At 48.2% G+C, this 60,948-nt stretch overlaps 3 protein-coding genes across 7 annotated transcripts in view; all 3 read left to right on the top strand.

Annotated features, from left to right (window-relative positions):
• The first annotated feature begins 327 nt into the window (after positions 1–327).
• On the top strand, positions 328–12,177 carry DUSP11 (dual specificity phosphatase 11). Its single transcript, XM_084615235.1, has 10 exons — positions 328–605; positions 1,850–1,925; positions 3,919–4,050; positions 5,066–5,189; positions 5,627–5,687; positions 6,117–6,163; positions 8,364–8,439; positions 8,820–8,945; positions 9,370–9,405; positions 10,179–12,177. The coding sequence occupies exons 1-10, from the start codon at positions 331–333 to the stop codon at positions 10,447–10,449; spliced, it is 1,224 nt and encodes a 407-aa protein (XP_084471361.1). The 5' UTR covers positions 328–330; the 3' UTR covers positions 10,450–12,177.
• A 607-nt stretch (positions 12,178–12,784) lies between these two features.
• Positions 12,785–36,867, top strand: STAMBP (STAM binding protein). Of its 5 annotated transcripts, none has more exons than XM_084615199.1 (11): positions 12,785–12,932; positions 14,351–14,418; positions 15,227–15,442; positions 24,493–24,568; positions 25,899–25,994; positions 26,800–27,157; positions 28,587–28,711; positions 30,269–30,406; positions 32,121–32,233; positions 33,562–33,661; positions 34,574–36,867. In XM_084615199.1, exons 3-11 carry the CDS (start codon positions 15,240–15,242, stop codon positions 34,628–34,630), a joined length of 1,266 nt encoding a protein of 421 aa, XP_084471325.1. In that variant the 5' UTR covers positions 12,785–12,932; positions 14,351–14,418; positions 15,227–15,239; the 3' UTR covers positions 34,631–36,867. The 5 variants fall into 5 exon arrangements, with proteins under 5 accessions (XP_084471325.1, XP_084471323.1, XP_084471326.1 ...); XM_084615197.1 differs by lacking the exon at positions 12,785–12,932 and adding an exon at positions 13,003–13,162; XM_084615200.1 differs by lacking the exon at positions 12,785–12,932 and adding an exon at positions 13,286–13,502.
• Positions 36,868–57,138: 20,271 nt separating this feature from the next.
• Positions 57,139–60,948, top strand: part of ACTG2 (actin gamma 2, smooth muscle) — an 18,209-nt gene continuing 14,399 nt past the window's right edge. The window contains exon 1 of the mRNA XM_084615132.1: positions 57,139–57,262. The gene's annotated coding sequence lies outside the window, so the exon portion shown is untranslated. The remainder of the gene's footprint in view (positions 57,263–60,948) is intronic.

Below are 60,948 nucleotides of genomic sequence, written 5' to 3'. Positions count from 1 at the left end.
GGGCTGGGCCCCGGGGGATTGGGGGTAACAGAGAAGGGGACACTGGGGCTGGGCCCCAGGGCATTGTGGGTAACACAGAACAGGACATTGGGGTGTGGCCTGGAGGATTCTGGGTAACAGACAAGAAGGCGCTTGGGCTGGGCCCCGGGGGATTGTGGGTAATTGCGAAATGGGGGTGGGGGCTGGAGCTGGGCCGGCCCCTGCTGGGCGGGGTCGAGGCTCCGCGTGCCGCAATCCCGCGGCTTTCCGAAGGGGCGGGGCTAGCCGAAGGGGCGGGGCAAAGGGCCCAAAAGGCGGGTGGGGAGCGGCGGCGCTGGCCGTGAGGTCAGAATGGGCGGGGCGCGCTGCGCTGCCGGGGGGCGGCCGTGCGCGTGGCGGGGCCACGTCCCCTGCGCGAGGCCGTGGGAACCGGAACCGGAAGCGCCGAGCACCGGCTGGTTTCCGCGGGGCCGCGAGCTGGGAGCGTCTCTGGCGGGGCGCCCCGGCCTGGGTATCGGGCGGGCGGTGCTGGGCGGCGGCGCGGGCTCGGGGCCGCGCTGGGGGAGCCGGGCCGGGGCCGGGGCCGGGGCCATGTCGGGGAACGGCAAGACCCGCCTGCCGGACAGGTGAGACCCGCTCCCCCGGCCTGGGCCCGCTCGGTTGGGCCTCCGCCTCCGGCCTGGGACTCCTGCGGGTGTGGGGGGGGGTGTTACCTGGAGCCCCTCCCCCCCCTTCTTTCGAAATGGTGCCGCGTTGACAGCAGCCTTCTCCCTCCAGCCACCCCCTCCCCCCACCCCGGCTAGGGAGCTCTTGGTGCCCCCGCCCCCTCTCAGCTCCTGGCCCCTTGGCGCCTCGCTTTCCGGGGGAGATCAGGGACTTGAAATCCCCCTTTCCCCTGTTCCCCGAATCCACTGAGCCGAAGCCTTCTGAGATCTTGCCCTATCTGCGTGGGGGCGGGGGGGACCCTTCCCTGCTCTTCAGGTGCATCCCCCATGTCAGCCACAGCGTGAGGGCTGGACACCATCGTAAGGGAGCCTTTGTCCGTATGTTTCCTTCGGGAGGCTGCCTGTGAATTGTATGAAATCACTGGCGAGACTGTGCCATGAAATCAAAACGCCAATAAGGTTTACCCTCGCGTTTATCACGTGTAACCCTGCGCTGAGTGCAAAACGCTGTCTGAGCTGTGGCTAGCGTCTCCCCGGTGATTTGCATTTCTGATGACTATTTCACTACTTGTACATGTGCCCAATAGAATGTGGGGAGGAGCAGGGGGTTGAAATAAGTGTGACTTGGCCTGTTCCGGTTTTTTCCCTTGGCAATAAACTGATTTTGCAATTTACAGCAAGGGGGTTGCAGCACTAATATCAATAGCTGGGCCTAAATTACCTTGAGAAGGGCTCCATCAGTGACACTAACTGATCTGGGTTAGTTGACCCAAAGAAATTGGGATTTGGTAATAAATCTGTATTCTTTTGGAAGAAGCCTTTCCAGCAGGAAGGAAATAGAGCTCAGTAAAAGGGAGGCATGGGATGAAGACCGAATGTAAAAGGCAAGGGCTTGTCTACACCATGCAGCTTTTAGAAAAGTCAGCGTGCGTAATCGCTCTTTGTGAGTACTTTGTTGGCACTTTTGCCGACCAAATACTTTCAGCCCTGCGAGTGGCATTAGCTTTGTCGGCAGGAGAGTGCGCCTGCCGATAAAACCAGGTTCACACTGCTACTTGCGTCAGCAAAACCTTTGTCTTTCGCCGGGGTGGGGCTTTAAGTACCTATGGAAGACAAAAGTATTGTCGACAACTTCGCAATGTAGACATTCCCCAAGATTCCACCTATGGGAAGTTGTGGCATTAATCATAACATTTCTCTTCTAGATGGACCGACTATCTCCCACTTGGACAAAGAATGCCGGGTACTAGGTTCATCGCTTTCAAAGTTCCTTTAAAAAAGGTAAGTGAGAGATGATTGAGTTTGGCCTCTTTTTGGGTCATTTCGGGTCTGCAGTTTTTAACTGTAACAGAAAACATGGACTTAGTGATCTCAGAGTAGGGATTTTTCAAAGATGTTAGGGTTGGATGTGTTGAGGGGAGAACTTTATTCCAATGTGTGCACTCTTTGAGAGGAACTTATCTGAACATGCTGGCAATTCAGACCAGGTCTACACCACAGAATTCTGTCAGGGAATCACACCTCTTCACACTCCATCACCAACAGCTGGCCAGCAGAAGCCTCTAGTGTAGATGCAATTATACCAACTACACTTCTGTGGGTATACTTTCACTTGTGTGGGACAGTTTTATGATATCATAATGCACAGCTTTGTCAGTATAACTGAATCCACACAAGGAGTGCTTTGCCCATATGGTGTACTGTTATTCCCATACTGGTAAAGTAGTCCTGGTGTAAACACAGCCTAAATTTGATTTATGCTAAAGGAAAACTTGGAGATTACAACTTTTTGGGATAGAAAATAGAAGCCTGATGGGACCGTTACCCTTTAAAACTTCAGGAGAAGTAAGCTCAGAGTTAAAGCTACTGTAGTGTTTATATTGCTTTATATTGCTACCATTGTGCTTTAAGTAACAGCTCATGGAGGTTTCTCACCAAGCTTGTTGAGCATGAGTGTCCAGATGTTTAGAGATGGTATTCATCCATGGCTCTGAAAACTTGCGCCATAGGTGATTTTATGTGGCATGTCTAGGCACAGTGGGGCTGGTTTTTTGGTATCCTTCTGCTATAAAGTATTGTGGGATAGTGAGTTCCACATATGGAGCATTTTAACCTGGTAACTCCCATTCATATGAATTCCATGTATCATTTGGATGGACATCAGAGAGCTTCTTATAAAAAAAAAAAACAAAACTGACATAAATGTGGCAATCTGCATCAAAGAAAATTGTGCCTTCATCACTTCAGATGGAATCTGGAAATTAAAAATAGATCATGACGTATTTGCTGTGTGCTAAATTTAGCTGTTTCTGACAGTAATGTTGAAAGATCTTTCTCCACTATAAAGATACATGTGACTAATCACTCCTTTAAATATGCAGAACTGTCTTGGACTGTAATCTAGTACATTTGATTCAGCAATCTGTCTCCCTTGATCTTTCTACTAGTCCCAATGCTTTCAAATTAATAGCAGTGAATTACATGAAGGATATTCCTGCTGGCTCACCTCATTCACCTGGAGTACCCAGCTACTAAGGTGTTTGTCCTCTTTATCAGTATAAGTAGTAGCTGTTATTCCTTTATCAGAAATCTCTAGATGACTGTGCTTTATAGTTCCTTGTTGCCTCCTTTTGATAGTGTCTCAATTGCTATGCTGAGATTTTCATCGATTTATTTCTTTACCATGCTTGTGTATTTAAAAAGGCTTAGGATGTTAAGCTTGTGAATACTGACCGTTGGCCATACGATTGGCACCAGCAGCAACATTCAGAGATGAACCTCCTCCTCTTTAGATGCATTTCTCTGCCATTTGTGTATCGTCTTAGGATTACTGTTAGCTGTGTCTAGATGTAGAGAGCTCCAATCACTGTAGTGTGTGGTTTCAGAGTAACAGCCGTGTTAGTCTATATTCACAAAAAGAAAAGGAGTACTTGTGGCACCTTAGAGACTAACCAATTTATTTGAGCATTGGGATTCTTGGAACACAGCTGAGTAGTCTAATGCACTAATGTCAGGGAGAAGATGCTTTCAATAGATCAATATCAAGGTGCTTCAGTATTTAATGTATCTGCATATACCTGAGGCCTCTTTCTGTTTGGTACCTGGATTCTGACACCATCTACCTTTTTAGGGAGTACACCATTATGCTGTGGGTTGGTGGGGTGCATGGGAACTCCCCTCCCAAAGCTGTTGTGGGGTGTTTAAGTGCCTTGAGATTCTTGGATAGGGTGCCATAGTTGTGCACAATATACTATTAAATATTATTTCTCGCCAGAGTTTTGAATGGAGACTTGCCCCAAAAGACAGATTTTCTCCTTTTGACCTCCTTAAGAAAATTAGAGAACAGAAAGAAGAACTTGGCATGATCATTGATCTAACATACACAACACGCTATTATGGACCAGAGGTAAGTTAGGATGCAACAACTATCCTAGGCCCAAGTACTTCTGCTCCCTCACGGATTATTCTATGGCACATTGAGCATGTCGGTTAGCCTCTCTGTGCCTCAGTTTCCCATCTCACAGTGTCATTGGGAGGATTAATCCATTGAAAATTGAGACTCGGATACTGTAGTAATGGGGGTGGGGGGAAGATTGTGCCTGTGTGGATCTGAAAGCAGGATCAGGGCCTAAAAATCCTCACTATGCCCAAGTGAATGAAGTGGGCTTCAAATTTCTCTGAATATGGTGGACTCTGTAAGTGACTATGTGTTACCATGGTCTGTCATTTCACTCTCAGCACCGCTAAACAAAGGCTTCCGAATTCCAGTTCAAACTATTATTTATTGGTGACATTAATTACCTGGAAACAGTTGTTTCAGATACTCCCCTTGCCCTTCTGCTACATGCACTTTGTTTTGTAAAAGACAGATGAGAAGGAAACCTGGGACAAACAAGAAACAATAGCAAAGGAACGTGTGGGTCAAAAGTGTTTTTGATGGTACCTCACAGTTGTCACTAGGAGGACTAAGTGGGCTATCAGAACTTGCATCTTGGTAGTCACTTGTGAATCACTGTTACTAAATATGGGCTGTGTAAAGTCTCCATAATAGTCTAGTGTAAAACTACTCTAGTTCAGAACTCTTTATGGTGTGTGTTTTATTTGAGCCCTTACATCAGTTTTGGTTTGCTGGAAGAATAGTTTCAGGCAAATTTTACTCCATGTACTTACACATAATTGTATTTAAGCACTTCTGAGAGATGCATGGTAAAACTGACAATATGGTGCTGTTGTAACTTACCTGAGTTATTGCGGAGGATTTCACTTACCAGACTAAAATCTCACAGGCACCCTTTCAGGTTTAGTTTTTAAACTATAGAAGCATTTCCTTTCTATAAAGCACGTGGACCCCTTTCAGTGATGGGAATGTTTGGTTTTATGCTTCATACAAAAAATGTATTGGATTCCCCTGGTTTTTTTAGGAGCTACCAAAGACACTGTGCTACTCCAAGATCTTGACGGTTGGACACGAAGTACCAGATAACGAAACAATTTTTAAATTTAAATGTGCCGTGAAAGAGTTTTTACGGGAGAACAGAGATAACGGTGAGCATAGGTTGCCTCTAATTTAATTTCTAATGCGTGTCAATGTCACTTCCTTACAGATACTGTGTATGTGCCTTATGTTAAGCATTAACCCAGGTTTACACTCCTCAGAACTCTGCCATAAGGCTGCTCTCATATGGTCTTTATGTTCCTTGTGCGATGTGCCCATGTTTTCTCCTAAACAAGATTTGTGTTGAAATTGTGTGACCTGACTGCTTTTTTTATAAGCAAGAGTTGAATAATTAGTGATAATTAGCCATAAATGCGAGCTTGTCTTTAAGCAGTGTTGTAGAGATGTTAATTTGTTTACGTTGGCGTAATCTGTGAATGACTAACAAATGTAATCAGGTTTGCTTCCTTCTCCTTTCTGATGCACACTGCCTGCCTGAAAATGAACACTATCTTAAAAAACATAACTTGAATTTCCTGTCTCATAGATAAACTCATTGGAGTTCACTGCACGCATGGCTTAAACAGAACTGGTTACCTCGTTTGTAGGTGAGTCACCTTAAACTCTTGTAGCTGAGCTGCGCTAGATGGGTATTTCTCTAGTAGCACAAGGGATGGGAAAATTACTTATCCAATGTCTGCCTCACTATACCTAATCCTGGACTCTAATGTAAAGTGCACTAGTCAAGGGCTTAGTGACCATATAAAATCTTGGATTTCATGAACAGAGCAGGATTAGAAGTTCTCTGAGCAGATATGTATGGATGCTCTCAGGGCATATACGTTTTTTGTGCATGAGCCTTGGTATAGCAATCAGAAATTTACCTCTGCCATAAAAGCTGTGAGTATTTCTGTAGCCCATCATGGCCTGTAAATACATAATCTTAAAAAAAGCATCCAGAGAGATAAAAGTTTGTCTTTTCATTCTTAAGCGTTATTCCCATAATTAGAGCTCATGTATTATGTTGCTCTATTCAGGTACCTAATTGATGTTGAAGGCATGGAACCAAATGTCGCTATAGAGTGTAAGTAATAAGGAGATCACTGTTTTTCCTGTTTCTTTTATGGGGCGAAACACTGGCTAGTAGCTTACATTCAAAAGGTTCTAGGCTCTTGGAGAAGAGCGCAGAGGGAGAACTTGTAAGAAGTTTTGCACTATAGGAAAATGTAAGATTGGGAGAGTGGATGGATAATAGGAAATGGGAGGGCAAAGAGGAAGAGATTTATTGTGATGATGGATTGATTTTGCTACAGTGCCCTTGGAATCCATCTTAAGCCAGACTGATGTCAGTGGATCACTGGATTTGAAACCCAGGTGACTTATGGGTAGGCGTGCAAAGGAAATTGAGCAACATTCTGCTCCATTGCCAATCCATCTCATTGCGTCTCTTACTGTAGAACAGGGCTAGGCAAACTTTTTGGCCCGAGGGCCACATCTGGGTATGGAAATTGTGTGGTGGGCCATAGGCAGCGACTCCATGGGTGCTCTGGGGCTGGAGCACCCATGGGAAAAAATTAGTGGGTGCTCTGCACCCACCGGCAGCCAAGCTCCCCGCCCCGCCGCCGCCTCCTCTCCTGAGCACACCATGTCCCCACTCTTCCGCCTACCTCCCAGCACTTGCTGCCGCCAAACAGCCGTTTGGTGGCGTAGCAAGCTCCAGGAGGGATGGGGGAGGAGCAGGAACTTGGTGCACTCAGGGGAAGAGGTGGGGCCAGGGTGGGGATAAGGGGAAGGGGTTGGAGTAGGGGCAGGGAGGGGAAGGGGTTGGGGTGGGGACTTTGGGGAAGGGTTTGGGGTGGGGGTGGGGCAGGGCAGGGGGCAGAAGGGGGTCGAGCACCCACTGCCACGAGTAGAAGTCGGCGCCTATGTGGTGGGTCATGAATGCTCGTGACATTGGGGGTTGGGGTGCGGGTGCTGGGGGTGAGGTTTCTGGCTGGGGGTGCAGGCTCTGGGGTGAAGGAGGGTGGGATCGAGGGGTTCGGAGGACAGGACAGGGCTCAGGACTGGGGTAAGGGGTTGGGGCGTGGGAGGGGGTGAGGGGTGGAGGCTCTAAGTGGTGCTTACCTCAAGCAGCTCCCGGAAGCAGCGGTATGTCCCCCCTCTGGCTGCTACGTGGAGGTGTGGCCAGGCAGCTCTATGCACTGCCCCATCCACAGGTGCTGCCCCTGCAGCTCCCATTGGCCCCATTTGCTGGCCAATGAGAGCTGCAGGGGTGGCGCTTGGGGCGGAGGCAGTGTGCGGAGCCCCCTGGCTGCCCCTACGTGTAGGAGCCAGAGTGGGGACATGGTGCTGCTGCTTCCGGGAGCCGCACGGAGCAGGGCAAGCTCCCGACCCCAGTCTCTGGCAGGAACTCAAGGGCTGGATTAAAACGTCTGAAGGGCCAGATGCGGACCCCAGGCTGTAGTTTGCCCACCCCTGCAGTAGAACCTCAGTTACAAACACCTTGGGAATGGAGGTTGTTCGTAACTCTGAACAAAACATTATGGTGGTTCTTTCTTTCAAAAGTTTACAGCTGAACATTGACTTAATACAGCTTTGAAACTTTACTATGCAGAAGAAAAATGCTGCTTTTAACCATGTTAATTCAAATGAAACAAGCAGAGTTTCTTTACCTTGTCAAATCTTTTTTTATACCTTCCCTTTATTTTAGTAGTTTACGTTTAACCCAGTACTGTACTGTACTTGCTTTTTTGGGGGGTGGGTGGGTCTCTGTTGTTCCCTGATTGCGTACTTCTGGTTCCAAATGAGGTGTGGGGCTGACTGATCAGTTCATAACTCTGGTGTTCATAGCTCTGTGTCTCTTCTTTATAAACAAGAGAAGACCTGCTCTGCCCAATGGGTCATTCATGCAACCATGAGCTGTCATCAAAGGGACATTATGTAGAAATGGAGTTGCACCTTGATGTTATAAATGGCATCTGTTCGTTCCAGTCTGCATCTCTCTTCTGTACCTTAAAGGACATCTTCCTGATATCCAACCTTCTGATACCGAAATGCTTAACCTGTGCTCATGTGACCTTAACTGAATTACTGTAAATGAGTTGGGGTGTGCTCAGTGTCAAAACCAAGGGGTTAAAATCATTCTCAGAGTTCTTTATTACTGCTAATACGGTGTGCGTCTTCAGTGCTTTGCCAACACGTGATCTGCCCCCTGTCCTGAGTAGCCTAGTGTAAAATATTTATGTATAATGGTGTTTTGTAACTTAACTCTTCCCTCCTCATAGTGTTCAACAGGTCGCGAGGGCATTCTATAGAGAGGAAGAACTATATTGAGGACCTTCAGAAGGGCCCCATCAGAATGTAAGTCACTGTTTCTACATATGTTTGTGTCTGGGTGCTAGAATGAAGACTAGTTAGCTCATGTCCGCTATTTAATGGACCTGAGTTTAGCTTTTTCACTCCTGTTTGCTGATGAAGAAGCACGGATTAGTGGATAGGGAAAAGGACTGGAAGCCAGGAGATCTGGGCTCTGTTCCACATTCTGCTGGTGACCTTGGGCAAGTCACTCTGCCTCCCAATACCTCAGTTTCCCCATCTCTAAAATGGGGATCATGCCCACTTCTTGAAGTGGTTTGAGGTGCAATTATAACTGAGACCATAAAGAGTATAAAAACTTCCCTGCAACTGCATTGAGCGATTCTGTAAATTTGGGCTGTGCTAATGGAACGTTTTTGTTTAAGGAACCATGCTGCAGATGGACAAGGATTTGATTTGATCAAAGGACAAAGCAGCATGGCACCAAATTTGGATTTCCAAGTAGCTGGACATCATCTGTATTCAGAACAGCTCCCCCTGGCAGACAGCAGGTTGGTATTTAGTTTGGGTCTGGTAGAGTGGATTGGATCAAGGGAAAAGGTATATTTGTGAAAGTGACAAAGGTAAATAGGCACACAAGATTGCAAGCCAGGCACTCAAGTTCGAATCTTGGTCCCAAAACTCACTTTGTTTAGGAACTGAGTTTAAACTCAGTTGCTAAGACTGTTTCAACCATAGTACGGACAAGACCTATTGATCTGGCTGCTACTGTGGCAATTAGTTAAATTTTGCACTGTGCCTACATACATTGTGGGAGGTGCATAATAAATGAATGTAGGGGTAATGAAATAGTTTTACTACTCTAAGATACCTTAGCACAAAGAAGGGCCCTACCCTATGATTTGGACTTCAGTGACTCTTGTGCAGAATTGCTTTTCACTCATAATAAGACTGTAACTCTTCTCCTGCTCTTAGGCTCTTCCCTTCTTGGCAAGGAAAAAGAGAACAAAGGTAAATGGCTTCCTCTTTACTCCTGGGATGTAGGCATTTGCACTTCCTCCTGTCAAGTGTCATGTCACGACATGATACCACATCTGCACCTCCCACTTCTTAAGTAACCCCCTCTAATCCTTGCTTCATGGATCTGTGGGTGAACTTCCTTTTCCTAAATCGTAATAGATTATTGGGCTGAATTTAATTCTTCCATAGTTCATGATTTGGGGGTTACAAACGTGTCTGGTTGGCTTTTGTAAGTTGAAGGAGATACCCGTACAAGAATGCTCTTTAAGAGCTCAATCTGTTACACTGGAAGGTTCAGTTCTGTATTATGTATGGTTGACAATCAAACGAAAGTGGCCAGGGGAATGTTTCATACCCTTTAATTACTCCTTCTGGGCCAAAATATGGGGGGCAGGAGGGGTATTCCTCCTGTTAGGACAAACTAGAGGGGGTGGGAGGCAGGGGAAATACCTTCTGTGAAGACTTCTTGTGCTACAGTTGACTTGCATAAAAGAGGTAGGCAGTAGTAATACTTGACTCCCACTTTAGGGTACTGTAAAGCTTCATGTTTGTAAAAGATCTTAGCGTTTTTCCTCTGTGGAGCTATGTAAATGCAAAGTATTAAGAGACTGAGAGTCTTAGCATGATTTATAGGACCTGACAAAGTACAATTGGTGCCTCGCTAGTGCAGTTTATCTCTGGTGTGGCTTAGGAGCTTCAAGAGCTGAGATATCAGGAACAGGGCTCAGCCATCCAGGTAAATGATCTTGATCTTTCTTTTTCAGAGCCCTGTACCCTGTCAGGAATTTCCACGGAGTTTACAACCATGGGAGATCTGCTTATTACAAGGAATATGTCCCTACAGCCAACCTGGCCCAGCAAACACCCCCTTACAACTTGGGACCTGTCAACTACCCCATTCCCCTACCTTATAACAAACAGTATAATGGTTACAACGGACCATACTTTCCAGTGCAAAATCCTTACCATATACACCAGGAAATGTATAAAATGAAAACCTCCAGAAGACCCAATAGGAATCACTATACAAATTGATGTGAGGGACTCATCTGGTGGAAGAACTTGGAAGTCCGCTATATGGAGTACACTCTGTGGGTTTTTAATCTAGAAGCTTTATTCAAGAATGAGTCTTTTATTCCTTCTAATCCCTTTGCTGTGGTGCCCATTGCTGGCCAAGTGCCAGTCAGGAAACACAAAGGAAGGAATCATTAATTTTAATATTGAGACTGTTTCTAAAAGTTTTATTTTTCCTAACCACCTTCATAACAAACCCTCACCTTTTTACTGTATTAAAATATTGTGACATCCATGTTACAATGACTTATAGAGTTCTAAATGGACACCCAGGATAAACATGGACCCAAACTGAATAGGTGGTTCCCATGAGAAATGTTGTGCATTGTTTAAACTCTAAGGGAATTGTGTTTTAAACAAATGCCTTCCCCTGCAGTTGTTTATAACCAAAGCATAGCATGGCAATACCTGGAAAGGTAACCACAGTGAAACTGAGTAGTAGAGCTGGCCAGAGATCAGCCTTTCCGTTCATGAAGAAAACTCAAATTTTTGAGAACTTTCATCCCAAAGGTCAAATTAAAAAAAACTTCATGGGAAGGAAAGACTGAAAAAAATCCCACTTTGATTTCCCACAGAATTCTATGGCTTGCTGCCCAGCTCCCTATGAAGTCTGATTTCTGGTTGCCTGTTTTCCATCACAAGATCTGTCTAAATTTGTGGGTTTCTACACAATGTTTCAATTTTGATGAATTGGCATTTTGCCAAAGGAAAACCCCCCTGGAAAACTTAGGACCAGATCTACTTAATAGCCTAATTTTTCCATTGTCCAAGAGGAGTAAAATCTAGCGTAATCACTTTCATTTTACATTGTTTTAAATGTGTTTTTAACCTTCGTATTCTCCTAAATGTAACAGGGGAGGGACTGGGTGGCTCTAGGAAGCCTGAAGGTTGGTTGGTCAGATCCAGTCCAGATTGAAATTGAATGTCAGCAAGGTCATTGCTCCTTATACTACCCATGAAACAGGTTTCTGCTGCAGACCACCATGGATATCACTCTGTGGCAGTCTCGCAGAGGCCAAGGATGGAAGTAGAGACTCCCTCCTTACTGCAGAGCTGATCAGTGTGGAGACACATGGTCATTTATGTCCATGAGACTTGCATTCCTGCTCTGTGGAGAAACAGAGGAGCCTGATCTCCAGGGCTTTCAGCCTGGCACCTCTTTTTACCAGCACTACATTCAAGGATGTTCAAAGCAAGTTGCTCATGCCCTTTAAGGGAGGCTAACATAATGGTCCTAGTTCTGTGAGAACATGGGAAAGATAGTGTCACTTAAGCTTTGTCTTCACTGCTTAAAAAGGGAATTTCTTTGCACCAAGATAAATGCAGGGCTGTTCTTAATGTAACATCCTAAGTGGAGACAAGGCACTTGTGTTTTCTTTGAGGTGGTTGGGTTTAGCAGGCCAGTACCTTTCCTAGCTGCTGTGGTTTCTATTCCTGGCTCTTTCTGATGTGCTGTTTGACTTTGTACTTAACTTGCCTGTACTTCATTTTCCTCATCTGTAAAATTGGGTTATTTCCCCACACCCATCTTTGTAAAATTATTTTAAGATCATTGGATAGAAGGAGTTAAAAGGCTAGCTCAGGCCTCATGATTTTTGTGCAGGATGTTGGCATTTGGAGTTTACTGTGCAGGAGAAATGGGACTGTTATGAGAGTGTGGTACATTAAAAATTTTTTTTGCAAGGAAAACACTTGGCTCATGAGCTTTAAGCCATTGTGACATAAAGTGCCCACCTTTTCAAGGAAAGAATGCGGGGGAGGGAGAGGGTAAGAATACAGCTTACTTAGCCCTTCATCCAGCGGTATTTATGGTACAACTTAGGCATGTATTTACATGTCTCCTGGGGGTGATCTTTTGCTGAACTATGGGATGAAGTCCTTTTTGTACTGAATAGGGTGCTGAGGTGTCCCCTTTCAACATTTGTCATGCAGCTGGGGGAGCCTGGCTTGGGCACCCAGTTTAGGCCTTGCCCTTGTACGGGGCCCTGTGGGGCAGAAATCGAACCCCAGGTCTTTGGCACCAGGCCCTGTGCCCGCCTGAGCCATAGCGGGAGCTGTAGGGCTGTGAGGTTGTGGCAGGTAGTGGGGGCAGCTGTGGGCAGGTGCCATGGGCACAAGGAGGGCAGCCCCTGTCGAGGCAGGGCTAAGCCCTTAATACACCCCCCACGCCCTTAATACACCCCCACCTTATTCCGCTTAGAGGCTGTGGCCCCTTTAAGAGGCTACTCCCCTGCCCCCACAAGACCTCATAACAGGCATGACTTCACTTCCTGTCCCCCTGCCTCCACCAAGATGGCCGCCTGCGGCTCCCGCCCCGTTGTTCCCGGACCGGCCAATAAAGTTTGCCGAGAGGGAAAAAAAGTAGCGACCCCAATCCGGATAGCGGGGGTTCACTGAGACGACCCGGATGTGGAGACGCCGTCTGGTTGGCTGTTGAGAGCGAGGTGGGCCCGCCCTCTCTAGGCCGGAATAGAGCTTGTTCAGAAGGGGCGTGGCCCGTGGCCCGTAGCCCGGACCGAGGCTGAGGGAAGCCCAGCCACCCGGAAGTGGAGTTGGCTCTGGGCTGCGGGCGCCCCGCGCGCCCCCCCTCCCCCCGCCTCCGTGGGGCTGTAGAGGACCCGCGGCCGCCCCCGCCCGCCTGAGGCCGCGGCCCCCGCGGAGCGTCGAGCTGCCGGTCAGGCCCGGTCCGCGGCGGGGGGGCCTAGGGGCGCCCCGGGGTGGGGGTGGGGCCGGGGCCGGCCCTGGGGGAGGGGCGCTGAGCAGAGCCCGGCCCCGCCCCGTCTCTGGGGTTGTGGGGGGGGGGCGTGAGACCCCCTCGGCCTGTTCCCCCTGCCCGGGGGATGGGCCCGGCCCACTTGCGGCGGGCGGGGCCTTCGCTGAGCCCCCCGAGCCCCTGCCCCCCCCTCAGCGTGCCGACCGCTGCCTCGCCGGGGCCGGGGGGCCCCCCACCCTGGGGGCAAGGCCGGGGGCGAGTTTGAGAGCGGCCCCCAACAGACAAAGCGGGGGTAGCCTGGGTGAGCCCCCCCCCCCCGCCCTGGCCGCGTGTCCGGGGCACCCGTTCCCACCTCCCAGGGCGGCGGCCTCACAAAAGGGGTGACCCTGCCCCCCAACGCGTGGGCCCTTGTCCCGAAGCCTGTCCCTCCCCTGTGCCTTCCGCCTGTGGTGTCTGATCCGGCTACCTAACCCCCCCTCATACGGTAAAGGCGTATTCGTCTATACAGGGGAGTGATTTGTAGCGAAGTGGGATGAAAGCCCTGAATAATCGGGGGGGTTGCGAGGTGCAGATTGGAATTTGACCGCCAAGGCAGGTATGTGGGAGAAATGATTTCACTCTGCGCCTGGTTCTGCAGGCGCTGGACAGAGTTCAACTCTGCTCCTGAACAGGCGTTTCCCTTGTTCTTGCCTGATGGAGCTCAGCTCTCTTCAGCCTTCGGTCCTGAAAGGGGATTCCACTCTCTTATGTTTGTAAGATGAACAGAGTATGAGATGTTTAAGGGCCAAATCCTACAGCCCTTATTTAGGAAAAATTTCCATTGAGTTCACTAGGCGTTTTGGCAGAGTGAGGACGAAGAACTGCAGGATTTGAGGCCTTCAAAAGGGGCTCTTGCATGAAAGTAAAGCTGGAAATGACACTTCTTTTGCCTGTAGCCCTTCACATCCCCAGGTCCCTGTTGTCTCTGATCAAGACCTTTCCCCTTGTTTAGTGGGAGGATGCAAGAAATCATAATGCAGTGATGGTGGCAGTCACGTTGCTGAGGGATTTACAGGATGTTACAGATCCAGCACTATGATTTCACTGAAGGTTTAACCCATAAACTGACTAGTTCACAGTGGGTGATACTTGGAAACTGTCTGTTTTTAGGAGTTCAGGTGGCTAGTATCTGCCAGGAAGCAGAGAGGGCGGTCTCCATCAACTGGGCGGTGACACAGGTAAGGATTCTTGTGTGAAAGCGTTCCATTCTGCAGTGCTTCCTGAACCCTTTGCAGTGCGTTCTGCCTCAGGCTCCTGAAATTATCATTGGGAACCAGAAAGGAGGAAGGTGGTCATTCAGGAATGTGTTTGAAGGGGCCCGGATGGAAGAAGAGGGTGGGATCTGGCATTGCTAGAGTGAAGAGGGTGTTTGCAGGAGCCAGGTGGGATCATGAGCAGGGTGGGTTGGATGGGGTACTGTGCTTTCTGGTTGATAAAGGGAGATTCTGCAGATTCTTGCCGTTTATTTAGGTATCATGTATTCTGTGGCAGCGATTGCCATGGAATCAGAACACTGAATGAGAATGTGTCACTTACTGTAGGAGACACTCCATAACTTAGTTTCTTACAGTGACTGGGGGTAGGTGACTGATCTTCTTCAAGTGTCTTGAGACATGATTGTTTAAGGGGAAATGCTTGTTTAAAGAGGAGTCTTGCAAAACACCCTGACAGTGGTGGGATTCAGGCTCAGTCTGATCTCTCCTAAAAACTTGAATCTGGGTAATTGGGGCTCAGGTAATCCCAAATGAATTTCTGCCCCCAAATCAAAAATGCATGTATCTGAAAAGTGAAGTTCTGAAGAGAGCTTGGCTGTTCCTAGGGTTCCTCCCTCAGGACTGCTCAGCCCACACACTATATCCCCTTTCCTAGGAAAGCCACTCCCACCTCCCTTATGTCCCGGTAGGGATATGTCCCTGATAAATTTGGATATAGAGAATATACCAGGATAATGTCTATTTCCATGCATTGTGTTCATTCTCTTTCTAGCCTGTTGGCCCTCATGCCTGACCACACAGATGTCAGCCTCCTTCCAGAGGAGCGAGTTAGGAGGCTGATCCAGATGGGGAGCTCCGTGGAGGTGAATGAGGATGTCCCACCACGGCGCTATTACCGCTCTGGGCTCGAAATCATCCGCATGGCGACGATTTATTCTGAAGAAGGCAACATTGAGCGCGCCTTCATACTGTACAACAAGTATATCACGTAAGGGCTCCTTTGCCTTGCATGGGGATAACTTACCTCAAGCTGTTTGGGGCTGTTGTTTTATCTTGGATGTTATGCACCATACATTACAATCCAGGAGAGACTAGGAGTCAGGAGAGCTGGGGTCTGTTCCAGACTCTGCTGCTTGCTCCCTGTGTGACCTGGGGCAAGTCATGTCCCTGCTCTGTACCTCAGTTTCCCCATCTGTAAAATGGGGATGACGACCCTTACCTGCCTCTTCACAATGAATGAAAAGCACTACATAGGTGCCAAGTATTGCTACCATTGAATGGTTAGACCAAGGGATCAGTGGTCAGCTTTAAAGTCCAACATCTCCCAAACCATCCAGGCTAGAAACATTCTCTCTACCACTGGGAAGCTTGAGTTAACCCTTAAAGAACTGAACAAGTATATGGTCGCTTTATCTTTCTTCCTCTTTGCCACTCCCAGCTGCTTCCTCCTCCTCACTCAATGCCAGGCTCCTATCTCTGACAGAACCCCCTTACCCTAGAGCAGTTCTCTCCTGCTGCCCTGTCCAGCTTAATGCTATTCTCATCCTCCTTGGGTGTGCATTCTCATCTGACCTGGCATTTACTGGCCAATGAGTAGAAACCAGCAACAGATTTTGTGGTCTGGGCTTTGGGACAGGGTTGGATGTTGGGGCTTCCTTTGTTGGACTGCAGGTGAATAGCACTCAAGATCTTAACTTACCTCTTCTCTATGACCGCTGGCATAGCTCTCCCTGGTGCACCAGCACAATCTTAGCTGTGGTGGGGGCCAGGGTTTATTGCTGTCCCAGGCAAACTGGGAAATGCCCTCTCCTCATCACTCAATCACTGAATGTTCTGCTGCTGAGGCCCCTGGTCAGCTGGTACTGTCAGCCTTTGCTCCTCCTCCTGCCAGGTGACTGCAGCATTTTCTAAGAGTCTGGGAGTAGGGGCCTTTCCCAATCAGTTCTGAAACAGTCCACACATGGCATACGGTCAGTTTACCTCTTCCTGGGGTTTGCTTTTGTTGGCAAATAAATTAACAATCAGAAAGTTTGGCTCAAGCCAACCTCCCTGGCTTGCCTGCTGCTCCAGTTTCTCCATCAGGACTGCTCAGCCCGCATGCAAAATCCCAACTCCCCTATATTGAGGTGGGGATCGTGAGTCCTCTGCCTCAGTGAGCCCATTTCTCCCTTTCAGCACGTGCTGACAAATGTCAGCCTGTTACGGGGTTAAAATGTAAAATGCTCCCTTTAAAGTCACAGGTTAGACTTGATTATGCCTCTGACCTATAAAGACTTATCTCTGCACTGCAGCCATATGGCGTGAAGTACAACAGTGTCTCCTCAGCGTGGTCTTTGCAACCCTGGTTTTGAATCTGGTGCATTGTGATCCTCCTCCTCTGCTCTGGATTTATCAGGGAGAGACTCTTCCTTGTCCCCATGTTCAGATGTCACCAGCTCCTCTCTTGCGGCCATGCTGTACATAGGGGCAAGGGTCATAGCTCTATAGAGCGTCATGCCATGGCGGTTTCCAAATGTAACTATGTTGGGTGACCCAGCACTGAAATGCACCCACCCCTGGGGTGAAACCTGACAGCTGCTTAGCACCAAGCTGTGAATAATACCTTCTTGGAGTGCCTGGGATTTTTACCACGGGTCAGAGGCTTATTTGAAAGGCTGTGCCCTCACTAGTGCTGCACAGAGGACTCTGGTTCAGTATGGACGTGTGTTAAGTGCTTGATCCTGAGAGGCCGGTAGCAACTCCCACCCATCTTCGTGGGTGCTCAGCACCGTCTGGGACCTAGCTGTGAATTGCCCTCACCTACTCCTGCAGAGCTGTGGCTTTTTCTTAGAGATCTCCCATCTAATTGCTAACCCAGCCAGGCCCAGCTGGGCTTTTGCATTCTGTCAGGCTGGGATCTCAAGTTGTAAAAGGTTGAACTGTGTAGGCTGCGTTAACGTTAGGATTGTCACAGGTGCCTAAGGGAGTTAGGTGCCTGAATCCCAATGAACATCACACTCCCTTAGGCTCATTTGCAAACCCCAGCTTCAATTTATTTTATTTTTTTTCCCCTTAAAGTGCTTAGAGTTTAGGGGAGGAAAGTTTCCCTGAATCTAATCAGGAACTTAAAAAAAGAGAGGGGCCCCTTCCCAAAGTATGATGGTTACCCACAATGCCATTCAGTGTCCGTCTGGCACTTGCTTTTCCGTGGCATCTGTACAGTTTTCCTCACCTGACCTTGTTAAATTCAATACATTTTTCTCTGATTAGCTTGGACTCCAGCCTCTCTTCCCGGGCTTTTATGGACATTGCTCTGGGCTCTGTGGGAGGCTGGTAAGTGTAAAACCAAGTGGAATCTTTCCAGCTCTGTTCCTCGCACGCTGCTGCTTAAACCTCCTTTAGCTAAACAAATGATAATGGTAACAGATGGTGGTGAGCTCCCTCTCCAGGAGCCTTGACATACACGTGGCATGTACCTTTCCCTGAAAGCTATGTGGTCTGGGCAGGGAGACCTGGGTCCTGCACTGTGCTCTCCCTAATGCTGGTGAATTGAAATTAGCCTTTCATTCTACCTAGATCTGATTTACTGGGCAGGATATTTTATTTAGTTCCTCTGGTCTGTCTGGGCCAGAATTGCTGTCCCCTACTTCAGCACTAATCTGAAATGGCTCCATTGACTTCAGTGGAGTTACTCTGGACTTGTGTCGCTGTAAAGGAGGCCCGAATCTAGCCCTCTGCGTTTGCTTCTCTGTCCTCTAATCCAGCAGACAAAGGCAGAACGACATCCGGGTTGGAGGCTGAAACTAGTTGCATTCAGACTAGCAATAAGGTGCGTGTTTGGAACAGTGAGAGTAATTAACCATTGGAACAATGTACCGAGTTGTGGTGGATTCGCCATCACTCAAAGGTTTAGAGCAAGACTGTGAAAAGATCTGTTCTAGCCCAAGCAGGCATTGTGGGCTTGATGCAACAATCACGAGGTGTAACGCACAGAGTAAAGGATTATAATCGTCCTTCTGGCCTTGTACCCTCTGAATCTTCCCTCCCTCCCCCCTCCCCCCCCCTTCAGCTATAGGGCCAGACTTCCCTGTTCCATCAGTGTAACTCCAAAGTCACGTCAGTGGCTTTACCCTGAATTTGCTTGGTTAGGAGAGCAGAGTTTGTCCCGTAACAAACGGAGGGTGGGTGTGGTGTGACTATGTGCTGTAACCAGGTGCTGCACAGCAGTGTGTTATGCATCGGCTGGATTTGATATCTCTAATTACACAAGTACATCTCTGGCCCCAAACTGCCCTCAGCCTCCCTCGTGACTCTTCCTGCAGCTGGGGGCATGTTTGTGGGAAAGTAGTGGGGACTGACCTCCTGGGTCCCAGCAAGTCGCTGGCTGCCTTTGGCAACTGGCACAAGCTAGAGCGGAATTTTTCTACCTTGTTAGGGGACTGCCCCAGCACAGAGTAGTCTCAGGATCAGGCACATAAAGCCACTTCCCCTCTCCACTCCTGTCTTGCGCCGTCTGTGGCTATAGCCAGGGATCAGGGCTGTAAGCAGCCTGACCATGAAATATCCAATATTTTCAGGGCTACTTTTTTCCTTTAGTGGGCATGTCACACTGCCATGGGGGTGGGGTGCGTAAACTTGCTGTCTTGCATGCTTTCCCCAAGGCATTGGGCTGTAAAGAGATCTCCTGCAGCACTGGATCTGTGACATCCTTCAACAGATCTGCAGCATTCAGCTGCCTCCCTGGTGTGGTTTTGCATGGTGCCGGGGAGTCCCTCCTCACACTAAGCTTAAATAGAATTGAGGTGGGGGAAGGGGGGCTTGTGATTGGCTCTGCACAGAGGTGGGCTTCAGCTATAGGAGCCTTAACTCTTGACTGTCCTAACTTCGATTTTTAACCATGTGTAACTCATGCTAACGCAGTGGGGCTTATTTGTCCGCCCCCGGTGGCTGGATGACAGGCTGCTGCTGACTGTATGCTAATAGGCTGGTTCTGTAGCTTAAGCAGTGGTGGCTCATGCTTTTACTTCCAGAGCTCATAGGTTCAATCCCCACAGAAGCCTCAACTTGGGGTGACCTGTCTGGGGATTTGAAATGCTGGGGGCCCCCGGATGTATCTGTTAGCTTGGAGGCCGTGGCTGATTCGTAACCTTTTATATGTGCTCCAGCCCCAAGAGGGAGACAATCAATGCTAACAAGTGCAGCCCTGTGTGTCCGTGTCTGATACAGAGTCTTGCAGTTAGAATCCACAAGTTACGTGGAACATTAAGGCCCTGATCCTACAATGGGATCCATGCATTAGCTTCATTGGAGCTTTGCCTGGACATAGATCTGCTCAGTTGGATTCAGATAAGGGCATACTCCCACCTTGTTGCTGCATCTGGTGCTCCCAGCCCAGCTGGCTGTTGGGGCATGGGGCTGATTGGGCCCCCTGATCTCAAGCAGAGTTCTCTCTTCCTTGGTCCATTCAGTTCTTGGCCTCTCTGCTGAGCTTGCCAATACAAGAAGCCAATTGGGGGGTGGCTTATCATAGAATATCAGGCTTGGAAGGGATTTCAGGAGGTCATCTAGTCCAACCCCCTGCTCAAAGCAGGGCCATTCCCCAACTAAATCATCCCAGCCAGGGCTTTGTCAAGCCTGACCTTAAAAACTTCTAAGGAAGGAGATTCCACCACCTCCCTGGGTAACACATTCCAGTGTTTCACCACCCTCCTAGTGAAAAAGGTTTCCTAATATTCAACCTAAACCTCCACCACTGCAACTTGAGACCATTACTCTTTGTTCTGTCATCTGCTACCACTGAGAACAGTCTAGATCCATCCTCTTTGGGACCCCCTTTCAGGTAGTTGAAAGCAGCTATCAAATCCCCCCTCACTCTTCTGCAGACTAAACAATCTCAGTTCCCTCAGCCTCTCCTCATAAGTCATGTGCTCCAGCCCCCTAATAATTTTTGTTGCCCTCCGCTGGACGCTTTCCAGTTTTTCCACATCCTTCTTGTAGTGTGGGGCCCAAAACTGGACACAGTACTCCAGATGAGGCCTCACCAGTGTCGAATAGAGGGGAACGATCACGTCCCTCGATCTGCTGGCAGTGCCCCTACTTATACAGCCCAAAATGCCATTGGCCTTCTTGGCAACAAAGGCACACTGTTGGCTCATATCCAGGTACTCATCCACTGTAACCCCTAGGTCCTTTTCTGCAGAACTGCTGCCGAGCCATTCGGTCGCTAGTCGGTAGCGGTGCATGGGATTCTTCCGTCCTTATGTTCTAGCGGTACCTGCCGGCTGGCTGATGGACTGAGCTCACCAGCTCCACACAAGCCAGTGAAAAGCCATGAGATGATCAAGGATTTTGAGTCCCAGTTGGCCTGACTTGGATTCTCGCTGGGGAGTGAGAGGGAGGGGAACCCTCTGTGTCACATTGCCCTGCTTCTGGAACTATTGCTCCTGATTTGTGCATCTGGAAAGGTCGCCTGGGAGCAAAGTGGTGGCTTAACCGCTTTTGGGCCAAGGCCGTTGTTGAAAGCTGATCCCGCAGCACTTGCCCACCCACACCCGTAGCTCCATCAGGTACGCATACGCAGCAAAAAGCCAACCCCCCTGCAGCAGCGACTCTCGGCAACCCAGGCTCACGCTGTGGCACTGAAAGTAGCCGTGTAGATGTTCCTGCGTGGCTGGAACTTGGGGGCTGGGTTTCAGAGCCCACGCCAGAACATCTACATAGCTAGTTTTAGCACCGAAGCACAAGCCTCAGTGTGTAGAACCAGGCTGTGAGACTCGCTGGCCACAGGTATTTCTGTGGGGTAGACGTGCCCTTTAACTATGCCCATAAGTAGGGAGTTACTCCTGTGAGTAAGGGATGCATAAACAGAGATTTTTATAACACACGGGTGGGTTTATTTCATGTCTCTGTTCTCCGACCTGATGGATTTCATGGTACCTGCGTTTTCTGTCCTTCCTTAATCATGTGGGTTCGGCCACGTGGCTTTTCCTCATTCAGGGAATCCCCCTTTGGAGCATGTGCTGAAACCCAGCCTTCTCCACACACCCCAGATGTGCAGCTCCTGTCCCTGCCCCATCCGAATGACTCTTCTTCCTCTCCAGCTTAGAAAGTGGTTTGCAATGATCAAAGGTTCATGTCTCCTGCTTTGCAGCTGTGTGCAGGAAGCAGGAGGCCAGCAGGGAACACCAATCGGCATGAGGAATGTTTTTCATGCTATTTAATAGGATGCTGGCCGATTGGGTCATTCTCGCTCTGGTCTTTGTAGAATGGTGTATGCACTCACCATAGAGGTGAGGAGCATTCTAGGCTCCAGAAAGCTGGGCCCGTTCTCAAGGGACTGTAGCTTTAATTCAGTTTTCAGCTTAGGTTTAGCACACACGTGCTCTCTCCAGTATAAACTCCGTGATCATAGACTCATAGGGTTAGAAGGGACCATAACGGTCAGGTAGTCTAACCCCCTGCAAAGATGCCGGCTTTGTTGCGGCTGAACCATCCAAGACAGATGGCTATCTAGCCTCCTTTGGAAAACCTTCAGTGAAGAAGTTACCACGACCCCCCTAGGCATCTGTTCCATCATCCTACTATTTTTACAGTTAGGGAGTTTTCCCTGAGTTTTAATCTAAATCTGCTCTGCTGTAGTTTGAACCCATTGCCTCTTGTCCTGCCTGGTGTGGCAAGAGAACAACCTTTCTCCATCTTTTCTATGGTAACCTTTCAAGTGTCTGAAGACTGCTCTCATATCTCCCCCTTAATCTCCTCTTTTCCAACCTAAACAGTTCCCTCAGCCATTGCTTGCACTCCATCCCTTTGCTCATCTTTGTGATCACTGTGCCAGCTCTAATTCTAACTGGGTCAGGTATGGTCTGATTGTTTCCTTGTACCACTCTTCCTTGGGCTTCTGCTTAGTAGTCCTTTTTGTCCCTCTTCCCTCCACGGGGTATCTGCCAGTCATTATTGTTGCTCCTAGTGGGTTAAGCTGGGAGTGTGGCTGAAAGTCCAGTTCAGACACTCGAGCGGATGCCACATGGTGAGATTGTTACACAGCAGAAAGTGCCATGTAGCAGGTACATAAGAGTTGGCATTTATAGCTGCTTAGCCTGAAGTTTAGGCATGTGAGTAAGTACCTTGCTGGAGCAGGACTGTCATGAGTAGTCTTCTGGATCCTTTGACTATTTTTGGCTCCAGTTTTAACTCCTATGTAGCGCTTCTCTATGGGCCGTGTAAGCATTAATATGCCCCATGAGTAGGTGTTCTTATCCCACTGGGATAAGCGAGACAGACCTCTCATGGGCCAGTAACTAGTTAAAAGATAGGAAACAAAGAGTAGGAATAAATGATCAGGTTCCACAATGAAGAGAGGTAAATAGCAGGGTCCCCCAAGGCCTTAGGGGACTGGGACCTGTGCTGTTCAACGTATTCATAAATGACCCGGGAAAGCGGGTGAGGTGGCAAAGTTTGCAAATGACGCAAAATTACTCAACATAGTTTCAGGCCAAAGCTGACTGCGAGGAGTTACAAAGGGATCGCACAAACCTGGGTGACTGGGTAACAAAATGGCAGATTAAATTCAATATTGATAAATGCAAAGTCATGCACACTGGAAAATATAATCCCAACTACACATACGCAATGATTGGCCATTACGACTCAAGAGCGAGCTCTTGGCGTCGTCATGGATAGTTCTCTGAAAACCTCTGCCCTGTGTGCAGTGGCAGTCAAAAATGCAAACAGTGTTAGGAACCGTTAGGAAAAGGAGAGAAGATAAGACAGAAAATATTGAATGCTACTATATAAATCCATGGTGCGCCCGCCCCTGGAATTCTCCATCCAGTTCTGGTTGCCCCAAAAAGCATCTCAAAAAGCAGAAAAAATGGAAAAGGTACAGAAAAGAGCAACAGAAATGATTAGGGGGATGGAAAGGCTTCCACATGAGGAGAAATTAAAATGACTGGGATTGTTCATTTTGGCAAAGAGATGACTGCGGGGGGGGATATGATTGAGGTCTATAAAATCATGAGTGGTGTGGAGAAAGTAAATAAGGAGGTTTTATTTACTCCTTCACATAACACAAGAACCAGGGGTCACTGAATGAAATCAATAGGCAGCAGGTTTAAAACTAGTACTTTACACAACACACAGTCAACCTGTGGAACTCCTTGCTTGTGGATGTCGTGAAGGCCAAAAGTATAACTGGGTTCAAAAAAGAATTAGATAAGTTCATGGAGGATAGGTCCATCCATGCCTATTAGCCAAGATAGGGATGCAATCCCATGCTATGGGTGTCCCTAAGCCTCTGACTGCTAGACCTTTGGACTGGACGACAGGATGGATCAGTCAATAATTGTCCCTGTTCTGTTCATTCCCTCTGTCTCTTCCTGGTTCTCAACTCAGATTCTCACTTTTATTTAAGTCATATGAATGGGGGAAATTAGCTGATTCCCCAGTTACTGTGCAAATGGTTTCATTTCCCTCTTGCAGGCCCTGAATTAGTGAGATTCGGAAGTACGTGAGTAACCTCACTGACTTCAGGGGCACAACTGTCATGCTTCAACTCTTGTGCTTAAGTATCGCCCTGATTTGGGGCCATCATGAATAGTCTGCCGTATTCTGGATCTGTTTAATTTTACTCCAGTTTGAATTTGTTTTAATGGAAGTTGTTGTTATCCATTATCATCATTTAATGGAAATTGTTATGGTGGAGTGACTAGTAGTGTTTGTACATCACCGGGAATAGCGGGGTCCTGGTCCATGACTGCAACTCCTGGGTACTTCGATATTACAAATAATTAAGTGTTCCAGGTGCTGTACAAACACAGAGCAAAGACCGTCTCTATCCCAAAGAGCCTGGGAGGAGGTTAATCTTTGGAAGTTGCTATTGATGAGGAACGCCCAAGTACAGCATAATAGTGGACGTAAGCGTTGGGCACCGCAAGTGGGAACACAGAGCACATCTGTGCTGCGGTGCAAGAAACCCAGCTCAGAGCAACTGTTGTCTTCTATCTCTTCCTGCGTCTTGCAGGCGCCGTTTGGAAACGCAATCTTTCTGCTCTGCGTTTGCAGGCTGTTTATAGAGAAGCTGCCGAAGCATCGCGATTACAAAACCGCCGTCCTCCCTGAGAAGAAAGACACAGTGAAGGTAAGTTGTCACAGTTTGCAGTGGTCTTACCAAGAGTCTCTTTCTCTCTCAATAATTTCTGTTAGAAAACATTGAGGTAATAGATGTTGGAGAGAAGGGCCTGGTGTGTTGGGTGGTCTGTCATCCTGCCATTGCTGGGTTGTTCTCTATTGGAGCTGGTCAGGAAAATGGGGATAGGGTTCCTGTGGAAAAAATTGTCCTTTTTTTGGGTCAAAAACTTAAATACAGGAAAGCCCAAAACTGGAATTCTGGTTTGGAAATGCTGCCGTGGTGCCTCCTGGTAGTTCACTTACCTCTTCCTCCCGTTCTCCTCTGTTGGCCAGGCTTCCAGCCCTGTTCCCTATTGCTACACTGTCTGTGGTATTGTCCTATTTGCTACTCGCTCTCTGAAGTAATGGGGCTTCCACCCCTTCCTGTGGGACGTCATTCACAGTTGGGCAGGTCTTGTTAGAAAGTGTCTTTCCCTAGAATTCAGCCTAGGTCTTCCAGCATTTTGGTCCTTGGATTGCCATCATCTCCTCGATATTCATTAGTCCCTACCCTTACGTCAGTATGTGAAATGCACCGTTCACACAGGCATGTCAGGCCAGCTTGCATGTTCACCTCCCTAACCTGCACGTGAGCATTGGGGGTGTTGGGGACACAGGCTTCAGAACAGCCAAGCTGGAGCACTGGTGCACCAAAGGTTTGTCTCTGGGGTGGAGGGGAAGGGGCGGCTGAGTCCGTTATCCCAAGGTGCTCATTGCCTGCAACCCCTGTTGAATTCAGAGCACTTAGCACCTCTCAAAATAGGGCCCCAAATGACAAGTCTCCGTGATGGCCCAGGAGTAGGACACCGGGACTTTCTGAGACCCTCTAAGTGTGGTCCTGTTTTTCCCCAAACCTCATGCCGCTCTTCAGGGACGCAGATGTGCACGTCTGGATAAATGCGTGAGTGCATAGCTGGCTCTCACAGCGCCCATTGGTGCCAGGCAGCCTGGAACGCCATCTCCCCCCCAGCAGCTGGGGCGGGGGTGGGAAATGAGGACCTTCCACCCTTGATACGTCTGTATGTGATCAATGTGTCCCATTGGTGCCCTGTGAGGATGCACCAGCACCATTTGTTTGTTTCTCTCTGTGTTGAGTGCTCCTTTCTCTGACTCCTGCTTCTCTGCTGTAGTCATCCGTATCCCAGCCCCCTGCCGGTTTGTGGCTTAACCTCTCCTAATACCTGTCACTGCAGTAAGTATGGGAGCTGAGTTTACTTTGTCTCGGTGCTGTGGGCTTGCTGACCCTAGATTCCCATCTGGTCTTGCTGTCCTGACATCGCACTTCTTCTCTCTCCCTCCAGAAACTCAAAGAAGTCGCGTTCCCCAGAGCCGAGGAGCTGAAGAAGGAGCTGCTAAAGCGATACACCAAAGAGTATGTGGAATACAGTGAGCGAAAGGTGAGTAATGGTGCGAGGTGGAACGTCAGCACCACAAATAAAACCTGCAGCTGCAAAGGAAACTGATATCCAGGGTCTTCGAACCTGCAAACTGGGTAGCTGGATTCTGCAATGAAACATTGCAGCCTCAGATTTCACAGTGTTGGGAGCTAACTTCCTGAGCGTGTCGCTGCTGCCTTGTCATAGAGGGGTTGCCTGCTTCTTCCAAAATCCCCTTGGTGCTATCTCCCTGCCTGGCCCTTACGCAGGGAGGGAAAACTCCCAGTCTGAGTCCATAAGGCCAGTCACCTTCTCCTCCTGCAGGTCGTTCCTCAAACTTACCCTCTGCTGCAATGGAGACCGAAAACTGCAAGCTGAGGGCAGGTGGCAAGACACAACTGCTATTAAGAATTGCACACATCCTATTTTTGTTACCCCGTCTGCTCCACCCCGGCCTCCTTGTCTGTCTGATCCGCATGCTCAGACCTAAACCACTCAGTTCAGACGCGCTCCAGACAATGGGGGTCCGAACAAGCTTGGAGCAGTATGTGGGAGCCTGTTGGGGTCCATGGGCCAAAGCTGCAGTGGTGTTCCACTTGTTTAACATGTGATCTGGTTGGTTGCCTGGTTTGCAGCTCCTTCCTGTGTGTGGATGTGTTTTGGCTGGTCATGTAGAAGGGAAGCTATTCCCCAAAGGATTCCGGCTGGGGAAGGGTTAGTCGAAGGGATTGACGATGCCTAGGCTTCTTCCCTGCTCAGTTAACCCGTTTGTACCACAAGACCCAGTGACATCCTGTCTGTTGTCCCTACATGTTCCCATTGCCAGAAGAAGGAGGAGGAGGAGTTTGCGCGTAACCTGGCTCTGCAGCAGCAGCTGGAGGAGGAGAGGCAAAGGGTAGCCCAGATGAAGCAGCAGCAGGCAGAGCAGGAGCAATTTAATGCCTTTGAGGAGCTGATCCGGCGCAAGGAGCTGGAGAAAGAGCGTCTGAGAATCCTGCAGGAATTTGGGAAGCCAGAGCTAGGTCCTGAGTCTCTGGGAGGACCCCTGATACCAGGAGTGGAAAAGCCCCCGACTGACTTAACCCCAAAGCTTCCTGCTTCTCCTGTTGTAGGAACAGCGCTGCCAAAACTGCCTGTTGTGGACAGATCTCTGAAGCCTGGAGCTTTGGGGAGCCCGGAAAACAGTTAGTACCTTTTGGAATTAACTCCTGTTAATGACACTGGTGCCTGAACCTAGGCTGGAAGCTAATAGAGATGCCACAAACGGTGTCAGTGTCAAGTGTCCTATGCGAAAACGCACACACATAACAACATATTAGAAACTTTTCATCTTTATCTCTATCCCTCCTCATCCCTGCAGGGAGAATGGCTCCCACCCTAACTGTATGGGCAGTGAGTGCTTGCGCTGACTGAGAGAGTGTCTCTGGAGAATCCTTAAATAGCTCCTTCCCCTTGAACCTGCAAGTTGCTGAGCGCTCTGGCCCTCTTCAGTAGGACTGTTCTGCTTAAAGCTAAGCACGTACTCACGTGCCTTGCCACGCATTTTCAGCTCCTTGCAGGATTCAGTCCCTAGTCAGATTCAGATCAAAGGCTAGATTCTCCTCTTTCTTACACACTGGAGTGACTAATCAGAGATCAAAATTTGGAGCTAAGTCCGTGCTGATTTGCCGTTTTAATAGTCTCCCTCTGTCCTTTCCCTCCACATGTGCCCTAAAAATATCAATACCAATCTGAAAGCATTTCTGGTCTCTAAAGGGATGCTGTCAAGATGGGGTGGGGGAACATAAACGAGCCTGATTTTGACCACTCGCATGGGTGCAAACTGGGAGGAACTTCACTGAAGTCGATGGGGTCCCACTAGTGTGAGATCACAGCTGGGCCCAGTATGCGGTTCTCTTCTGTGTTACTCAGCCTTTTGGTCACAGCAATGGAGCATGGTTTCTTTTAAATCAAACTTCCTTTCTCCACTGAATGCTCTTGGTATTTTACCAGGCTAGAGAGAGGGGAAACGGGCTGGTCCATTTCACTTTCTGATTCGGGTCAGTTTTGCATCCTGGCTTTTTGGTCATATTACCAGAACAGCAGGGTAACCAGGACCTTTTTTTTGTGATTTTCCCATTTTAAAGAAATTCGAGACTTAGTTGGACAGCCTACTTGATTCTGGAGATATGGCAGTTAGCCACACCACTTGCACAATTACTTGATTAACGCACATAATTTGGGAAGCATGGTCCAACGGGTAGAGCACTGGACTGGGAGTCCAAACTCCTGCGGATTCTATTCCTGGTTCCATCGCTAAACTGTGTGTCTTTAGGAAGGCCCCTTCCCTTCTCTGTGCCTCTGTTTCCCCAGCTCCATCTTTGTAAAGCCCTTTGAGATCTATGAATGTGAAGTGCTACATAAGAGTGATTTCAAGTACTCATTAGGAATACGAAGAGCAGCTATTTGTGTACCTAGTTTGTTTATTTTCAAACCTCAGCCCTGAGTTGTTTGGCTGAAATGATTTCCCCTGCCTCTTTAGGTATTGACCTTTCCTGAGGCACATTGCAGTAAATTTTGCACGTTGCCACAAATCTTGCCTTGTATTCACAGCTACCCTTCCTGTCCCCACAGACGTAATGACGGAGGGCCTTCGCCATGTCGTCATCCCCAAGGTGCTCTGCCATAAGTTCCTCCAGGTAGCTGATGCTAACACTGCCCGGGGTGTGGAGACATGTGGAATCCTCTGTGGGAAACTGGTAAGGTGACATTCTGGGTAAAGCCATGTCAATATCTTTGCCTTAGGTTCCCCTTTGGGCTCTTGATCTCCTAATAAAACCTTTGTTGCAATGTCCTGCATTGACTCTAAAGTCAGATCCTACGTTGCCTTTAAATTGTCATTGCATGTGACCTTAAGATGGCCCTGTTGACTCTTTAAAGTCCCGGACAGTGCAGGCCATGGCTGTGTGTTCATTCCACCTTCACAAGCCTTGTCCTGATGGGTATTTGTGCTCTGATGTTCACCTTCTGCAGTCGCATCGTAGGCCCCGATCCTGTGTTCTGATCCATGCAGAATGGGACTGCATGCGTACAGGTGTCTCTGAAATCGAGGGGGCTCCACAGAGGTCTGTCTGCTTGAATCTGATTATGGGATTGGGCACCTTGTTTGGCTGGCGATCGGGTCTCTTCTTTGAAGTCCTGTAGGGTGTTTAAACTCTGTCCACCTTGATAGCCCTCCTTCACCACAGCTAAACATCTACAGGCTTCTTTCCCCCAAAAGGCGCCCTAATTATAGCAGCTTCTCTCCAGTGCTTGCAGCCTTTCCCACCCCCCTTCTTGTGTTAAATTCTTCCTCTCAAAGTGCTGTGTAAGAGTGAAGTATTTTATCATTGTTAATAATTTGGCAGCTGGGGGTGGCTTTTTAAATTATTTATATTATGATAGCACCCTGGAGCCCCACACATGACCCCATTGTGCTAGGTGCTGTACGAACACCGACCAAAACGATGCTCCCTTCCCAAGGGGCTTACAATGGAAGTAGTGAAATGGGCAGTTTTCCACTGGGAACTCAAACCCACCCAATAAGTCACTGGGCTGCCGTCAGAGGGTAGTAACCTTCAGTCGTGACTCGTGGGTTAGTCTATTGCTAACCTCATAATTACAAGATTTCCTGGGGTCCTAGGAGTGGCAGGGACCTCTTGGGTCATCAGATCCAGCCCCTTGCCAACCCCATCTCATCATCCAGTTCATGATTTTGTCCAGCTTAATGTAAAAATGTTCTGTTGGTGTACAACACTAAGCTTTTTTAAATAACGTACATCCCAAAGCTTTCTGGTTGTCTAGCATCCTATGGTAAAAGGACACGTAGGCCTCAGTTCTGGGCTCAGGACTGGGGCCTTGTGTAGTCAATGCAGCGATATAAAGCTGCACTGAAACTGGCTAATGCTCTGATGCGTTGCTCTGTCCACTGTAGACCGCCTTGCGGGATCAGACAATGTCTGGCTGGAAGGGATCTTGAGAGGCTGTCTAGACCAGCCCCTTGCACTGAGGCAGGACCAAGTCAACCTAGACCATCCCTGGCAGCGATTTGTCCAACCTGTTTTCCAAAAACTCCAGTGATGGGGGTTCCACAGCCTCCCTTGCAAGCCTGTTCCAGAGCTTAACTACTCTTAGAGTTAGACAGTTTTTCCTGATATCTAACCTAAATCTCTTTTGCGGCAGATTAAGCCCATTGCTTCTTGTCCTGCCTTCTGTGGACATGGAGAACAATTGATCACTATCCTCTTTGTAACCACCCTCTCCCTGCTATCTTCCAGCTGAGGAACGAGTTCACGATAACGCACGTCATTGTCCCCAAACAACACGGAGGCCCCGATTATTGCAACACAGAGAACGAGGAGGAACTCTTCCTGATTCAGGATCAGGACAGCCTCATCACTCTGGGATGGATCCATGTAAGTGCTTCCCTGAGCCCACAGGCCTGACCTTAAACTCCTATCAAATATGCTGGAAAGCCGGTTTAAGGGGATAGTTAAAGTGTCCTGTCTGGGATTTTTTCTTCTGATGCATCTGGTGATGGCTGCTGTTGGTGGTGAGATACTGGGCTAGGTAGTGTGATCCAGTCTGGCAAACCCTCTATGGGTTTGGCAACCCCACCCTCTTTGTTAGGTCATTATATTGCAATGATCGTTGTATGCAGAGCTTCCCAAACAGGCTGTGCATAGAAACAAAATCTTGGGCAAGTTCCTTCCCTTCTCTGGGCCTTCCCTTCCCCCCCGCCCCTCGGGAACATCAATACTTCCCCCTTGAACGTAAGGATCTTGAGTGGAAGCTTTCCCCCTGCAAGCCTAAGCAGAAGGCTCTGTAATTTCTGTTTGGGCTTAAGTGCCATTTCCCATCAGAGCAGAGAGCAGCGCTGGCATTTGCTGTAGGAAAGCTGGCCTGTTTGGTACGGGGCTCTGGGAGATGAGGGATTGTCTTGTGACCCCATTCTTCCAGCCCCCTGCCCTGGGAGTGCTCAAGAGGAGAAGTGTATTGCTTACGCAACTTGAGAGCTACATAGACGTCTCGGGTATTTTGCCTCAACAACGGAGCCATTGTCCCAGATGCTAAACTCCCCCTCTGAAGCTCCAGCTCTGAGCCAGGTGCCTCTGCTTAACCCCTAGGGCGGTTCCCCGGGATAGTGCTTTCCTCAGCTCCTCTTCCAGACGTCCATCTGCTGGTGAGCCAGCTCCAGATTCCTGTACAACCTCCAGAGCTGGCCTTGTTCCCAGTCCAGACTCGGCCTTCGGAGTGGTGCCAAACGCCAAGCAAAACATTTCATGCTGAGGAACGCTGTTTCCAATGTGGCACCTGTCTTGCAAACACTGGCAACTGCAGGATACTGGCCGAGTTGTCCCCCTAGGCACTAGCTTCCCCTCTCAGACAGCCGAGGGACCTGCAGAAAGAGACCGTGCTTTTTCCCATCGGGGAGGGTGAAGGGTTGTGGGAGATTTGTTCTCATATGAAGGGATCTAACTCCATTAAGTCCATCTGATGCCAATTGATCTTCATTATTTTAGATGTTACAGTTAAGGAGGCTGGGATGAGAGACACAACCAAAGGTCCTGACAGACCCCAGGACCGTTTTCATAAGAGTTGGGGTGTTAAATCCAGGGTTCTGGGCAAATTCTAACTGACTGATTGCTTTGTGCCACCCTAAAATCCCCTGCAGTCTTGACTGGATTCTAGAATCTTCTTACCTCCTACCCTGTTTGGTGTGGCTATATTGTGTTAAACAGCTAACGTGTTCCACCCCAGAAGGTGCTGCATTTTGTAAGAGTGTGAAGGGACTCCTATGTGGGAGTGCATACAATATAGCTTATAACTGTACTTAAGTGTGCTTTGAGATGCAAGATTACACGGGGCTTCTTCGGCAACCTACATCCTTTTCTGCGTCTTTCTCAGTCTAGTATCAAACAAAGGGGGGAATCTTAGTTTGAAATGGCCGTTTGGGGCGGGTGTTTGGCCTGTCAAGTACGGTAAAGGTTTAGCATGCTACTGCTCTGTTAATCAAAAAGCTTTACTTTTTGTGACCGCTTTGTCAGTCCTTGCTGCTGTTTCGAACCCCATGATCTCTGAGCCAGGCTTCTTAACTCTTTCCTTTCCTTTTTACGTGTCCATGTTTAGACTCACCCTACGCAAACAGCTTTTCTCTCCAGCGTGGATCTGCACACGCACTGCTCCTATCAGATGATGCTGGCTGAGTCCATTGCCATTGTGTGTGCACCCAAATACCAGGAGTAAGTAGGGGAGTGTGTTTGCTTCCCAATCATGTCATTCCTGGGCAGATGAGATTTTCAGAAATGTTGTTTATCAGGTGTATTACGGTAGCGCCTAAAAGCTGCAGGCGTGGCGCAGGATCCCGTTGCGCTAGGTGCTGTACAAAGATGATCCCTGCCTTACAGAGCTGACAGTCTTGTCAACTTAGGCCTTGTCTATACACCCAAGCTGTGCTGCTTTAGTTATCCTGGTGTAGTTAAAATAACACAACCCTCTGTGTGGATGCAGTTATAGGAACCTTCATATTAGTCTAACTGCGTCTACACTAGGTACTGCTATAACTGTATCAGTCAAATCTCGTGGGCCCCAACCCGACAGTTCTACCATTACAAACGCTGTGTGGAGTTTGTACAGCAGGCCTTACGTGCACATGTTCCCTGGAAACCAGGGTGATTCTAAAGTCGCTTAGACACTTCTGAAAATCCCATCCCAAGCTCTCACTAGAACTAGCTGGAAACTATTGTAGAATCATAACGTGGAATTGAGGCGGGGGCTTCGGGTTAGGGCGCATTATGAGATTCCAGAGATCTAGGTTCAGTTCCCAGCTCTGCTACACCTGCCCTGTCTGACCAGCCCCTCTTTGGCTGACCCTTTGTTCCCCATCTGTAAAATGTGGAGACTTTCTCCTTTGTCTGTGTAGACCGTAAGCTCTTTGGGGCAGGTATGGTTCTGTCTCCAGGAAGCACCCGGCACCATGGAGCCCTAACTTCAGCTGGGCCCTCTAGGGGTAAGTGTGCACTGCATTGTAAGCCTGGGTCTGTGGGACCCAGGCTTGTGGACTTGGTGTTTCCAAGTCTGCGCTGGAGCGTCTACACTGCATTGTAAACTTGGCCTTACAGTTGCTGGACCTGTGTCCTACAGCCGTGCTAAATGCGTCCATACTGCACTGGGCCAACCTTCCGACTTGGGTCTGCGGATTGAGTTGCATCCACACTGCAAAATGAGGGGTTGGACTTGAATCTCAGTAGCACTCTGGCTCAAACCCATCCTCCCGGGTGGGTCCTAGGACTCGGGTCCCCAGTGCTTGCTGACCAGAGACAGGGCGGTTGGTGTGGGGATGGGAGAAGAAGTTGGGTTCAGAGCTGAGTCTGCATTTACAATGCAATGCAGACGTACCCTTGGTGACTACTAAAAGGTTGGGGGCGATGAGGAGGGGGTGTCTGTGAGGGTTTCATTGTTAGTACGACATCAGAAGGAAAATGAGAAACTAAAACAGGTCTGACCCAAGGGATTTGCTCTGCTGATCTTTTTAAAGGCCCGAGTTGTTCAAAGCATCTTATCTCTGTAGGACGGGATTCTTCAAGCTGACAGACCATGGCCTGGAGGAGATCTCTTCCTGTCGGCAGAAGGGCTTTCATCCACACAGCAAAGATCCACCTCTCTTCACCGTAAGTACCTGAAAAGAAGGGACAGTGAGAACTGCAGCTCATTCAGCTTGTTCAATCAATCACCGAAGTCGTAGCTATACTGCAAGGCTGGCCTGTAATCCAGGGAAGGAAGGGGATGTGCGACCACCCCCATGGAACTTTGTCTGGGGTAATCAATGCAGGGCTGGGGGGCCGGACGCCTGGGTTCTGTTTGTCACACACTGATTGTTGCTGTGACCTCTGTCAAGTAGCTTCTCTACTCTGTGCCTCAGTATCCCCACCTGCAGAATGGGGCTAAATTCCTACTGAGAACATTGTGAGAGGGGACTTTGAATGTCTTGCTAACAGGGTGAGGTGGCCACGTTCATTCATGGAGCAAATTTATCCATAGGGCTTGTTCCTGTTTCTAAAAATTGTCTTGCCCCTCCTCTAATGGAGGTATCATGATCCAGTGGACAGAGAATAGGACTGGGGGCATCTGGGCTCTACTCCCAGCTCTGCCAATGACTTGCTGTTTGACCTTGGGCAAGTCACTTCGCCCTATCTGAATCTCAGTTCTCCAGCTAGGAAATGAAGGGGCTAATGCTTCCTCAGATTTGTAATACTTCAGTGTCTACTGATGACTAATGCTTTAAGTGCGAAGTATAACTTATTCCTGGCAGAAGGGATGGTTTAACGGGTAGGACGCTGGACTTGGACTGGAGAGTCCTGGGTTCAGGTCCTGGTTCAGCCACAGACTCCCTGTGGGACCTTGGACAAGTCACTTAATGTACCCTGTGTCTTAATTCCCGATTTGTACAATGGGGCTCACTGGAGGGGGTGTAAGAATAAAATCCACTGATAGAGAGATGCTCAGAGGCCACAGTGAGGGCCAATAGAATGTAAGGGATGAAGGTATTTAAATAACGTTCCCATTTCTCCTCTTTCTTTCAGAGCTGCACTCATGTGTCGATAGCTGAGGGAGATGTGGTGCTGATGGATCTTCGATAAGCCCATTGCCTTAACCTACTTCTTTACCATAAAAGAGCTAACTTGTAGGCCTAGGGAAGCTTTTCCTCCCGTAGCAAATGATTCCCACAGTACAGCGTGATTTTCAGTAATGACGGTGAGGTTGGTAATCTCTGAGCGCACGAGATCTCTGAGGCCTCTCTCTGGTCACGGGAGACGTTGAGATTCCGAGGGACAAAAGGGAATATTAATTTGGATCTTAAAAAAAGAAAAAGCTAACGCTACAAGGATTAACTCCCTAATAATCAGTCATTCTGCAGTCTTTCCAGAAGAACTCATGGCCTAAGACTTGTGAGCCTAAGGCTTGGAAATTCGATTGGGCTGACTGGAGAGCCTTTGAAAGGAAGCTCTTTCCAACCTCAGATCCCCCAAATTTAGCGCATCTTTTTTTTTTTGGCCCTCATATCTGATCCAGACCCCGCTGAACGGCCATAAGTCTTTCCGTTGACTTCAGTGGGCCATCGATCAGGACCTTTGTAAAGCTCCAACGGGTCTTAGACTCACTTACACAAAGACCCCTTTACAGTGGAAGTAAGTGACATCTTGACCCGCATTTTGATCTCCTGTGTGCTGAGAGCAATATGAAATGAGCCTTCAGAGCCTGATTCTTATTTACACAATGTCTTTCCCCCCAAAAAACCAATGGTTCAGTTACTTGACTTTAGAGCAGTGGGGGGTGGAGGGGGGGGAAACTGGTGCCAACAGCTCCGTCTCTAACGAGCAGCCCTACAATGCATAGGTAGCATGAACACAATGGAAGGAATAGATGCTAGACAGGAAACTGGTTTCAATTGCACAGTTGCCATAAATAGTTGGTTAAATCCGTTTAAAATGACAAAAATATGTTATGGGGGGGGAGAGAAATATGACCCTTTATTTTATTACTGCTCCTAAATGGGAAATAACCCTGGTCTTTGTTCTGCTTCTTTAATAGTTCAGTGTGGATGGAAGAGGGTCCTTTCTTATGGATTACTCCAACAGTGTAGCCGTAGGAAAGTCCTACAGTTCAGGATTGTCCCATGTGACAGAACATTTAAGGTGTGTTAATATCCAGCTGGAGAGAGAGGTGAAATCATGTTGTTGTGGTTCTAACACTGAGTTCCCTTGATAGATTAATTCCTGCGGGGGAATGGGAACTGTTATCTTGTCTAACCAAGCTAGAGACACTTCATGTGGGGCTTTTTAGCAAGGTCCAGCGGATTGGGCATTGGACTGTGAGTCAGGAGACCAGGGTTCTGTTCATGGATTAGTGGCTTCCCTTTTCTAGGTCTGTTGCCCAGTCTATAGAATGGGGATGATTTAAACTGACCTTTTCTCTGTCATGTGCATTGAGGTCTACAGATGAAAAGCGTCCTGGAAGAACTACGCTTTAATAGAGGCAGGGCAGTTCTCAGGTGTTTGGGGCAGGGTACCCTGGAGATCCTTTATCCACACTGGTCGGGGAAATTGTTAGAACCATACCAGAATTAAGTCCTGGATCTGCACTTCTCACCAGGCCCTATGTCCAGAATGGGTTGGTCCTCATTCTCTGGGTCAAGCATCCCTGAAGACTGGCAAAGTTGGGATCCAAATGCCTCCCTGTTAGTATTCAAGTCATGTCACGAAGAATCCACTATTCATCTCTGTAACCCCTTGCTGCTGCTTGACTTCTCCCCTAGGAAGCCAAACTCATAGGAAGTTTAACTCTCCTTGCCAAAGTTCACCCTCCCATGAAGTCCTGAGATGATCTGTTTTCGAAAGCCTGTTGTGTAGAATCACTGAATGTCGTACACAAGTATAATACGTTATTCACGTCGGATGCCAAACTGTGACTTTTCCCCTCCCACCCATTTCTTCTGTCTGTCTCAGTGTCCGTTAGTCTCGGGAGAAGAACTGAAGATAACCGCGTGTTAGAAACTGTTCCCACTGTATAATACTCTTCGTACATTCTAACTCTGTGATGTGTTAGATTGTCAATGAGCATTAAATGTTAACGAGACAGACTTTTGGCTCAGCGTAGAGTGAAAGATTTTAGGCTTTCATTCTGGAGCAGCTGATGGTAGTACATGAGATCTCCGCATCCTACATTTGGAGCCGCCTTCTTTAATCAACACATGCACAGTTGGCTTTTCATCTGGAATATAATATGTGCCCTTACTGACACGTTTTTGCTGTACAATATTTGGCAAACAAAATTCTTTGGTGTACAGTTTAATACAGATAAATGATGTTTTCTCTGATGGGTTTGTTCATTATTTGTACAGCAGTAATAGTTTGCACTGATTTAACCCTTTTCATCTCAGGATACAAAAGGAGGGAGAGATCCCCGTTTTACAGGCGGGGAGTGACTTGCCCGGCATCCCACTAGAGGAGAGACCCTGGTTTACTGCCTCCCGAGTTCTTGCTCTGACCTTGAGGTTGTAATGGGAAATAGACTATTCCTAGCAACAAGAAAGGAGCAGAGCAAATAATGCTATCAGGGACTTCCCCATACAGATCCCATTTACTGGGGACCTGTGTAGACTTGCAGGGGTTCTCCACCTTTTTCTTTCTGAGACCCCCCACCCCACCCCCACCACATGCTATAAAACCTCCATGGCCCACCTGTGCCACAAGTGTTTTTCTGCGTATCCAGCAGATGAAAAGCCATATTACACTGAGAGTTGTACAGATACACACACACACACACACACACACACACACACACACATTTGTGTTGTACAAAAGAAAAGCATAAGCTAGGTACAAAAATAAAAAAAACCTGAATATTATTTGTGTTTTACTTAGTGTGAAACTTGCTGGTGCGGACCCACAGGCTGGGTGGCCCACTGAGGTGAGTCAGAATGGAGCTGGCGCTCCTTCCCCGAGCCCTGCTGCCTGGGGCTGAAGCTGGGTTTATTTTGGCGGACCCCCTGAAACTTACTCGCTGACACCCATGGGGCTGCGGACCACTGGCTGAGAACCACTGGTTTAGAGCCTGATTCTATTACTCTTACTTTGTTTAGTAGCCCTAGATTCCATGAGTGGTCCCGGTGACCTCAGTAGACCAACTGGAACTATCCAGTGGAAGTAAGGGGTTCAGAATATGACCCTTCGATCCTAGTGTTGACCCCATCCCGAAGATGGCTAGGATGACATTAAAGATGTATCATCTACAAGGTGGAGACCATGGGTCCTAGCGAATGGAGAATTGGTCCTTCCCTTTTGGATTGGATTTTATACTAAGTGTTGCAGAGAATTTTCACCACCTTGTCTGTGTCTGTCAGATGACAATGACTCCTTTGAAATTCAGCTTCAAAATCTTCAGTCCATAGTGTGGCTCAGCTTCTGGGGAGATGTTATCTCATAGGTACCTCCCCATCTCTTCTCTGCCCCCAACATCTACCACCACAGCTGCTGCCATGGGAAAGTAACTTTGGGGAGGTATTGAAAAGACCACTGAAGAGGGGAAGGGAGATCAGCCAGGGATGGAGGGGCCCTATCTTTGCTTCTTTCTGAGCCCTGAGGGTTTCCTTTCGGGTTTACACACCCACAGTTGGGATGAGTCTGCAGTGCTGCTGCCCTCACTGCCCGAAAACTATTTGAATGCCTGTCTGACCTGAGACAAACTTAATCTGGTTGTGGAGAGATGTAAACTAAGGGACCATTATGGTGCTCTGGTCTGACCTCTTATAGTGGCTGAGTTTTGGAGACCCAACTGCTGTAACCTGTCCTCTCCCCCTGCCCCTAAGTGCTAGGTTAACGCTCTCCTTCCACTCCTACATGGCCGCATTGGAGCGGGACGGTACTCTAACAGGGCACTGCCCTCGAAGCTGGGGTGCAGCCAACACATCTGTCAAGGGTGTGTCTACACTGCAAAAGAGCCTGTTCTTAACTCTGGGTACAACAGCAGTGAAGACACGGTGACTCAATTTGGCTTTTCACTCTAGTTAGCAGCCTGGGTTAAAGCCTACAGGGCAACCTGGGGTTGAACTTGGGCTGCTAACCCGAGTTAAAAGCCAAGTTGTTGCATCTTTGCTGCTATTTTAACCCTAGATCGCGCACCCACGTTAAACGCAGCTGATTTGCAGCGTAGATGTACCTTCCAAGGGGCATAGAATATTGCTGGGGGTTTAGTCTCCAGCCAGGACAGGTGAGGGTGCGGTCAGCTGACCGAGCACGTGACTACCTTGGAGACTATATAAAGGAATGCTCCTGGTTCCGTCTTTGGAAGAGGAAGGTTGAAGAAGGACCCGGAGGGGCAGTCCCATGAGGGGAGATGGCCAAGGAAGTAGCTGCCCTCTTTCATACCACTTCACTGAAAGCTGGAAAAGCCTTGGTGGCTGGCACTAAATGTTCTGAGTTGCTTTGCTCTTGTTTGGAATCCTTTTGTGAGGATAAGGCCAGTCCTGAAGAAAAGAGCTTTGAACTGACCTCAGGTTTGGGTTCGCTTACTTTTCTCAGCGGCTGTATTTATCCTGTGGCCTATAGAAATGCGGAGGTGTCCCCGGTCCATGTCACCCGACATTTTGCTCTGAATTCTTGCTTTCCTCGGGCCTGAAAGGCAAACTGCATTGATGCAGTGCTTGTGATTTTTAACAGTCTTGCAATATTTGGTGTGTCTCTTGGAGCCCCATCTCCTGGACTCAGGGGAATATATAAGAATCTCTGCTTTCTTTTTTTTTTTTTTTTAGCAAGGATTTTTTTTTTTTTGTCTTTTTAAGTTCTTACGGTTTGGGTGAAGAGCTTGAAAATGTGACCCAAGTCCACCCCAAAGGCTCATAAACCAGAAGGCAAATAGAGAACCCTAATGCCTTGGCTTAAAAATTAGTTTTGTTTTGGTAGTGATTTGGGAGGCTTGACACGGGATTTTTTTTGTTTCTTTTAAACTCTTGGGGTTGTTCATACTTTTGACCTGGTAGAGGGTCACCCAGCTTCACGGTAAACTACGCCTTTGGCACATCTTAACATGCTTTGAGCCCACTGCTCTGTTCATTTGGGACTGTGCCTGGCCTTCCTGTGTCGTGGGTAGCTCCGAGATGGTGTTGACTGTGGCTTCTGGGGACTGCACCTGTAATTTTCTCGCGGTCCATTCAAGGCAGCTGCCGTCTTGAGCGGCAGAGTTGACGCAGCGTGTTAGAGGAGAGTCGTGCACAGGCAGACATTACTCTTGGTCTTGAGGGCTCTTCTACCTCACCCCAATTAATGACGGTATCATGGTTGCTGTCTGTATCGTCAAACATAACACATCCCGATCTGGGCTGAGCTTTAACCCTGAGCATTTGGGGGCAAAGATTGTTTGTTTTGTACTGGTCCATACATGCGATTGGAGCTTAAATATTTAATAGAACCAGTTTAAGTACATACTTGGCTCCCACCATCATGTGACCGTTTGCCAATACTTATGGATTATCCTCACTGTGAGCCAGCGGTCAGGCTCGGAGGCAGTGATTTATCCAAGTATCTCTCAGTCTGTGGGGTAGCTGGCTCTAGATCTCAATACAGTTTACAAAGCAGGTCAGTATCATCCTCCCCGTTTTACAGATGGGGAAAGTGAGGCACGGAAAGAGGACGTGACTTGCCCGATGTCACCCAGCATATGGCAGAGCCAGGAATAAAACCCAGGTCTCTTGAGTGCCACTCCAGTGCTCTGTCCACTAAACCACACTGCCTTCCGGGTCTCACAAATGCTGTCTGTTAAGTACAAGATCATCCTTCCCGAGAATTTTCATTTGGCTTCATTTCGCAGAATGCACAGCTAGTTTAAATTCCTGCCCCCCCCCACCGTACATTACTGCCTTGGCCATGTATTGAGGTGCTGCCCCATATCCTAGCATGGGGCAAGTAGTCTTTGAAATCAAAAAGCATTCTCATTTCTCCATGTTTCATCTGCCCACCTTCCCAGCTGATCCCTGTCCAGTTGCCTCTGCTGTAACCCAGTAGCAGGCATCATCAGTGCTTCTGGTTGCAGCTAACCCTGATACTAGGTGGTGTCTTTATTGCTCTGTCATCAAAGATGAGAAGCTGGAAAATGACGAGTTACGGACTTCAGGAGCCTCCCGTGCAGTGAGATATTTGGGATTCCTCGTAGCATCCTCCTGCTGGAGGACTGCTCTGTGTCAGTCGCCTGGATTCCATTCCAGCGGCTGCAGGATGCCAAGTGCGGGTGAGTCTGGGAGCTTGATTGGCTGCGTCGGTGGACCGTTTCCTTATTAGGACAGCCCTGCTCCAGGGCCGTGTGCTTTAGTGTACAGAGTTGGATTTTTGAAAAAGAGATTCTGTCTTGGAGGCGTTAAAGCTCCTGTTAAGGATTAAATGGTACTTGGTAGAGTAGACAACTTTGCTACCGTGGGCCCACACAGTGACTAGTCTCTGTTTCCTGTTAGGGACTTAAAAGGTTGCTCTCAAATAGGCAAGGATACGCCTAAATTGTGGTCCTCCTTGCTAGTATGCACCGAAATCCCGGCTTCCTGCATAACCTATTCCCTGCCTGCTAGCTCGAGGTTCTGGAATACAATTCCACCAGTTCCTCTGAGAAATTCTCAGATGCTGAACTGCTCTGGGAGGGATGCAGTCTGCCCTGTGCCTTCAGCTATCCCAGCTCTGTCTCTGCTAAAACTCCAGTGGTTGAGGACCCAGTGGGATGAAGGCTAAGCTACTTGACCAGTCTCAGTGGCAGGGCTATTCAAGGTTATGATTTAAGTGGGCTTAAAAAAAGAAAAAAGCCAACCTTTAACAGACAAGAAGCTCTTTCAAGAGGAGAACATTTTTGGAAGAAAAAAGCTTGTCTGGTTGGTAATGTGGTCTCGTGGCGAAGGCGGGAGACTGGAGCTTGGGACACCTAGGTTCTATTCCTGGTTCTGCCACTGATGGATTGTGTCACCTTGGGCAGGTGGCTTCATTTTCTGTGCTTGTTTCCCCTCCTGCCTTTCGTCATTCTTGTCTCTTTAGATAAGTTGTCCCCAAACTGTGGGCCGTGCCCCTCTAGGGGGGCACAGAAGAATGTTCGGGGGGACACGTGCCAGGGCCCAGACCAGTCTCTGCAGGTAGGGATAGGGAGGGAGCAGCACCCAGCCCAGGTCTGCCCTCATTCCCTCTCTGACCCTAGCCCCAGCTCCTCCCCCAAGCTCTTCTGCTGAGTCAACTGTGCGGTAATGGGGGGACACAGACAGATTCCATGGCTGGTAAGGGGAGGGCGCAACAGGGAAAGTTTGGGCATCACTGCTTTAGATAGTCCCCGCCCTATGGAACATACAGTCTCTCTACAGCACCTCGCACACATGGGGCCCTGGTCTCAGGGCCTTGATCTTGGGCAAGTCACTTACTCTCTCCAGCTTAGTCCCCCATCTGAAAAGAACACTTCCTGTTTCTTTGTAGATGGGACGCTTCTGGGGGCAGGGATTTGTAGATTCCAAGATCAGAAGGACCATTGTGATAATCTAGTCTGATCTCCTGTATAGCACCGGCCAGAGCACGTCCCCACAATAATTCCTAGTGCAGAGGTTTTAGAAAAACATCCCGTCTTAATGTACAAATTGTGGGTAATAGAGAACCCACTCCAAGCCTTGGTAAATTGTTCCAATGGGTAATTATTCTCACCATTTCAAATGTACATCTCATTTCCAGTCTGAATTTGTCTAGCTTCAGCTTCCAGCCATTGAGTCATGTTATACTTTTCTTGGCTAGATTGAAGAGGCCATTATGAAATATTTGCTCCCCATGTCGATACTTATAGACTGTAATTGTCGCCCCTTAATCTTCTCTTTGTTACACTCAAATAGCTCAATCTATTTAGTTTATCACTATAAGGCAGGTTTTCTAATCCTTTAATCATTCTCATGAAATTTTCTCCAATTTATCAACATCCTTCTTGAATTGTGGGCACCAGAACTGGAGACAGTATTCCAGAAGCAGATGCACCAGTGCCAAATACAGATGTGAAATACCTTCTTTGCTGCTATTCGAGGTTCCTATGTTTTTGCATCCCAGGATCACATTGGCTCGTTTGGCCACAGCGCCACACAGAGAGCTCACATTCACCTGATTATCCACCACAACCCCCAAATCTTTTTCAATCACAGTTTTTCAAGATAAAGTCACCCATCCTGAAAGTATGGCCTACATTGTTTGCTTAGGTCCAGTTTACCGAGTGATCCAGATGGCTCTGCGTCAGTGATCAGTCCTCTTCATTATTTACCACTCCCCCAAATTTTGTGTCCTATCCAAACTATATTGGTGGTGATTTAATGTTTTCTTCCAGGTTATTGATAAAAATGTTAAATAGCGTCTGGCCAAGAAACAATCACTGATGGACCCCACAGGAAACACACCCACTCGAAGACGATTCCTCATTTACAGTAACATTTTGAGACCTATCAGTTAGCCAGTTTTTAATCCATTTAATGTGTGCTGTGTTAATTTTATATAATTCTAGTTTTTTAATCAAAATGTTATGCAGTACCAAGTCAAATGCCTTACAGAAGTCTAAGTATGTTACATCAATACCTTTATCCACCAAACTTGTGATCTTATTAAAAAAAAAATTGAGCTAGTTTGACAGGATCTATTTTCCATAAACCCATGTTGATTGGCATTAATTACATTATCCTCCTATAATTCTTTATTCATCAAATCCCCATATCAGTGCTCCATTATCTTGCCTGGGATTGATGTCAGGGTGACATTTCTATGATTATCTGGGTCATCCCGTTTACTCTTTTTAAAAATTGGCATGACATTCTTTCATTAGTCTTCTGGAACTTCCCCTGTGCTGCAATTTTTTTTGAAAATCAACATTAACAGTCCAGCAAGCTCCTTAGCCCGCTCTTTTAAAACTCTTCAATGCAAGTTATCTGGACCAGCTGATTTAAAAATATCTAACTTTAACATCCTCCTGAGATACTAGTGGAATGGAAAGAGTGTTATCATATGATGAGTGTCATTCCCCCCCCCCCCAAAAATACAAAACAGAAATATTTATTTAACACTTCTGCCTTTTCTGCATTATTATTGATAATTCTAACATTTTCACCTAGTAGTGGACCAATACTGGTGCATTGTTAAGATTCTTTTAGTTCCTAATATATTTTAAAAACTTCTCCTTATTGTCCTTAACTGTGCTGACTACAGATTTCTTCTTGTGTCCCTTTGCTTCCCTTATCAATTTTCTACAATTCCTAACTTTTTATTTATATTCATTATTATCAACTTCCCCTTTCTTCTGTTTGCTTGTGTACTTTTTTAATTTTTGTATAGCTGCCTTCACTTCCCCTCTAAACCGGGTTGTTTTTTTATCTAGTACGGCCTTCTTCCACAACTGTGGGTTTATGGCTTTTGGGGCATCTGGTAAGGTGTTCTTAAATGCTTCCCAATTATTCACATTTTTCTGATTAAATTCTTCCTCCCAGCTGATTTGGCTCATAATTGTTTTCAGCTTTATGAAATTGGCCCTGTTAAAGCACCAGAAATATATATTACTGGTCTTAATTACTTATTACTATGCTTTCACATAATAAATGGGATCATGTCACTATTACTTGTACCTAAGTACCATTAATTTTTAGTTCTGTAATTATTTGTGCTGTATCTGTTAAAACAAGATCCCCCATGTTGGCTGCAACACTTATTTGAGTTAGGAAATTGTCATCCATAATGTCTCTTCAGAGACTGTTGTTAGGGCATACTCTAAACCCTCACAGAGGGACACTGTCTCCTGTAGCCTCTGAGCTCCAGTTCTCATATTATGTCTACACACACGATGACATCACCGCCTTGCTCTGCTAAAGCACTTTTCATCAGTAGATATCAAAGCATTTTACAGAGGAGGTCAAGTTGTCCCAGTCTAATTTAGTAACCAGGTGCACATTTGAACATGGATACTCTACAGCCATTTAAATCTGGCTTGCAACATCACTCAAATGGGCATGTAAACCAGCCATTGCATTCGTTTGACTTTCCCGCAAGCCTTTTTGAAGTGCTGTCAGATCTTTGCTACCATCCTGCTGCTGGGGCAAGGTAGCCGCTGTAGGAGCAGCTAACAATGGAAAGCAAGAGTGTTCAGTCCATATTTGGCATCGAGTGGAAGCCGTGCCTAAGCCCCAGGTGAGGAGGTGGCTAATGGCTTTGATGTTTATTTGCACTGTTTTTTAGAACCTCAAAACCAGCTGAGGCTTTTCCTTGTGTGTGTCACAGCCTGAAACTTGCAGCTCTGAACCCCTTCTATCTGGGAGCACCATAGGACTTACCAGACTGCTTCAAAGTCCTGAGTCTTCCCAGTTGGTGGTCTAGTGATTAGCGCACTCAGGAGATCTGGGTTGAATGCCTGCTCTGAAAGCCTTCCTCTGGGACTTTGGACAAGTCTCTGCATCTCAATCCCCACTCTGTTAAGTAGGGGTAATATTGTATTACCGACGTACTTGGGAGCCTGAGGCGTGGCCCAGCACAGAACAAAAAGACAGTCCGTCTCCCAAGGAGTCTAAACAAAGGGATGTTGTGAGGGTGAATACGTTAGATTGTGTGGTACATTGGCATCGGGCTATAGACTCTCTCCAGGTACGTCTAGCAGCTGTTTCATGGTAGAGGAGGGATGCAAGGAACCCTTCAGGGATTTCATATCTCGAGGACTATTCCCTCTAAGCTGTGGGCATGTGCGTGTGCACACAGATCCGAAACACCACGCACACAACAATTTGCACAAAAAAAATTTTTGCGCATACAGCCTGTCAAAAATTAGAGGGAATGTTGATCTCAAGGTGTGAGTGAATCAAACCCAACTCCTGCCTTCCCTCCCCCTGATATCCTCGGGGAAGGCGCAGAGGTAAAGGCCACGCCCCTCTTCCACAGATTTCACCCCCCCACACACAAATGCTTCTCAGCACAGGGGAGAATGAATGGGGAGTGGAACGAGTGACCCTAGCAGAGATCTATGGGCTGCCTTTCAACTTCCCCCAGTGTTGCAGCCTTAGGATAGTTTACACAGTGGTGTGGTCACTAGTGACTGGACTTATAGATTCATAGATATTAAGGTCAGAAGGGACTATTATGATCATCTAGTCTGACCTCCTCCACAACGCAGGCCACAGAATCTCACCCACCCACTCCTGCGGAAAACTTCTCACCTATGTCTGAGCTATTGAAGTCCTCAAATCGTGGTTTAAAGACTTCAAGGAGCAGAGAATCCTCCAGCAAGTGACCCGTGCCCCATGCTACAGAGGAAGGTGAAAAACCTCCAGGGCCTCTTCCAATCTGCCCTGGAGGAAAATTCCTTCCCGACCCCAAATATGGCGATCAGCTGAAACCTGAGCATATGGGCAAGATTCGCCAGCCAGATACCCAGGGAAGAATTCTCTGTAGTAACTCAGATCCCACCCCATCTAATATCCCATCACAGGCCATTGGGCCTATTTACCATGAATATTTAAAGATCAATTAATTACCAAAATCATGTTATCCCATCATACCATCTCCTCCATAAACCTATCGAGTTTAATCTTAAAGCCAGATAGGTCTTTTGCCCCCACTGCTTCCCTTGGAAGGCTGTTCCAAAACTTCACTCCTCTGATGGTTAGAAACCTTCGTCTAATTTCAAGTCTAAACTTCCCAATGACCAGTTTATATCCATTTGTTCTTGCGTCCACATTGGTACTGAGCTTAAATAATTCCTCTCCCTCTCCGGTATTTATCCCTCTGATATATTTATAGAGAGCAATCGTATCTCCCCTCAACCTTCTTTTAGTTAGGCTAAACAAGCCAAGCTCCTTGAGTCTCCTTTCATAAGACAGGTTTTCCATTCCTCGGATCATCCTAGTAGCCCTTCTCTGGACCTGTTCCAGTTTGAATTCATCCTTCTTAAACATGGGAGACCAGAACTGCACACAGTATTCCAGGTGAGGTCTCACCAGTGCCTTGTATAACGGTACTAAAACCTCCTTATCTCTACTGGAAATACCTCGCCTGACGCATCCCAAGACCACATTAGCTTTTTTCACGGCCACATCACATTGGCGGCTCATAGTCATCCTGTGGTCAATCAATACTCCAAGGTCCTTCTCCCCCTCCGTTACTTCTAATTGATGCTTCCCCAGCTTATAACTAAAATTCTTGTTATTAGTTCTTAAATGCATGACCTTACACTTCTCACTATTATATTTCATCCTATTATTATTACTCCAGTTTATAAGGTCATCCAGATCTTCCTGTATGGTATCCCGGTCTCTCTCTAAATTGGCAATACCTCCCAGCTTTGTATCATCCGCCAACTTTTTTAGCACACTCCCACTTCTTCAGAGGTACTGAGCATCTGCGACTCCCGCTGAATCTGAGAGTAGTTCTGGTCACTCAGCACCACTGGGCATCAAAAGCCTTGCCTAACCACGGGAGAAACTAGCAGGCTACACAACGGGCTCTGGTGGTTTTGGATGCTCTCCTAGCAAGAGCCTCCCTAGGGCAGGTTTTCAAGGTCTCGGCAGCCACAATCAAGCACCGGGTTTGCAAAAGGGCTTAGCTCCCATTTAGTAAGGGCCAGATTTCTTTTTTACAAAAGTGAGCAGCCCCCACCATGATGCTGATGGGCCGCTTTCAGAATGCCTCAGCACTCCCAAATGCACCCAGTGTGGCCAAGCTCTTTGGGAAAAACCTGGCTGTTGATTTCTGAACCCAGCTCCCCTTCTGGGCACAATCCAGCCCTTTCTCTGCAATGCGTCTCTTTATGCCAGGCTTTCCCTAAACAGTGCGCCCTGGATGCCATACGGGGATCAAACTGGGGCCCTCCAAAGCTACGCACATGAGCTGCTACAGCTTGGGCTAAAGCACCCTAGTTGGGCCTGGAATAGGCTCACATCCTCTGTGAATCAAGTAGGGGGGGAAAGCAGTTCCACTAGCATTGAAGACTCCTAAATCCCCCACCTTGGGTGTAGAGCAGTGTCCAGCTGTGCAACGCATGTGCACAGCTGCTGCCGTCTGTTAAAAGCTTTTTCTTTTTTCCCTCCCGGTAATGTCATATATGGCAACCCTCTGCCTCTGTGACCTCATCTTTGGATGCTGTTCAATGTAAACCTGGCATCAGTGACTGGGCGGCAGTTTCTCCGAGCAGCCTTTAATTGCAGGACAGGACTTTCTTGCAGTGTCTGTCTCTCGCAGGGCCTAGCTGGGGTTGGGGGAAGCTTTCAGTTTTCAGGGAGACCTCATGGGCTGCTGGGATTCACACAGGCACGGGGGCTCCGTGGGGAGATGCGATCATTTGCACGTCTCTCTGTTTAGACTAGCTCTTGTGGAGCAGAGCGACTGCCCTGAATTCCTCCTCCTTTTGGGACTCGCTTTAGCCTCTGGCGTGGCTCTGGGCATGCAGGCGAGGTGTGGTGTGCAACGCAGTAAGGGAGCAGGGGAGAAATTTGGTGCTAGCTAGGGCATATTTTGACATGTACCCGGGCTAGAGAATTACAAGTGTAATGAACTCTTCTGTAGGGGCAGCAGAGAGCTGGGAACCAGGACTCCTGGGTTCTATTTCCAGCTCTGGGGAGGGAAAAGAGAGCCTAAGACTCAGATCTCTGGGTTTCTGAGGCTGGGAGGGATGTGTGGCTCTTGTGGTTAGAGGTGGGCAGACTGGGAGCGAGGACTCCTGGGTACTTGTTCTGCTCTTGACTCACTGGGTAAATATCGGCAGGTTGCTGATCACCTCTCTGCTTGGCGAACTGGATGTAATTAGCACTGATCTTCCAGGCAGTGGATGAGGCTCTAATGAACGTTGGCTGGACCTTTTATGATCCTCGGGGCTAGCATTCCACACGCGGTTGGCACAGCCCCAGACCCTGCTCCGCTCTGTTCCGCCCTCGCTCTAGCCAGCTCTGCCGCTCCTTCAATGCAGTCAAAGTGCAGAAAAGGGCTCACATCCCAGCCTGCGCCTCGGGCTTTGCCAACAGTAACAACAAAGCTGCTGTTTGTTGTTTGTATTGCAGCAGCAGCAGCCACAGGTGCCTGGCCGGGGCGCCATTGTGCTTGGCGCTGTACATAGTGATAGGCAGCCCCTACCCCAGAGAGCTTACGGTCTGAACAGAGAAGATGCTCACAGGCAGAGAGTTTTGCTGAAAGCCTTGCCGTGCATCAGTGACTCTGCACTGGCAATAGAACGTGGGTTCGGGGTCTGTTACAGGTGTGGGTGGGCGAGTTTCTGTGGCCTGTGATGTGCAGATCAGACAGATGATCATGATGGTCTCTTCTGGCCTTAAAGTCTCTGAGTCTCCTGACTTCTTGGCCAGAGCCCCTATCTGCTAGACCCAGAGGACTAATGGGCAGGTTATCCCAGGAATCTCACTAGGTTCCTTGGAGCTTGGTACCAATTTTTTTTTTTTTTAGTCGAGTTTTACTTGTCAGTTGCTCTGCCCAGGTCAGGATGACTGGTGGGGCTACTCCAGGGAGCAGCTGCAAAGAAATAGTCCCATACTGGTGCTACAGGCTGGAAATGGGTGACTCTAGTAGATATCGAGAGAGGATTCTTTCAGACTCACTAGGGCAGGGGTGGGCGAACTTTTTGGCCCGAGGACCACTTCGGGGTGCGAAACTGTATGGAGAGCTGGGTAGGGAAGGTTGTGCCTCCCCAAAGAACCTGGCCCCCGACCCCCATCTGTCCCCTCCCCCTTCCCACCTCCCTCAGAATCCCTGACCCATCCAATGCTCCTTGTCCCCTGACCACCTGCTCCTGAGACCCCGGCCCCTAACCACCCCCCAGGACCCCAGCCCCTATCCAACCCCCCGACTCCCTGTCCCCTGACTGCCCCCCCCAAACCTCTGCCCCATCCAACCCACCCCCCGTCTCCTGACTCCCCCCCAGGACCTCTTGCCCCTTACCCAACCCACCACGACGACGCGCTGCCTGGCAGGAGCAGTGGGCCAGAGCACTGGCGGTGCATCGCGCTGAGGCTGCAGGGCTGGGGACGAGGGCTAGCCTCCCTGGCCTGGAGCTCAGGGGCAGGGCAGGACGGTCCCGCGGGCCATAGTTTGCCCACCTCTGCACGACGGTGTAAGCTGGGCTATTTGGTTTCGCTAGACCAGCAGGGATTGAACCTGTGACCTGTAGTTCCAAAGGCAAGTGCGTTAGCCAAGGCTGAGCATGCTCCAGCTCTAGACCAGTCACCACTAGCTAGATCACATCTCAGGGGGCTGGGTGTGGGCTAAACGTAGGGCAGAAGACAACAAGTGCCACTCAGAGCCAAAACTCAGCCCTGCTTCTCCTGCCTTTGAAGTTTATTTCCCCCCTCCCACCCCTGTGCCCTCGGGAAAGTCACTTAGAGCCAAACTTTCAGAAGAGGCCACTGATTTTTTTGGACCCCGCAATAGACGTGGGGTGCCCCACACCAGGCCCCTGAGCCTCATGTCCAGTGGTGCTGAGCACCTGCCACTCCCCTCGACGCTGACTGGAGTCACTAGTGCTCAGCACTTGAGAATCAGGCCCGAGGGGTCACAAGCCGGGCTCCCCAAAATCCAAACGTCTGACATCAGTGGTTGCTTTTGGGGGTGGGGGGGGAGTTGGGCCCTGTCCTTCCCATACCTCAGTTTCCCAATCTGTAAACCAGGGCTCACAGCTGCCTTCCCTTGACTGTCAGTGTTTGAAAACTGCTTGGACTGTTTGTTAATCAAAGACAAATGTTGTTTTCCTGAGTGCCAGCAGCTGCCTTTCCTCGCTGGGAGCTCCTGCTTTCTCCCTGGATGTGCTGCACCCTGCCCTGCCGGCGATCTTTCTCTCTCTCTCACCCTGCTGCACTCACAAGCAGGGTCCCTCCTCTCTCCTGTGCAACGGCACATTTCCCTTAAAAAGGCAGCGGGGAATTTCTCCGCATCTGGTTGGATCTCATGCCGGCTCCTTGAAGGCCCTGGGGCTTCATGATGAGCTTGCCAAGAGCTCCTCAAGCAGCTGGAGTACTCGGCGCTCTGCAAGGCAAAGGGGAGGAAGGAGATCAGGAGAGAGGTGTCACAACCGTAACCTCGGCTGGGCTTGGCAGGCCACACGCCTGCATAGACAGGGAGGTACTGGCGCCTCTCCTGGCTTGCAGGTCCCCTTTGATGACCAGCTGCAGCAGGGAGCTGGCTGCTCTCGAGGGCTTCCTTTGTGCCACATGCGGGGGGGGCGTGGGGGGGGGGGAAGCAGGGCTGGGGAGCAGGGCTGGGGAGGTGTCTGTTGTGACAGTGTCACAGTGTTCCTTCCAGTTTTACGAGTCTATGCCTTGCTCCTGCTCAGGGGGTTTTCTTCGTTCATGTGCGCCCAGGGTCTGATCCTGCCAGATGCTGAGTGCCCTAGATGCCAGCGAGGAGAAGAGGCTGTGTAGCTCACTGGTGAGCCTGTGTTACTGATCCCTTAGAGGATAGGTGTTATTAGACCCCTGTGCAATGCAGCCTTGGTTGCCTAGCGTGTGCTTCTGGCTCGGGAGGTCCCCAATTCAATCCCCGCTGTGGCAGCCCCTAGATTCCCAGGATCTTTAGGGGGCACCCGACACCTTGTGGGTAGGAGCCTTTAGTGCTCAGGAAAGGTGTCACATTGTCAGCACTGAAAGAAAAGGAGGACTTGTGGCACCTTAGAGACTAACAAATTTATTTGAGCATAAGCTTTCGTGAGCTACAGCTCACTTCATCGGATGCATTCAGTGGAAAATACAGTGGGGAGATTTTATATACACAGAGAACATGAAACAATGGGTGTTACCATACACACTGTAACAAGAGTGATCAGGTAAGTCTGATTTGTGTCCATTTATTCTTTTACATAGAGATATAAATGGACATAAATCAGACGTCAAGAATTATAACATTAAAAAACCAGTCAGAGAATACTTCAATTTCTTTGGTCACTCGATTACAGACCTAAAAGTGGCAATTCTTCAACAGAAAACCTTCAAAAACAGACTCCAACGAGAGACTGCTGAATTGGAATTAATTTGCAAACTGGACACAATTAACTTAGGCTTGAATAAAGACTGGGAGTGGATATGTCATTACACAAAGTAAAACTATTTCCCCTTGTTTATTTCTCTTTCCCCTCCCCCCACTGCTCCTCACACGTTCTTGTCAACTGCTGGAAATGGCCCACCTTGATTATCACGACAAAAGGTTATTTCCGCCCTTCCCCCCCCCCCCCGCCTCTGCTGGTAATAGCCCACCTTACCTGATCACTCTTGTTCCCATTGTTTCATGTTCTCTGTGTATATAAAATCTCCCCACTGTATTTTCTACTGCATGCATCCGATGAAGTGAGCTGTAGCTCACAAAAGCTTATGCTCAGATAAATTGGTTAGTCTCTAAGGTGCCACAAGTCCTCCTTTTCTTTTTGCGGATACAGACTAACACGGCTGCTACTCTGAAACTTGTCAGCACTAGAGACTCAGTTTCTTATCCATCCCCATAACAGGGCTCTGTTCACATACCTCCTTCCACCTTGGAGGGATCCATTCTGGGGAGGACCGGGGAGTTCAGGCTGTGGTATTTCTCCTGAGACTGGCAGCAGAAGGGGGCATCTCCTAGGCTGTGAGCTCTTGGGGGCAGGGCTGGTTCTGTGGTTGTACCGCGCCTAGAACTCTGGTGGCCTGGTCCATGACCAGGGCACCTCGGTGCTACCAACATATACATTATAGCTCTGCTCGTGTTTGGTGGTGGGTCACTTGTCTGCCATGATCTGGATTGAGACTCTTCCCCTCCCCCTGTTGCAAAAAAACCCCACCCTTTGTTTCACACAGGACACTGAACACCCAGTGGTTTGGATGGAGTTCAAGCACTAACCTAGAAATGACAAGCTCTGGGGCCAATCCCCTGAGCCAGCTGCTCCCTGAGCCTGGCTTTTTTTATGTCCTATTAATAACCTAGCTCTTGTATAACCCCCATTTTACGTGTGGGGAAACTGAGGCACAAAGAGATGCTGTGACTTGCCTAGGTCACTGAGTAGACCAGGAATAGAATCCAGGTCTCCTGATTGCCAAGCCAAAACGTTATCCACTAGGCAATACTGCCTCCCCTTTCACTTTCATGAATAGCGTAGACTCTAGCTGCCAGCTTATTAAGTACTTCACAAAGGCAGTATGTTCCCCTACGTTGCCCGTCGGTCGGAGTGCTGTGTTATTTATTACACCAGCTGCCCTGCGTTCCAATTAGTTTCAGATCCTCTGAACTAGCGTCACTGGGCATATGCAGCAGCTCCTGTGATTTAAAAGCAAGCTCTCTTTGTGTGGAAATATTTTGACTGTGGCAATTAACTTGAATCCTCTTCTGGCAGAGAATAATTAGTGTCAATGTTTACATGACCACCATCAACACTTCCTGGACACAGAGCTATTTATAATAGAAAATAACATTTTCCTTCCACGGGTGCCTTTCTTCCAAGGATCTCAAAGCACTGTCTCGTCTACATTCAACCAAGTAAGCGGCTTCCCCTAGAACTCCTTCTGACCTGCCAGATCTCTGAGCAGCTCCAAAGAATCCAAAATGTTTTCTTTCCCATTCCATCTCATCTGCCACCAAAACCGTTCCACTGCTGGCCGGCCCAAGCCAGGGCCATGTTTGGTCCCAGGCCAATGAGGGCTTTAAATCTGATCTCTTTCAGAACGACAGGGATTAAAAATGGGAACTTCATAGGATTGGAAAGGGAGATTCCCAGCTCTCCAGTGGGTGATCCAATGCTTGCAGCTAGGCCTAGAAGCTGGTGTGATGTCAGATCTACTAGTGGGGTCATTTGCATCCAGGACAAAACTATTCAAAGTCATTTGCAAGATGGCTCCATCCCCTGTTCTTCCCCTCAAGATGCACCCCCTTGCTTCCCAGGTAATGGGGGGGATCGATTAAGCACATTCACTGATTTGCCAGTCAGCACTCCTTACTGGGGGTCTCTGTGAGCACCCTCCCTCCTGTTTGCTGCAAGCTGCAGTCATCCCTAGTGGATAGAGCAATGGGCTGGGCCTCAGGAGACCTGGGTTCTGTTCCCGGCTTGGCTGCTGACCGTGGACAAGTCACTTCACTGCCCTGTGCCTCAGTTTTCCCTATCTGTAAGATGGAGGTAATGATACTGAGCCCCTTTATAAAGTGCTTTGATGAAGAGGACGATGTAAGAGCCAGGTCTTGTTAAGCCAAGATGTTGGCTCTTTTGCGGCCACAGACTAAAACATAGCGCAGGTAAGATGGGAATCACCCTGGGCATTTAAGTCTTTGGGTTCCAGGAGGAGACGACACACTGGTTGTTGTGGTCATCATTCGCTTGTGGCTGGACAGCTGATTCTTCCCTCACTTGAGCTGGTTTTGCAGCCGTGGAACGCCCCTGGCATCCCCCGGTATAAGTGAGTTTGGAATCAGGCCGATGGTGTTTGCTCTGGCAAATTCCCATTGACGTCAATAGGATTTTGCCTGGGAAACACTCAGTTTAAAAGGATCTCACAGCTTGGGCCTGTGCAAACAAGAAACACATCTTCAATGACACCAGCTACAACCAAATGCCAAGGCTTTATCAGTCCAGCTGCTCCAGCAGATGCTAATGATCAGCAGCCGGGCTCATGGAGAAATGACTCCTGTGGCATCGGCGAAGTGAACTCTATTTAAGGGAGATTCATGCTGTCATCTGAGGAATCCAGCATTAGCCGTTGCCTGAAGGAGGACATCAGATACGATGGACTAGCAGTCCGTTAGGAAGTGAAGATGGTGACAGAAGGGTGGCGTGGACACTTTGTGGAAGCTCCTGATGCTCACCTAACCATCACTGGAGCTTCATGCAGTGTAGCTTGTGGCCGTGTCGGTCCCAGGATATTAGCGAGACAAGGTGGGGGAGGTCATCCCTTTTCTTGGACCAGCGTCTGCCTTTCCCAGCCCTGAAGAAGGGTGCCGGGTGGCTTGAAAGCGTGTCTCTCTCACCCATAGAAGTTGGTCCAATAAAAGATATTCCCTCCCCTACGGAGCTGTCTATATGTCTGTCTGGTGGAGCTACAAGGCACAATGCCCTTGAACTACAGCTGAAAGCATCCAGCGGTTGCAGGATTCAAGGAGGCTTGGCTCAAGGGCTTGAGAAATCAGAAGACTGCAAGGTGGCCCCACCTTGTGCCAAAACTATGGCAGGAAGTACTCTGAGGTACTTAGAACTACCCCATTCTTCTACTGAACGGGCCCTGGGAGCTATGCAATGGTCAGATCCAAGATGGTGTGTGGGGCCGTAGCATTTTTTTATTCAGAGAGGCAGCCGGCGGGACAACAGACATTCCAGTGCAGCAGAAGTTGCGGCAAGGGGGTTGAAATAGTAATTTTCCTTGCCTAGGCACTATAATAAATCCACTTTCCAAGAAATGTTGAGTTAGTGTTTAAGAGCATGGGACCTTCATCGCTGTGACTTGTGAAAGCCTCTCGTATCTATTTGGAGCTCGTGCTATGGACCTTAGATCTTCTGTGCTCTAAGAGCACTGACTCCTACCATTGTGAGCTAAAGGAGACTCTCCACTTAGCTTTTAGCAGTATGGGGCCAGTGTCACACAACTGAGCCATTCTGAATCAGTCCAGCAGCAGACAATGGTATGTATTAGCCAGTTCACCGCAGTCCCCTATTACAAAGTGACAGAGGTGAGATCCCTTCATATTTATAAATGACTCTCATTTGTTTTGGAGTCCCATGTAAGTGTTGCCCAGCTGTCTCTCTCAGCGGGCGGCATCACCCACAGGCTATAGGAGAGCACTTTATAATGCTAGAAAGAGACATACCCGTGTGCGCTTTATAAATAGATGATAGAAAATCCACTCTGGGGGGAGGCAAAAAGAGAGAAGCCGAATGCGTCGTTCAGCATGCCAGTTAATGGGCTGTTGTCATTTGAGTGATGGGGAAGCTGAATTTTCCAGCCAGGAGGACTCTGCTATTGATGTACATTTGTGTGTCTGCCCTGGAGACCCAGCACTGGGATCTGAGCGCTGTCATTTCCATCTGGTTTGAGTAAACTAAATCTGTTACTAATGCTGTTTAATAATCCCAATTCACCATTGGCACCTGAGTTTGTCTATTTCATCCATCGGCCGTGTCCTGCCATAACCCTAGGTTGCAAGACCTCTCCAGCAGGGACTGTCTTTTTACTACACGTTTGTACAGTGTCGAGCACAATGGACCCTGATCCTCAGCTGGATGCTATTGTGATTTTTCCAGGCTCTTAGATGCAGAATTGCCATTAAAGTCAATGGGACCCCCATATACTGGACCTGGGTCTGAAATCTGATGCCTTTTCATTGCACATGCATGTTCAACCCCCCTGTAACTGTTTGTTCTCTTGTTCTTTGCCTAGATGTGCTACTCCTGTGTACTCGTGGATTAGGCAAGTACACAAGTAGGCCCAGGGAAGTTGCGAGCGCTGAGCGTGGCACACTCAAGGCGTGAGAGTTCGTAGGATTAGGCCTGTTTGACTGGCGGGGGGGGTATTTTGTTCTTTAACATCCTGCTAAATCTCAGGACAGATCCCAGGTGGTACACGTCTGCCTAGCCCCATGACTTCACTGGAGTTGGGCTTCCGGCGTACACCAGCTGAGCATCTGTCCCACTACAGCCACCATACTGGCCGTGCTCCTGCTGACATGACGGGGAGCTTTACTGCTGGTGTCAACGGCAGCGGGATCGGGGCCATTCTGCGGGATTGGCGGGTCTGTCTCTGCTCTGCTCTCGTGTGCCGCTGCTGTAAAGCTGGAGGCACTCCAGTGACTTTAGTGCAATAAGTCTAGGATGGGTGGGACGCAATAGCAGAATGCTGGAATTAAGTTGACAGCTCTAATAGAAGGGAGAATAATGTGACAATGGTGCTGACATGCTGGTATGTAATTCAGACTCTGGGCCACATCCAGCTCTTTTCTACCAGTGTAAAACCAGAGGCGCGATTCTGAAGTCTGTGGAGGTGCTCTGGATTTGCACCACACAGGTGGGCCAAATTCTGTTCACTTACACCCTGATAAAGACTCGATCCTGCAATAGGCTCAGGGCGGGCAGAGCCTTGGTGTCATCAGTGGAGCTCCATGTGTGTGCTGCAATCTTATTCCAGGATCAGGCCCTAAGTCACTGTCCACCACTGTAAATCTGGAGTGACTCTGGATTCACATTGGTTTTTAACTGCTGGCTCACACCCCTAGTTTTACATAACCAAATAAATAGCCAGACCCGTCAAAGAGCTGCAGACCACACCAAATTCCAATCATTGCTTTCAATGAAATACTTCCACTTCTCCGGCATTCCTCCTTCACTCTGAATTTTGAAGAGAGAGCGAGACCCACAGGCCAGACGGCCGAGGCCCTAATGCCATTCTTGGTATCTTTCTCTCTCCAGGAATTGTAGGTGACTCCACTTCCTTTTTGAATGTAGCTTATAAGGACTTGTGTCGAACTTGTTTATCAAAGTGTAGCATAAAAGGAACAGATTCACTAAGGGGGTGTTGCCTCCCAAATACTCTTGCATACATTTTTCTTATAATAATTAACTGTGCTTGGTTCTACCATGAGTCCGAGGTCAGTATAATGAAATAAAACACCTTATATGGCCATATGGCTCACACACCATCAGTTAGCCTTTTTAGGGGCTCTGTTTAAGGAGGATCCGCCTCTGAGGTTTCATAGTCTGACTGGTATTTATACCAAAGGCACATCAGAACGCAGTCCCAGAGGAAAGGAACTCTTGTGTACTTGGTGAGTACTGCAAAAGATCTATTCTCTCTTTGCTATCACAAGCCTTGCTAAGGTTCAGAAGGTCCATCTAGGGGCGAGATGGGAATCCTACAAGAATATTGTTGTTTTAATCGTTTAAGTCACGGGCTGTGATTGCACCTGCAAATTGCTCCCAGCGTGTGCCTTTTGGGGGGACTGGCAAGGAGGCTGTAACAGCAAAAGGGGAAGCCTCTGCATAGTCTCTTTCTTTGATCCTTTTAAATATGCATCATGTAAAGACAGACAGAGAGAAACTCTGGGATGCAGCATAATCTTTTAGTCTCTGCAGCTTTCAAGCAGGAAAGACTTTGACTGCTGCAATTTTCCTAGAATGCCTGGAGAAGCCAGGCTGCATCTACGTTTTGGGCTGCTGTGATTTGCACGCTCATGTTGTTACAGTTCGGGTTTTCCAGTAGGAAAGATAACACAGCAGCAAAGTGGGCTGCTGTTACGGTGCATTGTTTACAGCCTGTGTGCATGGCACTTACAAACAGATGAAAAGACAGGCTGCAGAGCCCCATCCTGCAAGGTGCTGAGCCCCCTTGATGAGACAGACTTGTGTGATGCACGAAAAGCAGAACTTGGTGGGTGGGGCTGAAGAACGGGGCTCTCAGTTGTGGGGAAGGAAGGTTGTTAATCTTATCCATACAACAGATCATTTGAGTTGATCAGTTTCACCTGTTTCTTATTGGCCACTTGTTCTTAATAATGCTCTGTTGTCTTCAGTGGGAACTGAAATTGACAGGGCTCAGTGGTAAATGCTGACAGCTTTGTCTCCCCCTCCTCTGGGCTGCATCTTATTGTAGGAGCTCCTCCACGTTGTCTCCAGACAGGAAGCGAAATGTTGGGAGTGGCCTTCTGCAAACCAGGAGTTGGGAAAACTATTTCCATTTTTGGGAAAGCCTGTGATGTAGGCTCATGTTTGTGTTTACTGGAGCCCCAGTGTGGTTTGTCTCAGACTCTGATTCATACTGATAAAGAATTATGGACATCAGGGACTGTTGCAAACTGGATAAAAGGAAAACTGCCCGTGTTTCTCAGAGAGCTGATACCTGCTTTCATGCCTCTGCAGTCTCTTATAACAGGAAATTTGTCTTGAAGGGGAATTGCAATATCCTCCAGGGAGAAACCATAGTTTATAGGGCTGTTCAAAGTGGAGAAGTGAACCTCAGGAATGAAGGCTAGAGTCTGATGCTGGTTTCCACAGAAGCTATTAGGCTTACTCTAGACTGGCACCTCTGTAAATGAAATCAGCATTTAGCCCTCTGTCTTCCAGTGTGCTGGAGGAATAGATCAATGTTACTGCTGCAGTTAAGCGGGGGCGTCATGTTTACCCCACTGATGCTGCCAGGAAGCTGAGGAATTAAGCGCCAATGTGAGGTTTAAAGGAGAAATATTTCTCTCCCCTTTTCCCCTCGCAACAGAATTGCCAATGTTTTTATTTCTGCTTTTATCCCAAGGGGCTTTTCTAGAGAGATGTACGGTTAAACTAAAGACAAAGGGTCAGATTCTGCCCTGATTTACAGCCATTTGAAGTCGGATTGGACCAGATTCTGATCTCAGTTCCATCAGCATAAATCTAGCATCCTTCCTATCGAAGGCGGTGGAATTGAAGAGAATCTGACTGACTACAGAAATATTTCACACATGTAGTGTGATTCCAGACCACACAACATACATAAATGTCTACAGAGGCATATCATACGCTACCAGTTGCACTGAAGTGTATACGTCACATTGACTGGACCTGGGGGGCCTAATTCTGATTATACTTACGCTAGCATGACTCAGGAGTAACTCCTCTGTGACTGGCACAGGTAGATCAGAATCTGAGCTCGCATGCATTAATTTTGACCAATCATGTTAACTTCCTCATACTTCTTTTTTTACAGTAGATTTTCCATTGGATGCTGGGGTGTCAAATATTATGCTAATTTCATGGGCAGGTCTCTTCCATCAGGGATCACACTCAAAGCAAACTCTCACTGACTTTAGTGGGAGATTTGCATGAGTAAGGACTGCAAGACTGATTATTTCTTCTAGTCCTGTAGCATCCACCAGGCATTGATCACACTAGGAGAAAGATGCAGCCCCTGCCCTGGAGAGCTTATTCGCTTTGCCACCCTTGGCTATGAATAAGGACTACCGGGGAGGTAGTGTGGCCTCATGAATGGAGCACTGGTTTGGAACTCAGGATTGCCTCTGTTTCCCCATCTGTGAAATGATACTGACCTTCTCTGTAAATTGCTTTGGGATGGATGGATGAAAAATGCTAGATAAGACTCAGCATGGCATTATTATTGCTATTCACTTTTCTTTTAAAACCAAGCAGGCCCCCAAATTAGATACACTAAATTAATGCATTGTGGGAATCTGGATGATGAATTAGCCTTCTGCTTTAGGGAAGGACGAGCCGTTTGGATCAGTAGCTTTGACAGTAAAAGAGCTAGGACTTTGGCTGGAATTCAGTCTGGTTTGATTCATAGATTCTACGGCCAGGAGGAACCATTAGTTCATCTAGACTGGCCTCCTGCATGCCACAGGCTAGAGGACTTTATACAGTTTTTATAAAATACTCTCCAAAAGCTTAAACAGGAGGGATAATTAGCCTGCCACTGGGTCTGAGTAATTCCTGGAATGACTGTTTTCCAGCAGTCGTGGGTGGGCAAATCCTCAGCTGATGTAAATGGACATTGCTCCATTGGAGCTGAGGATCTGGCCCAGGGATTTTAAAAGGGTCTGAGGGAAGCAGTGAAATGTACATTAGCACGATTTCCCCCAGGCTGCTCAGAAATGCTGCAATGCTGCAAGTCATCTCCTTCCCCAATCTCTTCCCTGGTGGGCTTCTCTGCAATGCTATCAGCTGGTCAGGAATCCCGCATTACATCCCTCTGGGATGTGAGCTCTGGCATCCATCACAGGTAACTGCACTGAAGTGGGTGCTTTGAGAGAAGACTCAAGCCCTGTATTTCTACAGTGCAGCTGCTTTCTCCTAACAGGTTCCTGGCCATAACAGCAGTACATTTAAACCAGGCATCTCCAATCTCCCCACTTTGGCTGTCCATCAAGGGGTCAGCATTATCAAGTACAGGGCAAATGAGGAAACTAACTCGTTAAAAGACAATGAGCCGTTGTATGGCTTGCTTTGTTATTTATATACAAGGGGCCAGATTCTGCTGTGTAACTTCAGAGCAACTCCTCTGACTTAAACTGAGTTATCAGGTTCATAGCACGAGCCCAGAGTCTCCCTGCACTTTGTGGCTGGAGACTTTTCTCTTCCATGTGTGCAGTACTGCACATCTGGCCAGGTGGCAGCTGTACAAACTGACGGGCATGCAATGCAGTTTAAAACAAAATACAAACCACTGGGCCATGCACTGAATGATGGACAGACAGGGCCTTTGGCCCATCTCTGGTTATATTGATGCCAATAGTGATGTTGTTATGTCTGTGTTAACTTTTACCAATGGGCTGTAGTAAAAAGCCAGTTAGGCTTGGAGACTTTTTATAGTTATGCCTGGTCTTGTATCAAAGGAAGCTCCGCCGAAGCTGGGCAGATGTTTAAAACCTATATCCAGCTCCACGGTGGATTATCCCTCTCTGAACCATTGATTTGTTTTTTCCTATTGCCAACTAGGTACATGATGTTAAAACTCCCCCTTTAGCAG

This window comes from Lepidochelys olivacea (assembly GCF_965140295.1).
Source record: "Lepidochelys olivacea isolate rLepOli2 genome assembly, chromosome: 26".
Lineage (NCBI taxonomy): Eukaryota > Metazoa > Chordata > Testudines > Cheloniidae > Lepidochelys > Lepidochelys olivacea.
This window is presented reverse-complemented; position numbering and strand designations above follow the sequence as displayed.

Bases quoted from the DNA above. Each gene is read 5' to 3' on its own strand.
- DUSP11 (XM_084615235.1), top strand. From the start codon at position 331: ATGGGCGGGGCGCGCTGCGCTGCCGGGGGGCGGCCGTGCGCGTGGCGG. The intron at 1,926-3,918 runs GTAAGTGAGAGA...ATTTCTCGCCAG, and splicing joins TCAAAGTTCCTTTAAAAAAG to AGTTTTGAATGGAGACTTGC. The intron at 6,164-8,363 runs GTAAGTAATAAG...CCCTCCTCATAG, and splicing joins ACCAAATGTCGCTATAGAGT to TGTTCAACAGGTCGCGAGGG.
- STAMBP (XM_084615199.1), top strand. From the start codon at position 15,240: ATGCCTGACCACACAGATGTCAGCCTCCTTCCAGAGGAGCGAGTTAGG. The intron at 27,158-28,586 runs GTTAGTACCTTT...CTGTCCCCACAG, and splicing joins TTTGGGGAGCCCGGAAAACA to ACGTAATGACGGAGGGCCTT. The intron at 32,234-33,561 runs GTAAGTAGGGGA...TTATCTCTGTAG, and splicing joins TGTGCACCCAAATACCAGGA to GACGGGATTCTTCAAGCTGA.